Source organism: Athene noctua, chromosome 8 (genome assembly GCF_965140245.1).
Source record: "Athene noctua chromosome 8, bAthNoc1.hap1.1, whole genome shotgun sequence".
Classification (NCBI taxonomy): domain Eukaryota; kingdom Metazoa; phylum Chordata; class Aves; order Strigiformes; family Strigidae; genus Athene; species Athene noctua.
The window spans coordinates 30,534,729-30,602,536 of NC_134044.1; the positions used below are offsets into that span (position 1 = coordinate 30,534,729).

General features: G+C 61.1%; 3 long non-coding RNA genes across 3 annotated transcripts; all 3 read left to right on the forward strand.

Moving 5' to 3' along the window:
- Positions 1-11,036: 11,036 nt before the first annotated feature.
- LOC141963302 (uncharacterized) lies at positions 11,037-14,563 on the forward strand. The gene is made up of 4 exons (XR_012634075.1): positions 11,037-11,142; positions 12,206-12,322; positions 12,670-12,817; positions 14,231-14,563. It is a non-coding gene; the product is annotated as an uncharacterized LOC141963302 (long non-coding RNA).
- A 10,333-nt stretch (positions 14,564-24,896) lies between these two features.
- LOC141963394 (uncharacterized) lies at positions 24,897-26,797 on the forward strand. The gene is made up of 3 exons (XR_012634095.1): positions 24,897-25,002; positions 26,068-26,184; positions 26,552-26,797. It is a non-coding gene; the product is annotated as an uncharacterized LOC141963394 (long non-coding RNA).
- An 11,761-nt stretch (positions 26,798-38,558) lies between these two features.
- Positions 38,559-42,084, forward strand: LOC141963300 (uncharacterized). The gene is made up of 4 exons (XR_012634074.1): positions 38,559-38,664; positions 39,727-39,843; positions 40,191-40,338; positions 41,752-42,084. It is a non-coding gene; the product is annotated as an uncharacterized LOC141963300 (long non-coding RNA).
- Positions 42,085-67,808: the final 25,724 nt, after the last annotated feature.

Below are 67,808 nucleotides of genomic sequence, written 5' to 3' on the forward strand. Positions count from 1 at the left end.
TCGGCACGCCCCCGGCGCTTTCGGCACGCCCCCGGCGCTTTCGGCACGCCCCCGGCGCTTTCGGCACGCCCCCGGCGCTTTCGGCACGCCCCCGGCGCTTTCGGCACGCCCCCGGCGCTTTCGGCACGCCCCCGGCGCTTTCGGCACGCCCCCGGCGCTTTCGGCACGCCCCCGGCGCTTTCGGCACGCCCCCGGCGCTTTCGGCACGCCCCCGGCGCTTTCGGCACGCCCCCGGCGCTTTCGGCACGCCCCCGGCGCTTTCGGCACGCCCCCGGCGCTTTCGGCACGCCCCCGGCGCTTTCGGCACGCCCCCGGCGCTTTCGGCACGCCCCCGGCGCTTTCGGCACGCCCCCGGCGCTTTCGGCACGCCCCCGGCGCTTTCGGCACGCCCCCGGCGCTTTCGGCACGCCCCCGGCGCTTTCGGCACGCCCCCGGCGCTTTCGGCACGCCCCCGGCGCTTTCGGCACGCCCCCGGCGCTTTCGGCACGCCCCCGGCGCTTTCGGCACGCCCCCGGCGCTTTCGGCACGCCCCCGGCGCTTTCGGCACGCCCCCGGCGCTTTCGGCACGCCCCCGGCGCTTTCGGCACGCCCCCGGCGCTTTCGGCACGCCCCCGGCGCTTTCGGCACGCCCCCGGCGCTTTCGGCACGCCCCCGGCGCTTTCGGCACGCCCCCGGCGCTTTCGGCACGCCCCCGGCGCTTTCGGCACGCCCCCGGCGCTTTCGGCACGCCCCCGGCGCTTTCGGCACGCCCCCGGCGCTTTCGGCACGCCCCCGGCGCTTTCGGCACGCCCCCGGCGCTTTCGGCACGCCCCCGGCGCTTTCGGCACGCCCCCGACGCTTTCGGCACGCCCCCGACGCTTTCGGCACGCCCCCGACGCTTTCGGCACGCCCCCGACGCTTTCGGCACGCCCCCGACGCTTTCGGCACGCCCCCGACGCTTTCGGCACGCCCCCGACGCTTTCGGCACGCCCCCGACGCTTTCGGCACGCCCCCGACGCTTTCGGCACGCCCCCGACGCTTTCGGCACGCCCCCGACGCTTTCGGCACGCCCCCGACGCTTTCGGCACGCCCCCGACGCTTTCGGCACGCCCCCGACGCTTTCGGCACGCCCCCGACGCTTTCGGCACGCCCCCGACGCTTTCGGCACGCCCCCGACGCTTTCGGCACGCCCCCGACGCTTTCGGCACGCCCCCGACGCTTTCGGCACGCCCCCGACGCTTTCGGCACGCCCCCGACGCTTTCGGCACGCCCCCGACGCTTTCGGCACGCCCCCGACGCTTTCGGCACGCCCCCGACGCTTTCGGCACGCCCCCGACGCTTTCGGCACGCCCCCGACGCTTTCGGCACGCCCCCGACGCTTTCGGCACGCCCCCGACGCTTTCGGCACGCCCCCGACGCTTTCGGCACGCCCCCGACGCTTTCGGCACGCCCCCGACGCTTTCGGCGGGCGGGAACGCCGCGCGCCGACGTGAGGGGCGGAGCTTTCGCCTGAGGCGAAGGGCGGGAACGGCGCGCGCAGCAGTGAGGCGCCGCGCGGCCGCCTGAGGCGAAGGGCGGGAACGGCGCGCGCAGCAGTGAGGCGCCGCGCGGCCGCCTGAGAGGAGCGGGAGCGGCGCCCCCGGAAAAGGCTGCTCGGCGATCGGCGCCGCCTCGGCGGGGACCTCATCGGGTCGGCTCGGCTCGGGGCGGGCGGGGGTGGACCCGAGTCGCCTGTGGGGGGGCGAGCGCCATTGTCTGAGGGGCTCAGGAGAGTCCTGGACCCGCCAGGCGCGGCAAGGTGCCTGGAGCAGACGAGTGCCCGGCGCAGTCGTCCCTGCAGGAAGTGCTGGAGCATCGACTCTGGTGAGAAAAGCCGATCTGTGAGGTTTTTTTCGGGGGGGGAAGGGGGGGTTGGAGGGCGGCCGGGGTTCGGGTGGTGCTGTGGGCACTTCTCGCCGGGGACAGGCGTCCTTCTCAGACCTGACGGCACACTCCTGCCCTTGCAGCAGCTGGTGGCGGAGAAGGGAGAGATGTCCACTGCGTGTGGAAGGACCTGCGAGGCAAGAGCGAGCGGGAGGAGCAGCGGAGGAAGTCTGGGCAGCAAGAGGAAAGAGAAGGGCGCTCTGAACAAAGCGCCGCTGTGAGGGGCGGAGCGGTCGCCTGAGGGGGACCTGCCCGGGGAAGGGGCGAGCAGGAGTCGAACCTGCCTGGGGAAGTACCGGATCGACTTGGGAACGGGGGGGGGGGGGACGGGACGGGAGCCGCCTTGGAGAGGGGGTCGGTGTCGTCGCCTCGGCGGGGGAGGGGGGGGAGCAGTGTCGTCGCCTCGGCGGGGGAGGGGGGGGAGCAGTGTCGTCGCCTCGGCGGGGGAGGGGGGGGAGCAGTGTCGTCGCCTCGGCGGGGGAGGGGGGGGAGCAGTGTCGTCGCCTCGGCGGGGGAGGGGGGGGAGCAGTGTCGTCGCCTCGGCGGGGGAGGGGGGGGGAGCAGTGTCGTCACCTCGGCGTGGGGGGGGGGGGGAGCAGTGTCGTCGCCTCGGCGGGGGAGGGGGGGGGAGCAGTGTCGTCGCCTCGGCGGGGGAGGGGGGGGAGCAGTGTCGTCGCCTCGGCGGGGGAGGGGGGGGAGCAGTGTCTCGCCTCGGCGGGGGGGGGGGAGCAGTGTCGTCGCCTCTGTGTCTGTGTGGGGGGGGGGAGCAGTGTCGTCGCCTGGTGGGGGGAAGTGGGGTGGTGTCATCACCCTGGGGGGGGGAGTGTCGTCAACGGCAGGGGGTGGGGGAACGGAGCTTCCTCAGGACCGGTGAGAGGGGACTGGAGCTGCCTGAGGAGGGACGGCCATCGCCTCAGGGGCGGTGGAGGGTCCAAGCCTCGCTGAACGCGGCCAGGAGCCCGGAGGAGAAAAGCGCCCGTCGTAGACATCCCTGCAGGAAGTGCTGGAGCATGGACTGGGTGAGGAAAGCCAATCTGTGAGTCTTTTTCGCGGGGTGGGTGGTGGGAGGGCGGCCGGGGTTCGGGTGGTGCTGTGGCCAGCTCTCGCCGGGGACCAGCATCGCTCTCGGACCTGACGGCATCCTCCTGCCCTTGCAGCAGGCGGCGGAGCGGCGTGGAGGTCTCCGTCCTGTACCGCTGCAGGCCAAGAGGGAGTGGGACGAGGCGCGGAGGAAGTCTGGGCAGCAAGAGGAGGAAGGAGAAGGGCGCTCTGGGCAAAGGGACCTCCCTGTCACCGGGGCTGTGGTCGCACCAGCGTGTCGCCAGGACCTTCGGTGCCCTGGCCGGCTTTGTGCCGGGTGACCCCCCTGTAAGCAGGGCTCGGGTCTTTGGGTTTTTGCTGGCCTTTTGCCACGTCACCCCGTGGTCAGGCTGCCGGGCAGGTGGCAACCCTCTAAGGGGGGTGAGCGGCGCCGTCTCTGCGGCCGGGGCGGGAAGCGGAGCCCCTAAAGCGCGCCGTGGTGGTGAGCCGCAGCCAGGCCGGCCGGCCTGTAACTTGGGCGCGGGGGGGGGCCTGGCAGCGGGGCCGGGGCCTCTGCTCTGTCCTCCGGGTGGGGGAGCTGGCGCCTGGCTGCGCCTTCCTTCTGAGCACCAGCTCCTCGAGAAGCAAGACAAGGCATCGTGAAGGAGCTGCGAGGCCAGAGCGAGGGAGAGGAGGAGCGGCGGGCTGAAGAGAGGGCTGGGGGGAGAGGCGGGAGCTCAGGGCAAAGGGGCCTCCCCACGGCACCGTTGCCGGCACCTTTGGTGTCCTGGCCGGTGCTGCGCCAGGTGACCTCCCTGTAAGCAGGGCTCGGGTCTCTGGCCTTTTGCCCCCTTGCCCCGACGGTTTGGCTGCCCGGAGAGAGGGGTGACCCTGTAAGGAGAGAGCGGCACCGTCCCCGCACCGAGGGGCAAATGGGGCTCTCTGGCCCCCAAGCCCGCCCTGTAGGCAGGGGAGGGCTGTTTCCCCGGCCCTGGCGGCTTTCCGCCTGCTGGCGGCCTGGCCAGCGTGACCCCCTGGAGTCGGGGCGCGTCGCGGCACTTGTCCCTTGGTCCCCCGCGAAGGCCCGTGGCACGTTGAGTCCCTCTGGGCTCCGTGCGTCCGGGGGGACAGGTCCGAGGCTCTGCTCTCTTGCTCGCGGGAGGGGACGGCTCCCCAGACATTGGCTGCACAGAGCTCGCTCTCTCTCCTGGGAAGTTTTCTTTCCCCCTGTCCGTGTCCGTGTGCCTGCCTGTGTCCGCGTCGGTGCGAGTGAGCGAGTGAAGGAGCTTCTTGTTTAGGCCCCTGTTGAAATCGCTGCAGCGTACTTAGCTTAAACTTCCCGGGAGGGAAAGAGGGGCTCTGTGCAGCAACAGGGGGTCGGTCCCCGCTGAGCCCGCGAGCGGAGGGCGAGTCCCGGCTGGCCCCTCCTTTCCAAGGACGGAGCCAAGCCGCGCGGTCGTAGCACGGCCGACGCGTGACCCGCCCGCTCTCTGGGCCTGGGTGGCTGCCTGTCCTGCTGGCGACCTGCCAGCGTGCCGGCCCCGTACTCGGGGCGAGTGCCACGAGCCGTGGAGCCCTCTGACCCGACGGCCCTGTAAGCAGGGTTGTGCCCGTCCCCCGCCCTCGGCAGGAGGAGCGGGTAGCGAGCGGGCGTCTGCGGCCCCCGGCCTTCGAGGGCAAAGGCTCGGCAGTTGTGTCCCCTTCACCGAGAACCGCGGTAGCCTCTAGAAACGCAGGGAACGGCCCTGAGCCAAGTACCTGCCCCAGAGTCCTCGAGACCCTCCCAAAAGCGCCCAGGATGCTCTTGTCCCACAGCAGCCGTGGTGACAGGGAGGGCCCTTTGCCCGCAGCCCCTTTCTCTTTCCCCGGTTTCAGCGTGCCGCTCCTCCTCTCGCTTGCCCTCGCCTCGTAGTTTCTTCCGCAGGCCACGGATGCCTCTTCCTTCTTCCTTCTCCGGGAGCTGGTGCCTGGAAGGACGGCGCGGTCGGGCGCCAGCTCCTCTGCCTGGACGACGGGGAAGCCGGCCGCCTGAGGGACCTTCCCTCAGCGTGCTCTGGCCCCCGGCCCTCCCTCCTCCCTCCTGCCCCCTGCCCCGGCCTGAGCCGCCTCAGACCCCATTTTCTCACCTGGTGGTGCCCGGCGGCCTGGGGGCTTAAAGCATAGAGGGAGAGGGGACAGGGGTACGGCAGGGCAGGGGGAGATTTAGGGGGACAGGCAGCACGGGTGGGCCTCAGCCGCCAGCCCCTTGCAACCAGCTGCTCCGCAGTGACGCGGCAGCTTCTCCCAAGCGATGAGGAACCCCCCTCGGGAAGTTCTGCTTCCCCAGCCCCCAGAACCTCTTGGGAAAGGGCCGCTGCTGCCGATTCACCTGCCTTCAGGGCAGACAGCGCCCAGCACTCTCGATAGTGCTTGGCTGGCGCCTTGTGTGGGGCGGCGGCCCTGTTAGCGGGGTGCGGGTCAGGGCGCCCCTGTAGCGGAGAGGAGGGGCCTCGTGGGCCTTTGGGACCGGGGCTGCCCTGTAAGTCGGGGCCTGGCCCGTGCCCTGCAGTCCCGGGCACTTTGCAGTCCCGGCAGCGGCTCGAGCCCCCTGTAAGCAGGGGCGCAGCCTCGGTGGCCGCCATTTTGCATGCCCAGCTCCATTTGCCCAGAGTGCCCGACTCCGAGCCCAGCTCCAGCGCCCACCGCGACTCCACGTGTGGCAGCACCGGAGCACCGATTGGGTAAGAAAAGCCGATCTGTGAGGTTTTTTTTTGGGAGGGGGTATAGAGGAATAGTGGTGTGGGAGGGCGGCCTGGGTTCGGGTGGTGCCGTGTCAGGCTCTCGCCGGGGACCGTCGTCCCTCTCAGGCCTGACGGCACCCTCCTGCTCTTGCAGCACTTGGTGGAGAAGGGAGAGACATCCACCGCATGCGGAAGGCCGTGCAAGGCAAGGGTTAGCAGGAGGAGCAGCGAAGGAAGTCTGGGCAGCAAGCGGAAGAAAGAGAAGCGCGCTCTGGGCAAAGCGCCGCTGTGAGGGGCAGAGCGGCCGCCTGAGGGAAAGGGGAGCGCAAGTCGGCGCTGCCTCAGCAAGAAATGGATCGACTCGGGGCCGAGGGATTGGAGCCACCTTGGCAGGGGATCAAAGCTGCTGCAGGGTGGGGGGCCAGTGCCGTCGCCTAGGAGGGGCAGCAGACCTGCGTCAGGGCGCATGGGGGGGGACTGGAGCTGCATGAGGAGGGACCGCCATCACCTCAGGGGCTGAGGAGGGTCCAGGCCCTGACGGACGCTGCCAGGAGCCGCCGGACGCTGCCAGGAGCCCATTGCAGATGAGAGCCTGTCACGGTCCCTGCACGAAGCACTGGAGCACCGACTGGGTGAGGAAAGCCGATCTGCGAGGTTTTTTCGCGGGGTGGGTGGTGGGAGGGCGGCCGGGGTTCGGGTGGTGCTGTGGCCAGCTCTCGCCGGGGACCAGCATCGCTCTCGGACCTGACGGCATCCTCCTGCCCTTGCAGCAGGCGGCGGAGCGGCGTGGAGGTCTCCGTCCTGTACCGCTGCAGGCCAAGAGCGGAGGAAGTCTGGGCAGCAAGAGGAGGCAGGAGAAGGGCGCTCTGGGCAAAGGGACCTCCCCGTCACCGGGGCTGTGGTCGCACCAGCGTGTCGCCAGGACCTTCGGTGCCCTGGCCGGCTTTGTGCCGGGTGACCCCCCTGTAAGCAGGGCTCGGGTCTTTGGGTTTTTGCCGGCCTTTTGCCACGTCACCCCGTGGTCAGGCTGCCGGGCAGGTGGCAACCCTCTAAGGGGGGTGAGCGGCGCCGTCTCTGCGGCCGGGGCGGGAAGCGGAGCTCCTGAAGCGCGCCGTGGTGGTGAGCCGCAGCCAGGCCGGCCGGCCTGTAACTTGGGCGCGGGGGGGGGCCTGGCAGCGGGGCCGGGGCCTCTGCTCTGTCCTCCGGGTGGGGGAGCTGGCGCCTGGCTGCGCCTTCCTTCCGAGCACCAGCTCCTCGAGAAGCAAGACAAGGCATCGTGAAGGAGCTGCGAGGCCAGAGCGAGGGAGAGGAGGAGTGGCGGGCTGAAGAGAGGGCTGGGGGGAGAGGCGGGAGCTCAGGGCAAAGGGGCCTCCCCACGGCACCGTTGCCGGCACCTTTGGTGTCCTGGCCGGCGCTGCGCCAGGTGACCTCCCTGTAAGCAGGGCTCGGGTCTCTGGCCTTTTGCCCCCTTGCCCCGACGGTTTGGCTGCCCGGAGAGAGGGGTGACCCTGTAAGGAGAGAGCGGCACCGTCCCCGCACCGAGGGGCAAATGGGGCTCTCTGGCCCCCAAGCCCGCCCTGTAGGCAGGGGAGGGCTGTTTCCCCGGCCCTGGCGGCTTTCCGCCTGCTGGCGGCCTGGCCAGCGTGACCCCCTGGAGTCGGGGCGCGTCGCGGCACTTGTCCCTTGGTCCCCCGCGAAGGCCCGTGGCACGTTGAGTCCCTCTGGGCTCCGTGCGTCCGGGGGGACAGGTCCGAGGCTCTGCTCTCTTGCTCGCGGGAGGGGACGGCTCCCCAGACATTGGCTGCACAGAGCTCGCTCTCTCTCCTGGGAAGTTTTCTTTCCCCCTGTCCGTGTCCGTGTGCCTGCCTGTGTCCGCGTCGGTGCGAGTGAGCGAGTGAAGGAGCTTCTTGTTTAGGCCCCTGTTGAAATCGCTGCAGCGTACTTAGCTTAAACTTCCCGGGAGGGAAAGAGGGGCTCTGTGCAGCAACAGGGGGTCGGTCCCCGCTGAGCCCGCGAGCGGAGGGCGAGTCCCGGCTGGCCCCTCCTTTCCAAGGACGGAGCCAAGCCGCGCGGTCGTAGCACGGCCGACGCGTGACCCGCCCGCTCTCTGGGCCTGGGTGGCTGCCTGTCCTGCTGGCGACCTGCCAGCGTGCCGGCCCCGTACTCGGGGCGAGTGCCACGAGCCGTGGAGCCCTCTGACCCGACGGTCCTGTAAGCAGGGTTGTGCCCGTCCCCCGCCCTCGGCAGGAGGAGCGGGTAGCGAGCGGGCGTCTGTGGCCCCCGGCCTTCGAGGGCAAAGGCTCGGCAGTTGTGTCCCCTTCACCGAGAACCGCGGTAGCCTCTAGAAACGCAGGGAACGGCCCTGAGCCAAGTACCTGCCCCAGAGTCCTCAAGACCCTCCCAAAAGCGCCCAGGATGCTCTTGTCCCACAGCAGCCGTGGTGACAGGGAGGGCCCTTTGCCCGCAGCCCCTTTCTCTTTCCCCGGTTTCAGCGTGCCGCTCCTCCTCTCGCTTGCCCTCGCCTCGTAGTTTCTTCCGCAGGCCACGGATGCCTCTTCCTTCTTCCTTCTCCGGGAGCTGGTGCCTGGAAGGACGGCGCGGTCGGGCGCCAGCTCCTCTGCCTGGACGACGGGGAAGCCGGCCGCCTGAGGGACCTTCCCTCAGCGTGCTCTGGCCCCCGGCCCTCCCTCCTCCCTCCTGCCCCCTGCCCCGGCCTGAGCCGCCTCAGACCCCATTTTCTCACCTGGTGGTGCCCGGCGGCCTGGGGGCTTAAAGCATAGAGGGAGAGGGGACAGGGGTACGGCAGGGCAGGGGGAGATTTAGGGGGACAGGCAGCACGGGTGGGCCTCAGCCGCCAGCCCCTTGCAACCAGCTGCTCCGCAGTGACGCGGCAGCTTCTCCCAAGCGATGAGGAACCCCCCTCGGGAAGTTCTGCTTCCCCAGCCCCCAGAACCTCTTGGGAAAGGGCCGCTGCTGCCGATTCACCTGCCTTCAGGGCAGACAGCGCCCAGCACTCTCGATAGTGCTTGGCTGGCGCCTTGTGTGGGGTGGCGGCCCTGTTAGCGGGGTGCGGGTCAGGGCGCCCCTGTAGCGGAGAGGAGGGGCCTCGTGGGCCTTTGGGACCGGGGCTGCCCTGTAAGTCGGGGCCTGGCCCGTGCCCTGCAGTCCCGGGCACTTTGCAGTCCCGGCAGCGGCTCGAGCCCCCTGTAAGCAGGGGCGCAGCCTCGGTGGCCGCCGCTCTGCATGCCCAGCTCCGTTTGCCCAGAGTGCCCGACTCCGAGCCCAGCTCCAGCGCCCGCCGCGACTCCACGTCCGGCAGCACCGGAGCACCGATTGGGTAAGAAAAGCCGATTTTTAATTTTTTTGGGGGGGGGCGGGGGTATAGGGCTGTGTGAGGGCGGCCGGTGTTCAGGTGGTGCTGTGGCCAGCTCTCACCCAGGACCGTCGTCGCTCTCAGACCTGATGGCATTCTCCCGCTCTTGCAGCAGTTGGTCGTGGAGAAGAAGGGAGAGACATCCACCGCGTGCAGAAGGACCTGCGAGGCAAGAGCGAGCGGGAGGAGTAGCGGCAGCGGTCCGACAAAGAGGCGAGAGAAAGCCCTCCTGGGCAGGGGATCTCCCTGTCACCTGGGCTGTGGTCGCCTCAAGCGTCCCTGCCCCTTTGGGGATGTTTTCTTTGCCTCGTGAGCAAGTACTCAATCAGATGCTTTCTCCAACTGCATGTTCCCCATTTAGCTCCTTTTCTGCCCAACTCGGCTTTAACCGCTGCCTGCCACATGGCAGCGCGTGGGATTTTAACCTTTGGCAGCCGCTGGAATGTTTGCGGCGTGTGTTGGTCCTGGCTGCTTGCAAGGGGACTCTCGGGGTGAAGCGCTAAGGCTTGGACAATAGGGCCAAGCCAGAGTTGACTTGTAGACGAGTCCTGTGTATTTTGTAACTGTTAACCATTGTGCTCACAGGTATTTTACTAAGTGATAACCAACCACCTATTCCGATGTAAAAAGTGGAAGTATCGCAGCCTGAACAACAGGCCCTGAGCCGAAGCTGCTCACTCAGTATGTCATCGTTAGTGAAAGAGGTGTGGAAGACGTGGCTCTCTTGAATGTACATTTATCTTTCTTTGTGTGGGGATAAAATAACCGGGTCGTGGAGACCGTAGTCTGGCCCTGTGGCCTGACGTGAGCCCTTGCACCTAGCCTGCCTGAGTAAGCAGAGGAGCTCCCTTAGCTTCTCCCCTGAGCCCTGGCCAGGCTCCGGGGGAATCTAATGTGAGATTGAAACCAGATATTTCCGCTCCAAACCAAGGTGCCAGCTCTTCTGGCTTGCCGATTTTGGGGTATAGAAGGGTGGACCCGCTCACAGCGACTTTGGAGGCCTCACCTACGGGTGGACGCACCGCGTAGGGTTTCCCACTTGCCGGGAAAGGCTCTGCAAACCCTCGCTGTAACCGGGGCTGCCTGCGGGTCTGGGTGATGGCAACGGGTGCAGGTGCTGAGGGATCTTTTTTAACCGCTGTTCCCTCTCTCTCAGGCAGTCAGGATTTGATGCGTTACCCTGTATTTTCCTGTCTGTGTGAGTGCACTATTCCGTCTTTCCTGACTGCGTGTTTTCCATATTCTTCTGTTATTTAGTTATTTCTAATAAAATACGCCTGCTCCTTTCACTCCGGTGTCTGAGTTGAATTGATATCCCTAATCAGCAAAACGGGGGGAGATGAGGTGGCGCTTTCCAGAGCCGAGGTCGGTGTCGGTTTGGCTTTGGGCTGAGCTGTAGCCGCCGCGGCGCTAGTTCCTGGCAAGGGGACGGACGGGGGAGCTGTCGGGGCCAGAGCTGCCGTAAATATAATCAGACAGCTTGCTCGGGTTCTCCAGCTCCTAGCGTACGCTCCAGAAGAGCGGCTGAACGCGGGCAGAAATGTTCCTGGATTTATCTGGGTTTTTTTAAAAAACTATTTCTGCTATCACCAGGGTTTGAAAAACTAAATTGGATAAATGTGAGTTTAGGAAAAATATCTAACACTACGTGTGCTTTTAATAGTTACTGTACTGGTCTCCCAGGGACCGAAGTTACGCTGTTTCGTCCTTAAAACAACTCTGCGCTCCCGTGTCGCGTTGTCACAGGCTTTCCTCCCCCTTCCACCCGTCCAAAGAGCCCTGAGGCTGCTCTGACCGACACTTCGGTCACCCCGCTGAGTTCTGGGTCACAAGGCGAGACTGCGCTGCCCTGCGCTGCGGCCGTGCCGGAGCTCCTCCCGCTCCGGGGGGTTATAAGATTTGGCAGCGTCGGTCCCGTCGGCCCGCGCACCGGAGCGGTCTCGCCCAGCGGCTGCTCCCGCTGGCCGGGGAAGGTTCCCCCGGCGGGGAGAGGCGACCTGCGGCGTGCGACTGCGCCGGGCGGCCCCCGGAGTGCGCGTGCGCGGCGGCGGCCCCGCGACCGGAGGACCGGCGGCCCATAGAGCGCGAGCTCGGAGGAGCGACGGGCACCTCCGGCGTTTATTAACGGTGCTGGTCGCTATAGTTACCGGGGGGGGGGGGGGGGGGAGCGTGGGCCGGGCCGGAGGAGCCGCAGGGGCGGGCAGGGAGGCTGCAGGCAGCGACCCCTCCCTGTCCGGGGCCGGTGCTGGAGGAGGAGCCGGTGCGAGCCGAGGCAGGAGCGGGGCCGGGCGGCTGCGGGGAAAGGTGCGGCGGGACCGGGGGCGGAGGCCGCTCCGCGTCGGGGCCGGGCGGCGGCGGCGCTGCCCGGAGCCGCGCGGGGCTGCGCTCGGCCGGGCTTCCGGGTGCGCGGGCGGCGCGGCGGGAGCCGTAGTCACGTGCAGGGGGCTTCCGGTCGGCCATGTTGGCTCCCCGGGGCACGCCGGGAGCTGCAGTTTCTGCGCTCTCGGTTCCCCGCAGCTGCGGCGCTGGCGGGCGCGCGCGGCACGGCACAGCCCTCGGTACCGGCGCGGCCCGAGACGCGGTTTTGTGGCGGTTTCCCGCGGGCTGCCCGCGGCTCCCCGAGACGCGGTGTGCCCCCCGGCCCGGGGGTGCGCATGCGCGGCCGCGGCGTCTCCCGGGAGTGCGCGTGCGCGGCGGAGGTGAGTGTTGGGGCTGCGGCCGGGCCGGTCCGCGGCAATAAGGGTCCCTGCCGCCTCCGTGCCCCCTCCCGAGGCCGCGCTGGGGCCGCGCGTGTCCGTTCCTGCCCCGGGGATGCCGCCGGCTGCGCCCAGCTCGGGCTGGCGTGGGGTGTCTCTGCCCGGCCTGGCGCTTCTCACGGCTCGGGGGCCAGAAGGGACGGGCGGAGCCGAGCCTTCCCGGCCGTGGGCAGCGGGGCGGGAGCCGCCGCGGCTGGAGCTGGAGGGGCCGGAGAAAGGGAAGGAAGGAGAACGTCAAGGGCATGTGGGCAGCAGCCGCCTCGCCCTGCAGGGGGAGAGCGCCTGCCTCTCCGGGTGAGCGAGGAGCCCTCTGCACAGTCCGCAGCGGGCCGGACCCAGGCGCGGAACGGCCGCGGAGCGAGCGAGCGAGCGAGGCTGCGTGTGTCGGAAGCCACGTCTTGTAAGAGCCGAGAGACACCCGCGTATTCTTTTAGGGGGAGGTCAGCCGGGCGAGTGGAGTTTCAGAAGAAGAGGAGGGGCAGGAGGAAGGAAGGAGAAAGAAGCATCTGACCTGTCCAGTTCTCCCGGCAGTGCCGGGAGCGAGAGCCGCGGTGAGTCCCGGGCCCTCGGGGCCCTGTCGCCCCCCTTGTATGTCCCAGTCCCTTCCCGCCCTTCTCTTTCCCATGCTGTGATTATTTTTTTTTCTTCTCTATATCTTTTCTTTCTTTTCTTCTGCCTTGCTCCCCCTTCCTCTCTCACTTTCTCTCTCTTGTCTTGCTGCTCCCTTTTCTTTTTCTGTCTGCACTTCTGACTGCTTGTTCTGTACCTTTTGCATCACTCCTCAGTCCATTTCTCTCTCGATCCTTCCGTTCTGCTCCTCACTTCTCGGTTTCTCTCTCTTTCCTCTGTCCTACTCCTGCACGTAGTGTGTGATTGAATGAGGTTCTGTGTCTAGCAGGCCTCATCTCGTAAGAGCTGTGAGACACCTACATCTTCTCATAAGTGGAGGACAGCCAGGCACCTGGAGCTGTAGAAGAGGAAGGGAGAAGGCAAACAGAAGGAGGAGTCTGACCTGTCAAATTCTCCTGGCAGCGCGGAGAACTGCAGTAAGTCCCGAGCTCTTGGGCCCCTCTCATCCCTCTTGTGTGGCCTGGTCCCTCCCTGTCTTTCTCCTAGACTCCTCTCTTTCTGGTGCTGCTCAACTTTTTTTGCTCACCTGTATCTTCCGTCTTGCTTGGAGCATCTCCCTGTCCCCATCTTGTAGGTCTTCCCTTTCTCTGCCCTGTACCCTGCCGCTCTTGTTGCCTTTCTCCATCCCTCTCTGTCCAGCTCCCTGTTCCTATTGATGCCCCTTTCTTCTTCCTGCACCCGCTGCTATTCCCTGCGATCTCCATCTCTCTCTTTCCTGCTCCCTGTCCCCCGTTTTTCATTCCTACCTCCGTCCCTCATAGACTGTCTGGCCTTTTTCCTCGGTGTCTTTCTCTCTGGCTGACTCCCTTCTGCTGTTTTTCATTTCCTCCCTATCCATCTTGTTGCCCATCGCTCTTTTGTCTTCTCTCTCTCCATGTGTCGCTGTCTGTCTTCCAGTCACTGGTCTTTAATTCCTCCCTCTTCCCTGTAGCTTGCTGCTATTTTTTTTTTTTCCCTGTTCTCCATCATGCTCTGTCGGGTGCCCTGTCCCTGTTTATCAATTCCTCCCTCTGCCCTGCGGTCTGTCTCTTTTCACCATTTAATTTTTGCCTCGCTCTCTCTCTGTCTGGCTCCTTGTGCCGAGTTTGCTAATTCCTTCCTCTGTGCCCCGTACCCCCTGTGATCTTTGCTGCTTTGTGGCCTGTTTCTGGCTGGCGCTCTGTTACTATTCAGTAATTCCTCTCTCGATGCCTTGTAGTCTGTTGCTTTTGTCTTTTCTCCATCTCTCTGTCTCTGTTTCCCCTGTTTTAGAATACACCCCCCCACCCCCACCCCCCTTCTTTCTGTATGCATCAGGATTAGTTTTTGGCTCCAGGTCTCTTTTTTTCTGTGTCTCTGTCCCTGTTTCCTAATTCTTCCTTCTCTGCCCTGTCACATGTAGCGATGTGATTTGTTTTGTGTTCCTTCCCATGGTTTGCTGTCCTGACTCCCCATCGCTGTTGCTTTTTCCTCCCTCTGTGCCCTGTTCTCTGGAGCTTTTTGGTCTTTCTTCCATCTTGCTTGGTCTAGCTCCCTGCTCCCCCCCTTTTTTTTTTTCCCCTCCATGTCTGTTGTGCCACCCATCCCAGCTTTTTTTTTTCTGCATCTCTATGCTGCTCCTCGTCCTTCTTTGTTGGTTTCTGTCCTGATCCTGCTCCTTCTTTCTGCTGCCTGTTTTCTTCTCTCCCTGCTGCTTTTTTTTCTGCATATCCACGCTGGGTTCCCTGTCCCCATCCTCTCACCGCCCCATTGCTCATCTCTTGTTTTCTCTCTACCCCTGTACTAGTCAGCTAGCTGCCACCTTTCTTCTGTCTTCTTGTGTCCTGCATCTTGCTCCTCATGTTTGGCAGTTTCCAGCTCTGCCCTGCAGCTTGTTGCTCCAGGAACCGACTGACTGTTCCCGGCTGGACTGAGGAGCGTGGCTCCGGGAACAAGCGCCAAGGTGTGCCAGGGGCAGGGGCAGCATTAGGGGCCCTGAGCCCCGGAGCAGACTCACTCCCTTCTGGGACTTGTTCTGTGTGTGACTGAATAAACACTTGCTGTCTGCCGGCTGCCTTTTGTGCTTCCTTTGCCCCAGGTGAGGGGCTGGGAGGGGTGATGATGCTCTGTGGGGGTGGGTGATGGCCTCCAGCTGTGGGCTGGGGCTGGAGGGGCCCCAGGTGTGGGCAGTGAGGCTGATGGCAGCGGCCCCTCCCTGTAAAGGGCTTGCTCCGGGTGGAGGGGCGGGTGCTGCTGTTAAGAGCAAGGCAGCCGTCGGAGGGGTCGGTGTCAACCAAGGGAGGAGCAGAGCAGTCGCTGAGCATTGCTGGGCCCTGGCTGCACCGAGGGAGAAGGTGAGTGGAGCCGTGCCATCAGCTGGCAGCTCCTGGGGAGGATGGCGGTGCCTGCAGGGTGGCAGTGTTGGAGGTGGTGGCAGGGGCTGCCCCGAGCCGGTGGTGAGGCTTCTGGGTGCATTGGTGGGGGTTCGGAGGGGTGAGCAACGGTGTTGCTGCAGGGTCAGAAAGCAGAGAAAACTGCCTCTCGCAACCCAGCGGGAGCTGTGGTCCTGGCGTGTGGGGTTTCTGGCCAGCCGCGTTGGTTCCCTGGGTCACGCTGGGATGCGGGGTCTTACAGCGCTTGGCGTGCAGGCGGCCGTGCCGCGTTGGCCAGCGCGTGCCAGGAGCTGTAGGTTCTGCAGACTCGGCTGCCAGGCAGCTGCACCGCTCGTGGGCGCCCGTAGCGCGGCGCAGTCCTCGCTACCGCCGCGGCCCCTGTGGCGCAGCACGAGGGATAGTTTTGTTGCCGCTTTCACGTGGATTCCCGGGGGCTTCCAGCTGCTCCCCACCAAGCGTCGTGCCCGTTCCTCGAGAGCGTGTGCGCATTGACGTGCCGCTCGGCCGCCGCTCGCGCGGGGGGTGGCGCTCGCCCGCGCTAACCGCCGCTGCCTGGCAAACGCCACACGGCGCTGTCGGTGGGCGACACAGAGGTGGCCCCGTGCCCCACGCTGCCGCCCGCCAGCAACGTCGGTGCGATGCTCCGATGCCCGTGGGGGGGTGCGGCCACGCTCGGTGCCCCCTCCTGGTAAGGAAATGCTGCCGCCGCCCCACGTCACGCTGCCGGCGGGCGCTCGGTGCGCGAAGGGCAGGACTGCAGCGCCGGCCCCACACAGGTGTGCGGCACCGCCAGAGCCGCCTTCCTGCTGCTGCAGCGTGAGGCTTGCTGGGCGTGATTCCTGGGGGTGGGCGAGGGCCGAGGCCGCCAGTGAGGCCGGTCCGCCCCTTTGGCAGGTGTGGGGGCCCCTCCTGCCCGCTGGCCACATGGCAGCGGTGGGGCAGGAAGCTTCACACCGCCTGCTGTGTCAGGCCTCCGCTCTGCTGGAGGTGATCCGGGCCGGGGGAGCCCCAGGGAGTTACCCGAGAGCTGGGACAAAGGCAGAGGGGAATAAGATGGGTGTCCCCCGGGGGTTGGTGCTGGGTGCCTCCCCAGCTTGCCAGAGCTCCCCTTGAGCTGGCACTGGCCTCGCCCGCACCGTGTCCTGGCCCCAGGTCTCGCACCTCACCCTGAATCCCGTCCCGTAGCCCCAGGTCACCCCCGAGCCCCGCGGGGATGGCGGCAAGCCGGCCCTTGGCGCCTCCGCTGGAGCCCCTGTGGAAGGGGGGCTCCGGCCAGGGGCGATCTACGGTAATAACGGCAGTCACTTCACCTTCTCCCAGAGGCCTCACCGGGGCCGCGCTTGCCTGTTCCTTCCCTGGGGATGCTGTCGACTGGACCCACTTCAGAACTGTGTGGGGTTCTCTGCCTGCCCTTGTGCTCCTCTCAGCAGAGAGGTGAGAAGGGACAGGCCCCTGGGACGTTTTCTGGCTGTGGACAGGAGCTGTCACAGCTGAAGCTGGAGAGGCCTGAGAAAGGGAAAGAAGAAAATCAAGGGCATGTGGGCAGCAGCTGCCTTCCACTGCAGGAAGAGAGAGCCTGCCTCTCTGGGCGAGGCAGGAGCCCTCTGTACAGTCCGCAGCGGGCCGGACCGCCAGCGTGCGATCAGGGTCCGTGCGCGTCACCCAGAGCGCGGTACGGCCGCGCAGCGTGCGAGCGAGGCCACACGTGCAGGAAGCTGCGTTTTGTAAGAGCCGAGAGACACCCGCGTGTTCTTTGAGGTGGAGGGCAGCTGAGCGACTGCACCTCCAGAAAAGGAAGGGAGGAGAGAAGGAGAAAGAAGGCTCTGAATCGGCAAATTTTTCCTGGCAGCGCTGAGAGCGACAGCTGCGGTGAGTCGCGGACCCTCGGGCCCTGTTGCCCCTCTTGGACGTTTTGGGCTGTCCCCTGGCCCCCTCTCTATCCCATGCTGCTATGATTTTTGTTGTTTTTTTCTTCCCTGTACTTCTGCTCTCGTTCGTTCCTGCTCCCACTCCCTCTTGTGTCTTCTTCTAGCTCTCCCTTTTTCTTTCTTCCAGATGCTTGGTCCTGCTCTCTCTCCTTCCTTTGTTTCATCCTCCCTTTCTCTCCTGTAACCTAGCGCTGTTATTTTCCTTGTTCAGTTCTTGTTTCAGATCGGCTTTGGGGTCTCTTTTTGCCCACAGCTTTCTCTGGCCAGTTCCCAGGCATTGTTATCCTCGGCGAGCCTGTCTGCCGCTCCATGTGCCTGCCTGCCCATTTCCCTCCCTCCTGGTAATCCCGCCTCTACGCTGTGCCCGAGCTCAGGCCGCCCCTGCTCCTGTATCTCGGCTTTCGGCACGCCCCCGGCGCTTTCGGCACGCCCCCGGCGCTTTCGGCACGCCCCCGGCGCTTTCGGCACGCCCCCGGCGCTTTCGGCACGCCCCCGGCGCTTTCGGCACGCCCCCGGCGCTTTCGGCACGCCCCCGGCGCTTTCGGCACGCCCCCGGCGCTTTCGGCACGCCCCCGGCGCTTTCGGCACGCCCCCGGCGCTTTCGGCACGCCCCCGGCGCTTTCGGCACGCCCCCGGCGCTTTCGGCACGCCCCCGGCGCTTTCGGCACGCCCCCGGCGCTTTCGGCACGCCCCCGGCGCTTTCGGCACGCCCCCGGCGCTTTCGGCACGCCCCCGGCGCTTTCGGCACGCCCCCGGCGCTTTCGGCACGCCCCCGGCGCTTTCGGCACGCCCCCGGCGCTTTCGGCACGCCCCCGGCGCTTTCGGCACGCCCCCGGCGCTTTCGGCACGCCCCCGGCGCTTTCGGCACGCCCCCGGCGCTTTCGGCACGCCCCCGGCGCTTTCGGCACGCCCCCGGCGCTTTCGGCACGCCCCCGGCGCTTTCGGCACGCCCCCGGCGCTTTCGGCACGCCCCCGGCGCTTTCGGCACGCCCCCGGCGCTTTCGGCACGCCCCCGGCGCTTTCGGCACGCCCCCGACGCTTTCGGCACGCCCCCGGCGCTTTCGGCACGCCCCCGACGCTTTCGGCACGCCCCCGACGCTTTCGGCACGCCCCCGACGCTTTCGGCACGCCCCCGACGCTTTCGGCACGCCCCCGACGCTTTCGGCACGCCCCCGACGCTTTCGGCACGCCCCCGACGCTTTCGGCACGCCCCCGACGCTTTCGGCACGCCCCCGACGCTTTCGGCACGCCCCCGACGCTTTCGGCACGCCCCCGACGCTTTCGGCACGCCCCCGACGCTTTCGGCACGCCCCCGACGCTTTCGGCACGCCCCCGACGCTTTCGGCACGCCCCCGACGCTTTCGGCACGCCCCCGACGCTTTCGGCACGCCCCCGACGCTTTCGGCACGCCCCCGACGCTTTCGGCACGCCCCCGACGCTTTCGGCACGCCCCCGACGCTTTCGGCACGCCCCCGACGCTTTCGGCACGCCCCCGACGCTTTCGGCACGCCCCCGACGCTTTCGGCACGCCCCCGACGCTTTCGGCACGCCCCCGACGCTTTCGGCACGCCCCCGACGCTTTCGGCACGCCCCCGACGCTTTCGGCACGCCCCCGACGCTTTCGGCACGCCCCCGACGCTTTCGGCACGCCCCCGACGCTTTCGGCACGCCCCCGACGCTTTCGGCACGCCCCCGACGCTTTCGGCACGCCCCCGACGCTTTCGGCACGCCCCCGACGCTTTCGGCACGCCCCCGACGCTTTCGGCACGCCCCCGACGCTTTCGGCACGCCCCCGACGCTTTCGGCACGCCCCCGACGCTTTCGGCACGCCCCCGACGCTTTCGGCACGCCCCCGACGCTTTCGGCACGCCCCCGACGCTTTCGGCACGCCCCCGACGCTTTCGGCACGCCCCCGACGCTTTCGGCGGGCGGGAACGCCGCGCGCCGACGTGAGGGGCGGAGCTTTCGCCTGAGGCGAAGGGCGGGAACGGCGCGCGCAGCAGTGAGGCGCCGCGCGGCCGCCTGAGGCGAAGGGCGGGAACGGCGCGCGCAGCAGTGAGGCGCCGCGCGGCCGCCTGAGAGGAGTGGGAGCGGCGCCCCCGGAAAAGGCTGCTCGGCGATCGGCGCCGCCTCGGCGGGGACCTCATCGGGTCGGCTCGGCTCGGGGCGGGCGGGGGTGGACCCGAGTCGCCTGTGGGGGGGCGAGCGCCATTGTCTGAGGGGCTCAGGAGAGTCCTGGACCCGCCAGGCGCGGCAAGGTGCCTGGAGCAGACGAGTGCCCGGCGCAGTCGTCCCTGCAGGAAGTGCTGGAGCATCGACTCTGGTGAGAAAAGCCGATCTGTGAGGTTTTTTTCGGGGGGGGAAGGGGGGGTTGGAGGGCGGCCGGGGTTCGGGTGGTGCTGTGGGCACTTCTCGCCGGGGACAGGCGTCCTTCTCAGACCTGACGGCACACTCCTGCCCTTGCAGCAGCTGGTGGCGGAGAAGGGAGAGATGTCCACTGCGTGTGGAAGGACCTGCGAGGCAAGAGCGAGCGGGAGGAGCAGCGGAGGAAGTCTGGGCAGCAAGAGGAAAGAGAAGGGCGCTCTGAACAAAGCGCCGCTGTGAGGGGCGGAGCGGTCGCCTGAGGGGGACCTGCCCGGGGAAGGGGCGAGCAGGAGTCGAACCTGCCTGGGGAAGTACCGGATCGACTTGGGAACGGGGGGGGGGGACGGGACGGGAGCCGCCTTGGAGAGGGGGTCGGTGTCGTCGCCTCGGCGGGGGGGGGGAGCAGTGTCGTCGCCTCGGCGGGGGAGGGGGGGGGAGCAGTGTCGTCGCCTCGGCGGGGGAGGGGGGGGGGAGCAGTGTCGTCACCTCGGCGTGGGGGAGGGGGGGGAGCAGTGTCGTCGCCTCGGCGGGGGAGGGGGGGGAGCAGTGTCGTCGCCTCGGCGGGGGAGGGGGGGGAGCAGTGTCGTCACCTCGGCGTGGGGGAGGGGGGGGAGCAGTGTCGTCACCTCGGCGTGGGGGAGGGGGGGGAGCAGTGTCGTCGCCTCGGCGGGGGAGGGGGGGGGAGCAGTGTCGTCGCCTCGGCGGGGGAGGGGGGGGGAGCAGTGTCGTCGCCTCGGCGGGGGAGGGGGGGGAGCAGTGTCTCGCCTCGGCGGGGGGGGGGGAGCAGTGTCGTCGCCTCTGTGTCTGTGTGGGGGGGGGGAGCAGTGTCGTCGCCTGGTGGGGGGAAGTGGGGTGGTGTCATCACCCTGGGGGGGGGAGTGTCGTCAACGGCAGGGGGTGGGGGAACGGAGCTTCCTCAGGACCGGTGAGAGGGGACTGGAGCTGCCTGAGGAGGGACGGCCATCGCCTCAGGGGCGGTGGAGGGTCCAAGCCTCGCTGAACGCGGCCAGGAGCCCGGAGGAGAAAAGCGCCCGTCGTAGACATCCCTGCAGGAAGTGCTGGAGCATGGACTGGGTGAGGAAAGCCAATCTGTGAGTCTTTTTTGCGGGGTGGGTGGTGGGAGGGCGGCCGGGGTTCGGGTGGTGCTGTGGCCAGCTCTCGCCGGGGACCAGCATCGCTCTCGGACCTGACGGCATCCTCCTGCCCTTGCAGCAGGCGGCGGAGCGGCGTGGAGGTCTCCGTCCTGTACCGCTGCAGGCCAAGAGGGAGTGGGACGAGGCGCGGAGGAAGTCTGGGCAGCAAGAGGAGGAAGGAGAAGGGCGCTCTGGGCAAAGGGACCTCCCTGTCACCGGGGCTGTGGTCGCACCAGCGTGTCGCCAGGACCTTCGGTGCCCTGACCGGCTTTGTGCCGGGTGACCCCCCTGTAAGCAGGGCTCGGGTCTTTGGGTTTTTGCTGGCCTTTTGCCACGTCACCCCGTGGTCAGGCTGCCGGGCAGGTGGCAACCCTCTAAGGGGGGTGAGCGGCGCCGTCTCTGCGGCCGGGGCGGGAAGCGGAGCCCCTAAAGCGCGCCGTGGTGGTGAGCCGCAGCCAGGCCGGCCGGCCTGTAACTTGGGCGCGGGGGGGGGCCTGGCAGCGGGGCCGGGGCCTCTGCTCTGTCCTCCGGGTGGGGGAGCTGGCGCCTGGCTGCGCCTTCCTTCTGAGCACCAGCTCCTCGAGAAGCAAGACAAGGCATCGTGAAGGAGCTGCGAGGCCAGAGCGAGGGAGAGGAGGAGCGGCGGGCTGAAGAGAGGGCTGGGGGGAGAGGCGGGAGCTCAGGGCAAAGGGGCCTCCCCACGGCACCGTTGCCGGCACCTTTGGTGTCCTGGCCGGTGCTGCGCCGGGTGACCTCCCTGTAAGCAGGGCTCGGGTCTCTGGCCTTTTGCCCCCTTGCCCCGACGGTTTGGCTGCCCGGAGAGAGGGGTGACCCTGTAAGGAGAGAGCGGCACCGTCCCCGCACCGAGGGGCAAATGGGGCTCTCTGGCCCCCAAGCCCGCCCTGTAGGCAGGGGAGGGCTGTTTCCCCGGCCCTGGCGGCTTTCCGCCTGCTGGCGGCCTGGCCAGCGTGACCCCCTGGAGTCGGGGCGCGTCGCGGCACTTGTCCCTTGGTCCCCCGCGAAGCCCCGTGGCACGTTGAGTCCCTCTGGGCTCCGTGCGTCCGGGGGGGCAGGTCCGAGGCTCTGCTCTCTTGCTCGCGGGAGGGGACGGCTCCCCAGACATTGGCTGCACAGAGCTCGCTCTCTCTCCTGGGAAGTTTTCTTTCCCCCTGTCCGTGTCCGTGTGCCTGCCTGTGTCCGCGTCGGTGCGAGTGAGCGAGTGAAGGAGCTTCTTGTTTAGGCCCCTGTTGAAATCGCTGCAGCGTACTTAGCTTAAACTTCCCGGGAGGGAAAGAGGGGCTCTGTGCAGCAACAGGGGGTCGGTCCCCGCTGAGCCCGCGAGCGGAGGGCGAGTCCCGGCTGGCCCCTCCTTTCCAAGGACGGAGCCAAGCCGCGCGGTCGTAGCACGGCCGACGCGTGACCCGCCCGCTCTCTGGGCCTGGGTGGCTGCCTGTCCTGCTGGCGACCTGCCAGCGTGCCGGCCCCGTACTCGGGGCGAGTGCCACGAGCCGTGGAGCCCTCTGACCCGACGGTCCTGTAAGCAGGGTTGTGCCCGTCCCCCGCCCTCGGCAGGAGGAGCGGGTAGCGAGCGGGCGTCTGCGGCCCCCGGCCTTCGAGGGCAAAGGCTCGGCAGTTGTGTCCCCTTCACCGAGAACCGCGGTAGCCTCTAGAAACGCAGGGAACGGCCCTGAGCCAAGTACCTGCCCCAGAGTCCTCAAGACCCTCCCAAAAGCGCCCAGGATGCTCTTGTCCCACAGCAGCCGTGGTGACAGGGAGGGCCCTTTGCCCGCAGCCCCTTTCTCTTTCCCCGGTTTCAGCGTGCCGCTCCTCCTCTCGCTTGCCCTCGCCTCGTAGTTTCTTCTGCAGGCCACGGATGCCTCTTCCTTCTTCCTTCTCCGGGAGCTGGTGCCTGGAAGGACGGCGCGGTCGGGCGCCAGCTCCTCTGCCTGGACGACGGGGAAGCCGGCCGCCTGAGGGACCTTCCCTCAGCGTGCTCTGGCCCCCGGCCCTCCCTCCTCCCTCCTGCCCCCTGCCCCGGCCTGAGCCGCCTCAGACCCCATTTTCTCACCTGGTGGTGCCCGGCGGCCTGGGGGCTTAAAGCATAGAGGGAGAGGGGACAGGGGTACGGCAGGGCAGGGGGAGATTTAGGGGGACAGGCAGCACGGGTGGGCCTCAGCCGCCAGCCCCTTGCAACCAGCTGCTCCGCAGTGACGCGGCAGCTTCTCCCAAGCGATGAGGAACCCCCCTCGGGAAGTTCTGCTTCCCCAGCCCCCAGAACCTCTTGGGAAAGGGCCGCTGCTGCCGATTCACCTGCCTTCAGGGCAGACAGCGCCCAGCACTCTCGATAGTGCTTGGCTGGCGCCTTGTGTGGGGTGGCGGCCCTGTTAGCGGGGTGCGGGTCAGGGCGCCCCTGTAGCGGAGAGGAGGGGCCTCGTGGGCCTTCGGGACCGGGGCTGCCCTGTAAGTCGGGGCCTGGCCCGTGCCCTGCAGTCCCGGGCACTTTGCAGTCCCGGCAGCGGCTCGAGCCCCCTGTAAGCAGGGGCGCAGCCTCGGTGGCCGCCGCTCTGCATGCCCAGCTCCGTTTGCCCAGAGTGCCCGACTCCGAGCCCAGCTCCAGCGCCCGCCGCGACTCCACGTCCGGCAGCACCGGAGCACCGATTGGGTAAGAAAAGCCGATTTTTAATTTTTTTGGGGGGGGGCAGGGGTATAGGGCTGTGTGAGGGCGGCCGGTGTTCAGGTGGTGCTGTGGCCAGCTCTCACCCAGGACCGTCGTCGCTCTCAGACCTGATGGCATTCTCCCGCTCTTGCAGCAGTTGGTCGTGGAGAAGAAGGGAGAGACATCCACCGCGTGCAGAAGGACCTGCGAGGCAAGAGCGAGCGGGAGGAGTAGCGGCAGCGGTCCGACAAAGAGGCGAGAGAAAGCCCTCCTGGGCAGGGGATCTCCCTGTCACCTGGGCTGTGGTCGCCTCAAGCGTCCCTGCCCCTTTGGGGATGTTTTCTTTGCCTCGTGAGCAAGTACTCAATCAGATGCTTTCTCCAACTGCATGTTCCCCATTTAGCTCCTTTTCTGCCCAACTCGGCTTTAACCGCTGCCTGCCACATGGCAGCGCGTGGGATTTTAACCTTTGGCAGCCGCTGGAATGTTTGCGGCGTGTGTTGGTCCTGGCTGCTTGCAAGGGGACTCTCGGGGTGAAGCGCTAAGGCTTGGACAATAGGGCCAAGCCAGAGTTGACTTGTAGACGAGTCCTGTGTATTTTGTAACTGTTAACCATTGTGCTCACAGGTATTTTACTAAGTGATAACCAACCACCTATTCCGATGTAAAAAGTGGAAGTATCGCAGCCTGAACAACAGGCCCTGAGCCGAAGCTGCTCACTCAGTATGTCATCGTTAGTGAAAGAGGTGTGGAAGACGTGGCTCTCTTGAATGTACATTTATCTTTCTTTGTGTGGGGATAAAATAACCGGGTCGTGGAGACCGTAGTCTGGCCCTGTGGCCTGACGTGAGCCCTTGCACCTAGCCTGCCTGGGTAAGCAGAGGAGCTCCCTTAGCTTCTCCCCTGAGCCCTGGCCAGGCTCCGGGGGAATCTAATGTGAGATTGAAACCAGATATTTCCGCTCCAAACCAAGGTGCCAGCTCTTCTGGCTTGCCGATTTTGGGGTATAGAAGGGTGGACCCGCTCACAGCGACTTTGGAGGCCTCACCTACGGGTGGACGCACCGCGTAGGGTTTCCCACTTGCCGGGAAAGGCTCTGCAAACCCTCGCTGTAACCGGGGCTGCCTGCGGGTCTGGGTGATGGCAACGGGTGCAGGTGCTGAGGGATCTTTTTTAACCGCTGTTCCCTCTCTCTCAGGCAGTCAGGATTTGATGCGTTACCCTGTATTTTCCTGTCTGTGTGAGTGCACTATTCCGTCTTTCCTGACTGCGTGTTTTCCATATTCTTCTGTTATTTAGTTATTTCTAATAAAATACGCCTGCTCCTTTCACTCCGGTGTCTGAGTTGAATTGATATCCCTAATCAGCAAAACGGGGGGAGATGAGGTGGCGCTTTCCAGAGCCGAGGTCGGTGTCGGTTTGGCTTTGGGCTGAGCTGTAGCCGCCGCGGCGCTAGTTCCTGGCAAGGGGACGGACGGGGGAGCTGTCGGGGCCAGAGCTGCCGTAAATATAATCAGACAGCTTGCTCGGGTTCTCCAGCTCCTAGCGTACGCTCCAGAAGAGCGGCTGAACGCGGGCAGAAATGTTCCTGGATTTATCTGGGTTTTTTTAAAAAACTATTTCTGCTATCACCAGGGTTTGAAAAACTAAATTGGATAAATGTGAGTTTAGGAAAAATATCTAACACTACGTGTGCTTTTAATAGTTACTGTACTGGTCTCCCAGGGACCGAAGTTACGCTGTTTCGTCCTTAAAACAACTCTGCGCTCCCGTGTCGCGTTGTCACAGGCTTTCCTCCCCCTTCCACCCGTCCAAAGAGCCCTGAGGCTGCTCTGACCGACACTTCGGTCACCCCGCTGAGTTCTGGGTCACAAGGCGAGACTGCGCTGCCCTGCGCTGCGGCCGTGCCGGAGCTCCTCCCGCTCCGGGGGGTTATAAGATTTGGCAGCGTCGGTCCCGTCGGCCCGCGCACCGGAGCGGTCTCGCCCAGCGGCTGCTCCCGCTGGCCGGGGAAGGTTCCCCCGGCGGGGAGAGGCGACCTGCGGCGTGCGACTGCGCCGGGCGGCCCCCGGAGTGCGCGTGCGCGGCGGCGGCCCCGCGACCGGAGGACCGGCGGCCCATAGAGCGCGAGCTCGGAGGAGCGACGGGCACCTCCGGCGTTTATTAACGGTGCTGGTCGCTATAGTTACCGGGGGGGGGGGGGGGGGGGGAGCGTGGGCCGGGCCGGAGGAGCCGCAGGGGCGGGCAGGGAGGCTGCAGGCAGCGACCCCTCCCTGTCCGGGGCCGGTGCTGGAGGAGGAGCCGGTGCGAGCCGAGGCAGGAGCGGGGCCGGGCGGCTGCGGGGAAAGGTGCGGCGGGACCGGGGGCGGAGGCCGCTCCGCGTCGGGGCCGGGCGGCGGCGGCGCTGCCCGGAGCCGCGCGGGGCTGCGCTCGGCCGGGCTTCCGGGTGCGCGGGCGGCGCGGCGGGAGCCGTAGTCACGTGCAGGGGGCTTCCGGTCGGCCATGTTGGCTCCCCGGGGCACGCCGGGAGCTGCAGTTTCTGCGCTCTCGGTTCCCCGCAGCTGCGGCGCTGGCGGGCGCGCGCGGCACGGCACAGCCCTCGGTACCGGCGCGGCCCGAGACGCGGTTTTGTGGCGGTTTCCCGCGGGCTGCCCGCGGCTCCCCGAGACGCGGTGTGCCCCCCGGCCCGGGGGTGCGCATGCGCGGCCGCGGCGTCTCCCGGGAGTGCGCGTGCGCGGCGGAGGTGAGTGTTGGGGCTGCGGCCGGGCCGGTCCGCGGCAATAAGGGTCCCTGCCGCCTCCGTGCCCCCTCCCGAGGCCGCGCTGGGGCCGCGCGTGTCCGTTCCTGCCCCGGGGATGCCGCCGGCTGCGCCCAGCTCGGGCTGGCGTGGGGTGTCTCTGCCCGGCCTGGCGCTTCTCACGGCTCGGGGGCCAGAAGGGACGGGCGGAGCCGAGCCTTCCCGGCCGTGGGCAGCGGGGCGGGAGCCGCCGCGGCTGGAGCTGGAGGGGCCGGAGAAAGGGAAGGAAGGAGAACGTCAAGGGCATGTGGGCAGCAGCCGCCTCGCCCTGCAGGGGGAGAGCGCCTGCCTCTCCGGGTGAGCGAGGAGCCCTCTGCACAGTCCGCAGCGGGCCGGACCCAGGCGCGGAACGGCCGCGGAGCGAGCGAGCGAGCGAGGCTGCGTGTGTCGGAAGCCACGTCTTGTAAGAGCCGAGAGACACCCGCGTATTCTTTTAGGGGGAGGTCAGCCGGGCGAGTGGAGTTTCAGAAGAAGAGGAGGGGCAGGAGGAAGGAAGGAGAAAGAAGCATCTGACCTGTCCAGTTCTCCCGGCAGTGCCGGGAGCGAGAGCCGCGGTGAGTCCCGGGCCCTCGGGGCCCTGTCGCCCCCCTTGTATGTCCCAGTCCCTTCCCGCCCTTCTCTTTCCCATGCTGTGATTATTTTTTTTTCTCTGTGATTATTTTTTTTTCTTCTCTATATCTTTTCTTTCTTTTCTTCTGCCTTGCTCCCCCTTCCTCTCTCACTTTCTCTCTCTTGTCTTGCTGCTCCCTTTTCTTTTTCTGTCTGCACTTCTGACTGCTTGTTCTGTACCTTTTGCATCACTCCTCAGTCCATTTCTCTCTCGATCCTTCCGTTCTGCTCCTCACTTCTCGGTTTCTCTCTCTTTCCTCTGTCCTACTCCTGCACGTAGTGTGTGATTGAATGAGGTTCTGTGTCTAGCAGGCCTCATCTCGTAAGAGCTGTGAGACACCTACATCTTCTCATAAGTGGAGGACAGCCAGGCACCTGGAGCTGTAGAAGAGGAAGGGAGAAGGCAAACAGAAGGAGGAGTCTGACCTGTCAAATTCTCCTGGCAGCGCGGAGAACTGCAGTAAGTCCCGAGCTCTTGGGCCCCTCTCATCCCTCTTGTGTGGCCTGGTCCCTCCCTGTCTTTCTCCTAGACTCCTCTCTTTCTGGTGCTGCTCAACTTTTTTTGCTCACCTGTATCTTCCGTCTTGCTTGGAGCATCTCCCTGTCCCCATCTTGTAGGTCTTCCCTTTCTCTGCCCTGTACCCTGCCGCTCTTGTTGCCTTTCTCCATCCCTCTCTGTCCAGCTCCCTGTTCCTATTGATGCCCCTTTCTTCTTCCTGCACCCGCTGCTATTCCCTGCGATCTCCATCTCTCTCTTTCCTGCTCCCTGTCCCCCGTTTTTCATTCCTACCTCCGTCCCTCATAGACTGTCTGGCCTTTTTCCTCGGTGTCTTTCTCTCTGGCTGACTCCCTTCTGCTGTTTTTCATTTCCTCCCTATCCATCTTGTTGCCCATCGCTCTTTTGTCTTCTCTCTCTCCATGTGTCGCTGTCTGTCTTCCAGTCACTGGTCTTTAATTCCTCCCTCTTCCCTGTAGCTTGCTGCTATTTTTTTTTTTTCCCTGTTCTCCATCATGCTCTGTCGGGTGCCCTGTCCCTGTTTATCAATTCCTCCCTCTGCCCTGCGGTCTGTCTCTTTTCACCATTTAATTTTTGCCTCGCTCTCTCTCTGTCTGGCTCCTTGTGCCGAGTTTGCTAATTCCTTCCTCTGTGCCCCGTACCCCCTGTGATCTTTGCTGCTTTGTGGCCTGTTTCTGGCTGGCGCTCTGTTACTATTCAGTAATTCCTCTCTCGATGCCTTGTAGTCTGTTGCTTTTGTCTTTTCTCCATCTCTCTGTCTCTGTTTCCCCTGTTTTAGAATACACCCCCCCACCCCCACCCCCCTTCTTTCTGTATGCATCAGGATTAGTTTTTGGCTCCAGGTCTCTTTTTTTCTGTGTCTCTGTCCCTGTTTCCTAATTCTTCCTTCTCTGCCCTGTCACATGTAGCGATGTGATTTGTTTTGTGTTCCTTCCCATGGTTTGCTGTCCTGACTCCCCATCGCTGTTGCTTTTTCCTCCCTCTGTGCCCTGTTCTCTGGAGCTTTTTGGTCTTTCTTCCATCTTGCTTGGTCTAGCTCCCTGCTCCCCCCCTTTTTTTTTTTCCCCTCCATGTCTGTTGTGCCACCCATCCCAGCTTTTTTTTTTCTGCATCTCTATGCTGCTCCTCGTCCTTCTTTGTTGGTTTCTGTCCTGATCCTGCTCCTTCTTTCTGCTGCCTGTTTTCTTCTCTCCCTGCTGCTTTTTTTTCTGCATATCCACGCTGGGTTCCCTGTCCCCATCCTCTCACCGCCCCATTGCTCATCTCTTGTTTTCTCTCTACCCCTGTACTAGTCAGCTAGCTGCCACCTTTCTTCTGTCTTCTTGTGTCCTGCATCTTGCTCCTCATGTTTGGCAGTTTCCAGCTCTGCCCTGCAGCTTGTTGCTCCAGGAACCGACTGACTGTCCCGGCTGGACTGAGGAGCGTGGCTCCGGGAACAAGCGCCAAGGTGTGCCAGGGGCAGGGGCAGCATTAGGGGCCCTGAGCCCCGGAGCAGACTCACTCCCTTCTGGGACTTGTTCTGTGTGTGACTGAATAAACACTTGCTGTCTGCCGGCTGCCTTTTGTGCTTCCTTTGCCCCAGGTGAGGGGCTGGGAGGGGTGATGATGCTCTGTGGGGGTGGGTGATGGCCTCCAGCTGTGGGCTGGGGCTGGAGGGGCCCCAGGTGTGGGCAGTGAGGCTGATGGCAGCGGCCCCTCCCTGTAAAGGGCTTGCTCCGGGTGGAGGGGCGGGTGCTGCTGTTAAGAGCAAGGCAGCCGTCGGAGGGGTCGGTGTCAACCAAGGGAGGAGCAGAGCAGTCGCTGAGCATTGCTGGGCCCTGGCTGCACCGAGGGAGAAGGTGAGTGGAGCCGTGCCATCAGCTGGCAGCTCCTGGGGAGGATGGCGGTGCCTGCAGGGTGGCAGTGTTGGAGGTGGTGGCAGGGGCTGCCCCGAGCCGGTGGTGAGGCTTCTGGGTGCATTGGTGGGGGTTCGGAGGGGTGAGCAACGGTGTTGCTGCAGGGTCAGAAAGCAGAGAAAACTGCCTCTCGCAACCCAGCGGGAGCTGTGGTCCTGGCGTGTGGGGTTTCTGGCCAGCCGCGTTGGTTCCCTGGGTCACGCTGGGATGCGGGGTCTTACATCGCTTGGCGTGCAGGCGGCCGTGCCGCGTTGGCCAGCGCGTGCCAGGAGCTGTAGGTTCTGCAGACTCGGCTGCCAGGCAGCTGCACCGCTCGTGGGCGCCCGTAGCGCGGCGCAGTCCTCGCTACCGCCGCGGCCCCTGTGGCGCAGCACGAGGGATAGTTTTGTTGCCGCTTTCACGTGGATTCCCGGGGGCTTCCAGCTGCTCCCCACCAAGTGTCGTGCCCGTTCCTCGAGAGCGTGTGCGCATTGACGTGCCGCTCGGCCGCCGCTCGCGCGGGGGGTGGCGCTCGCCCGCGCTAACCGCCGCTGCCTGGCAAACGCCACACGGCGCTGTCGGTGGGCGACACAGAGGTGGCCCCGTGCCCCACGCTGCCGCCCGCCAGCAACGTCAGTGCGATGCTCCGATGCCCGTGGGGGGGTGCGGCCACGCTCGGTGCCCCCTCCTGGTAAGGAAATGCTGCCGCCGCCCCACGTCACGCTGCCGGCGGGCGCTCGGTGCGCGAAGGGCAGGACTGCAGCGCCGGCCCCACACAGGTGTGCGGCACCGCCAGAGCCGCCTTCCTGCTGCTGCAGCGTGAGGCTTGCTGGGCGTGATTCCTGGGGGTGGACGAGGGCCGAGGCCGCCGGTGAGGCCGGTCCGCCCCTTTGGCAGGTGTGGGGGCCCCTCCTGCCCGCTGGCCACACGGCAGCGGTGGGGCAGGAAGCTTCACACCGCCTGCTGTGTCAGGCCTCCGCTCTGCTGGAGGTGATCCGGGCCGGGGGAGCCCCAGGGAGTTACCCGAGAGCTGGGACAAGGGCAGAGGGGAATAAGATGGGTGTCCCCCGGGGGTTGGTGCTGGGTGCCTCCCCAGCTTGCCAGAGCTCCCCTTGAGCTGGCACTGGCCTCGCCCGCACCGTGTCCTGGCCCCAGGTCTCGCACCTCACCCTGAATCCCGTCCCGTAGCCCCAGGTCACCCCCGAGCCCCGCGGGGATGGCGGCAAGCCGGCCCTTGGCGCCTCCGCTGGAGCCCCTGTGGAAGGGGGGCTCCGGCCAGGGGCGATCTACGGTAATAACGGCAGTCACTTCACCTTCTCCCAGAGGCCTCACCGGGGCCGCGCTTGCCTGTTCCTTCCCTGGGGATGCTGTCGACTGGACCCACTTCAGAACTGTGTGGGGTTCTCTGCCTGCCCTTGTGCTCCTCTCAGCAGAGAGGTGAGAAGGGACAGGCCCCTGGGACGTTTTCTGGCTGTGGACAGGAGCTGTCACAGCTGAAGCTGGAGAGGCCTGAGAAAGGGAAAGAAGAAAATCAAGGGCATGTGGGCAGCAGCTGCCTTCCACTGCAGGAAGAGAGAGCCTGCCTCTCTGGGCGAGGCAGGAGCCATCTGAACAGTCCGCAGCGGGCCGGACCGCCAGCGTGCGATCAGGGTCCGTGCGCGTCACCCAGAGCGCGGTACGGCCGCGCAGCGTGCGAGCGAGGCCACACGTGCAGGAAGCTGCGTTTTGTAAGAGCCGAGAGACACCCGCGTGTTCTTTGAGGTGGAGGGCAGCTGAGCGACTGCACCTCCAGAAAAGGAAGGGAGGAGAGAAGGAGAAAGAAGGGTCTGAATCGGCAAATTTTTCCTGGCAGCGCTGAGAGCGACAGCTGCGGTGAGTCGCGGACCCTCGGGCCCTGTTGCCCCTCTTGGACGTTTTGGGCTGTCCCCTGGCCCCCTCTCTATCCCATGCTGCTATGATTTTTGTTGTTTTTTTCTTCCCTGTACTTCTGCTCTCGTTCGTTCCTGCTCCCACTCCCTCTTGTGTCTTCTTCTAGCTCTCCCTTTTTCTTTCTTCCAGATGCTTGGTCCTGCTCTCTCTCCTTCCTTTGTTTCATCCTCCCTTTCTCTCCTGTAACCTAGCGCTGTTATTTTCCTTGTTCAGTTCTTGTTTCAGATCGGCTTTGGGGTCTCTTTTTGCCCACAGCTTTCTCTGGCCAGTTCCCAGGCATTGTTATCCTCGGCGAGCCTGTCTGCCGCTCCATGTGCCTGCCTGCCCATTTCCCTCCCTCCTGGTAATCCCGCCTCTACGCTGTGCCCGAGCTCAGGCCGCCCCTGCTCCTGTATCTCGGCTTTCGGCACGCCCCCGGCGCTTTCGGCACGCCCCCGGCGCTTTCGGCACGCCCCCGGCGCTTTCGGCACGCCCCCGGCGCTTTCGGCACGCCCCCGGCGCTTTCGGCACGCCCCCGGCGCTTTCGGCACGCCCCCGGCGCTTTCGGCACGCCCCCGGCGCTTTCGGCACGCCCCCGGCGCTTTCGGCACGCCCCCGGCGCTTTCGGCACGCCCCCGGCGCTTTCGGCACGCCCCCGGCGCTTTCGGCACGCCCCCGGCGCTTTCGGCACGCCCCCGGCGCTTTCGGCACGCCCCCGGCGCTTTCGGCACGCCCCCGGCGCTTTCGGCACGCCCCCGGCGCTTTCGGCACGCCCCCGGCGCTTTCGGCACGCCCCCGGCGCTTTCGGCACGCCCCCGGCGCTTTCGGCACGCCCCCGGCGCTTTCGGCACGCCCCCGGCGCTTTCGGCACGCCCCCGGCGCTTTCGGCACGCCCCCGGCGCTTTCGGCACGCCCCCGGCGCTTTCGGCACGCCCCCGGCGCTTTCGGCACGCCCCCGACGCTTTCGGCACGCCCCCGACGCTTTCGGCACGCCCCCGACGCTTTCGGCACGCCCCCGACGCTTTCGGCACGCCCCCGACGCTTTCGGCACGCCCCCGACGCTTTCGGCACGCCCCCGACGCTTTCGGCACGCCCCCGACGCTTTCGGCACGCCCCCGACGCTTTCGGCACGCCCCCGACGCTTTCGGCACGCCCCCGACGCTTTCGGCACGCCCCCGACGCTTTCGGCACGCCCCCGACGCTTTCGGCACGCCCCCGACGCTTTCGGCACGCCCCCGACGCTTTCGGCACGCCCCCGACGCTTTCGGCACGCCCCCGACGCTTTCGGCACGCCCCCGACGCTTTCGGCACGCCCCCGACGCTTTCGGCACGCCCCCGACGCTTTCGGCACGCCCCCGACGCTTTCGGCACGCCCCCGACGCTTTCGGCACGCCCCCGACGCTTTCGGCACGCCCCCGACGCTTTCGGCACGCCCCCGACGCTTTCGGCACGCCCCCGACGCTTTCGGCACGCCCCCGACGCTTTCGGCACGCCCCCGACGCTTTCGGCACGCCCCCGACGCTTTCGGCACGCCCCCGACGCTTTCGGCACGCCCCCGACGCTTTCGGCACGCCCCCGACGCTTTCGGCACGCCCCCGACGCTTTCGGCGGGCGGGAACGCCGCGCGCGGACGTGAGGGGCGGAGCTTTCGCCTGAGGCGAAGGGCGGGAACGGCGCGCGCAGCAGTGAGGCGCCGCGCGGCCGCCTGAGGCGAAGGGCGGGAACGGCGCGCGCAGCAGTGAGGCGCCGCGCGGCCGCCTGAGGCGAAGGGCGGGAACGGCGCGCGCAGCAGTGAGGCGCCGCGCGGCCGCCTGAGAGGAGCGGGAGCGGCGCCCCCGGAAAAGGCTGCTCGGCGATCGGCGCCGCCTCGGCGGGGACCTCATCGGGTCGGCTCGGCTCGGGGCGGGCGGGGGTGGACCCGAGTCGCCTGTGGGGGGGCGAGCGCCATTGTCTGAGGGGCTCAGGAGAGTCCTGGACCCGCCAGGCGCGGCAAGGTGCCTGGAGCAGACGAGTGCCCGGCGCAGTCGTCCCTGCAGGAAGTGCTGGAGCATCGACTCTGGTGAGAAAAGCCGATCTGTGAGGTTTTTTTCGGGGGGGGAAGGGGGGGTTGGAGGGCGGCCGGGGTTCGGGTGGTGCTGTGGGCACTTCTCGCCGGGGACAGGCGTCCTTCTCAGACCTGACGGCACACTCCTGCCCTTGCAGCAGCTGGTGGCGGAGAAGGGAGAGATGTCCACTGCGTGTGGAAGGACCTGCGAGGCAAGAGCGAGCGGGAGGAGCAGCAGAGGAAGTCTGGGCAGCAAGAGGAAAGAGAAGGGCGCTCTGAACAAAGCGCCGCTGTGAGGGGCGGAGCGGTCGCCTGAGGGGGACCTGCCCGGGGAAGGGGCGAGCAGGAGTCGAACCTGCCTGGGGAAGTACCGGATCGACTTGGGAACGGGGGGGGGGGACGGGACGGGAGCCGCCTTGGAGAGGGGGTCGGTGTCGTCGCCTCGGCGGGGGGGGGGAGCAGTGTCGTCGCCTCGGCGGGGGAGGGGGGGGGAGCAGTGTCGTCGCCTCGGCGGGGGAGGGGGGGGGGAGCAGTGTCGTCACCTCGGCGTGGGGGAGGGGGGGGAGCAGTGTCGTCGCCTCGGCGGGGGAGGGGGGGGGAGCAGTGTCGTCGCCTCGGCGGGGGAGGGGGTGGGAGCAGTGTCGTCGCCTCGGCGGGGGAGGGGGGGGAGCAGTGTCGTCGCCTCGGCGGGGGAGGGGGGGGAGCAGTGTCGTCGCCTCGGCGGGGGAGGGGGGGGGAGCAGTGTCATCACCTCGGCGTGGGGGAGGGGGGGGAGCAGTGTCGTCGCCTCGGCGGGGGAGGGGGGGGGAGCAGTGTCGTCGCCTCGGCGGGGGAGGGGGGGGAGCAGTGTCGTCGCCTCGGCGGGGGAGGGGGGGGAGCAGTGTCTCGCCTCGGCGGGGGGGGGGGAGCAGTGTCGTCGCCTCTGTGTCTGTGTGTGGGGGGGGAGCAGTGTCGTCGCCTGGTGGGGGGAAGTGGGGTGGTGTCATCACCCTGGGGGGGGGAGTGTCGTCAACGGCAGGGGGTGGGGGAACGGAGCTTCCTCAGGACCGGTGAGAGGGGACTGGAGCTGCCTGAGGAGGGACGGCCATCGCCTCAGGGGCGGTGGAGGGTCCAAGCCTCGCTGAACGCGGCCAGGAGCCCGGAGGAGAAAAGCGCCCGTCGTAGACATCCCTGCAGGAAGTGCTGGAGCATGGACTGGGTGAGGAAAGCCAATCTGTGAGTCTTTTTCGCGGGGTGGGTGGTGGGAGGGCGGCCGGGGTTCGGGTGGTGCTGTGGCCAGCTCTCGCCGGGGACCAGCATCGCTCTCGGACCTGACGGCATCCTCCTGCCCTTGCAGCAGGCGGCGGAGCGGCGTGGAGGTCTCCGTCCTGTACCGCTGCAGGCCAAGAGGGAGTGGGACGAGGCGCGGAGGAAGTCTGGGCAGCAAGAGGAGGAAGGAGAAGGGCGCTCTGGGCAAAGGGACCTCCCTGTCACCGGGGCTGTGGTCGCACCAGCGTGTCGCCAGGACCTTCGGTGCCCTGGCCGGCTTTGTGCCGGGTGACCCCCCTGTAAGCAGGGCTCGGGTCTTTGGGTTTTTGCTGGCCTTTTGCCACGTCACCCCGTGGTCAGGCTGCCGGGCAGGTGGCAACCCTCTAAGGGGGGTGAGCGGCGCCGTCTCTGCGGCCGGGGCGGGAAGCGGAGCCCCTAAAGCGCGCCGTGGTGGTGAGCCGCAGCCAGGCCGGCCGGCCTGTAACTTGGGCGCGGGGGGGGGCCTGGCAGCGGGGCCGGGGCCTCTGCTCTGTCCTCCGGGTGGGGGAGCTGGCGCCTGGCTGCGCCTTCCTTCTGAGCACCAGCTCCTCGAGAAGCAAGACAAGGCATCGTGAAGGAGCTGCGAGGCCAGAGCGAGGGAGAGGAGGAGCGGCGGGCTGAAGAGAGGGCTGGGGGGAGAGGCGGGAGCTCAGGGCAAAGGGGCCTCCCCACGGCACCGTTGCCGGCACCTTTGGTGTCCTGGCCGGTGCTGCGCCAGGTGACCTCCCTGTAAGCAGGGCTCGGGTCTCTGGCCTTTTGCCCCCTTGCCCCGACGGTTTGGCTGCCCGGAGAGAGGGGTGACCCTGTAAGGAGAGAGCGGCACCGTCCCCGCACCGAGGGGCAAATGGGGCTCTCTGGCCCCCAAGCCCGCCCTGTAGGCAGGGGAGGGCTGTTTCCCCGGCCCTGGCGGCTTTCCGCCTGCTGGCGGCCTGGCCAGCGTGACCCCCTGGAGTCGGGGCGCGTCGCGGCACTTGTCCCTTGGTCCCCCGCGAAGGCCCGTGGCACGTTGAGTCCCTCTGGGCTCCGTGCGTCCGGGGGGACAGGTCCGAGGCTCTGCTCTCTTGCTCGCGGGAGGGGACGGCTCCCCAGACATTGGCTGCACAGAGCTCGCTCTCTCTCCTGGGAAGTTTTCTTTCCCCCTGTCCGTGTCCGTGTGCCTGCCTGTGTCCGCGTCGGTGCGAGTGAGCGAGTGAAGGAGCTTCTTGTTTAGGCCCCTGTTGAAATCGCTGCAGCGTACTTAGCTTAAACTTCCCGGGAGGGAAAGAGGGGCTCTGTGCAGCAACAGGGGGTCGGTCCCCGCTGAGCCCGCGAGCGGAGGGCGAGTCCCGGCTGGCCCCTCCTTTCCAAGGACGGAGCCAAGCCGCGCGGTCGTAGCACGGCCGACGCGTGACCCGCCCGCTCTCTGGGCCTGGGTGGCTGCCTGTCCTGCTGGCGACCTGCCAGCGTGCCGGCCCCGTACTCGGGGCGAGTGCCACGAGCCGTGGAGCCCTCTGACCCGACGGCCCTGTAAGCAGGGTTGTGCCCGTCCCCCGCCCTCGGCAGGAGGAGCGGGTAGCGAGCGGGCGTCTGCGGCCCCCGGCCTTCGAGGGCAAAGGCTCGGCAGTTGTGTCCCCTTCACCGAGAACCGCGGTAGCCTCTAGAAACGCAGGGAACGGCCCTGAGCCAAGTACCTGCCCCAGAGTCCTCGAGACCCTCCCAAAAGCGCCCAGGATGCTCTTGTCCCACAGCAGCCGTGGTGACAGGGAGGGCCCTTTGCCCGCAGCCCCTTTCTCTTTCCCCGGTTTCAGCGTGCCGCTCCTCCTCTCGCTTGCCCTCGCCTCGTAGTTTCTTCCGCAGGCCACGGATGCCTCTTCCTTCTTCCTTCTCCGGGAGCTGGTGCCTGGAAGGACGGCGCGGTCGGGCGCCAGCTCCTCTGCCTGGACGACGGGGAAGCCGGCCGCCTGAGGGACCTTCCCTCAGCGTGCTCTGGCCCCCGGCCCTCCCTCCTCCCTCCTGCCCCCTGCCCCGGCCTGAGCCGCCTCAGACCCCATTTTCTCACCTGGTGGTGCCCGGCGGCCTGGGGGCTTAAAGCATAGAGGGAGAGGGGACAGGGGTACGGCAGGGCAGGGGGAGATTTAGGGGGACAGGCAGCACGGGTGGGCCTCAGCCGCCAGCCCCTTGCAACCAGCTGCTCCGCAGTGACGCGGCAGCTTCTCCCAAGCGATGAGGAACCCCCCTCGGGAAGTTCTGCTTCCCCAGCCCCCAGAACCTCTTGGGAAAGGGCCGCTGCTGCCGATTCACCTGCCTTCAGGGCAGACAGCGCCCAGCACTCTCGATAGTGCTTGGCTGGCGCCTTGTGTGGGGCGGCGGCCCTGTTAGTGGGGTGCGGGTCAGGGTGCCCCTGTAGCGGAGAGGAGGGGCCTCGTGGGCCTTTGGGACCGGGGCTGCCCTGTAAGTCGGGGCCTGGCCCGTGCCCTGCAGTCCCGGGCACTTTGCAGTCCCGGCAGCGGCTCGAGCCCCCTGTAAGCAGGGGCGCAGCCTCGGTGGCCGCCGCTCTGCATGCCCAGCTCCGTTTGCCCAGAGTGCCCGACTCCGAGCCCAGCTCCAGCGCCCGCCGCGACTCCACGTCCGGCAGCACTGGAGCACCGATTGGGTAAGAAAAGCCGATTTTTAATTTTTTTGGGGGGGGGCGGGGGTATAGGGCTGTGTGAGGGCGGCCGGTGTTCAGGTGGTGCTGTGGCCAGCTCTCACCCAGGACCGTCGTCGCTCTCAGACCTGATGGCATTCTCCCGCTCTTGCAGCAGTTGGTCGTGGAGAAGAAGGGAGAGACATCCACCGCGTGCAGAAGGACCTGCGAGGCAAGAGCGAGCGGGAGGAGTAGCGGCAGCGGTCCGACAAAGAGGCGAGAGAAAGCCCTCCTGGGCAGGGGATCTCCCTGTCACCTGGGCTGTGGTCGCCTCAAGCGTCCCTGCCCCTTTGGGGATGTTTTCTTTGCCTCGTGAGCAAGTACTCAATCAGATGCTTTCTCCAACTGCGTGTTCCCCATTTAGCTCCTTTTCTGCCCAACTCGGCTTTAACCGCTGCCTGCCACATGGCAGCGCGTGGGATTTTAACCTTTGGCAGCCGCTGGAATGTTTGCGGCGTGTGTTGGTCCTGGCTGCTTGCAAGGGGACTCTCGGGGTGAAGCGCTAAGGCTTGGACAATAGGGCCAAGCCAGAGTTGACTTGTAGACGAGTCCTGTGTATTTTGTAACTGTTAACCATTGTGCTCACAGGTATTTTACTAAGTGATAACCAACCACCTATTCCGATGTAAAAAGTGGAAGTATCGCAGCCTGAACAACAGGCCCTGAGCCGAAGCTGCTCACTCAGTATGTCATCGTTAGTGAAAGAGGTGTGGAAGACGTGGCTCTCTTGAATGTACATTTATCTTTCTTTGTGTGGGGATAAAATAACCGGGTCGTGGAGACCGTAGTCTGGCCCTGTGGCCTGACGTGAGCCCTTGCACCTAGTCTGCCTGGGTAAGCAGAGGAGCTCCCTTAGCTTCTCCCCTGAGCCCTGGCCAGGCTCCGGGGGAATCTAATGTGAGATTGAAACCAGATATTTCCGCTCCAAACCAAGGTGCCAGCTCTTCTGGCTTGCCGATTTTGGGGTATAGAAGGGTGGACCCGCTCACAGCGACTTTGGAGGCCTCAGCTACGGGTGGACGCACCGCGTAGGGTTTCCCACTTGCCGGGAAAGGCTCTGCAAACCCTCGCTGTAACCGGGGCTGCCTGCGGGTCTGGGTGATGGCAACGGGTGCAGGTGCTGAGGGATCTTTTTTAATCGCTGTTCCCTCTCTCTCAGGCAGTCAGGATTTGATGCGTTACCCTGTATTTTCCTGTCTGTGTGAGTGCACTATTCCGTCTTTCCTGACTGCGTGTTTTCCATATTCTTCTGTTATTTAGTTATTTCTAATAAAATACGCCTGCTCCTTTCACTCCGGTGTCTGAGTTGAATTGATATCCCTAATCAGCAAAACGGGGGGAGATGAGGTGGCGCTTTCCAGAGCCGAGGTCGGTGTCGGTTTGGCTTTGGGCTGAGCTGTAGCCGCCGCGGCGCTAGTTCCTGGCAAGGGGACGGACGGGGGAGCTGTCGGGGCCAGAGCTGCCGTAAATATAATCAGACAGCTTGCTCGGGTTCTCCAGCTCCTAGCGTACGCTCCAGAAGAGCGGCTGAACGCGGGCAGAAATGTTCCTGGATTTATCTGGGTTTTTTTAAAAAACTATTTCTGCTATCACCAGGGTTTGAAAAACTAAATTGGATAAATGTGAGTTTAGGAAAAATATCTAACACTACGTGTGCTTTTAATAGTTACTGTACTGGTCTCCCAGGGACCGAAGTTACGCTGTTTCGTCCTTAAAACAACTCTGCGCTCCCGTGTCGCGTTGTCACAGGCTTTCCTCCCCCTTCCACCCGTCCAAAGAGCCCTGAGGCTGCTCTGACCGACACTTCGGTCACCCCGCTGAGTTCTGGGTCACAAGGCGAGACTGCGCTGCCCTGCGCTGCGGCCGTGCCGGAGCTCCTCCCGCTCCGGGGGGTTATAAGATTTGGCAGCGTCGGTCCCGTCGGCCCGCGCACCGGAGCGGTCTCGCCCAGCGGCTGCTCCCGCTGGCCGGGGAAGGTTCCCCCGGCGGGGAGAGGCGACCTGCGGCGTGCGACTGCGCCGGGCGGCCCCCGGAGTGCGCGTGCGCGGCGGCGGCCCCGCGACCGGAGGACCGGCGGCCCATAGAGCGCGAGCTCGGAGGAGCGACGGGCACCTCCGGCGTTTATTAACGGTGCTGGTCGCTATAGTTACCGGGGGGGGGGGGGGGGGAGCGTGGGCCGGGCCGGAGGAGCCGCAGGGGCGGGCAGGGAGGCTGCAGGCAGCGACCCCTCCCTGTCCGGGGCCGGTGCTGGAGGAGGAGCCGGTGCGAGCCGAGGCAGGAGCGGGGCCGGGCGGCTGCGGGGAAAGGTGCGGCGGGACCGGGGGCGGAGGCCGCTCCGCGTCGGGGCCGGGCGGCGGCGGCGCTGCCCGGAGCCGCGCGGGGATGCGCTCGGCCGGGCTTCCGGGTGCGCGGGCGGCGCGGCGGGAGCCGTAGTCACGTGCAGGGGGCTTCCGGTCGGCCATGTTGGCTCCCCGGGGCACGCCGGGAGCTGCAGTTTCTGCGCTCTCGGTTCCCCGCAGCTGCGGCGCTGGCGGGCGCGCGCGGCACGGCACAGCCCTCGGTACCGGCGCGGCCCGAGACGCGGTTTTGTGGCGGTTTCCCGCGGGCTGCCCGCGGCTCCCCGAGACGCGGTGTGCCCCCCGGCCCGGGGGTGCGCATGCGCGGCCGCGGCGTCTCCCGGGAGTGCGCGTGCGCGGCGGAGGTGAGTGTTGGGGCTGCGGCCGGGCCGGTCCGCGGCAATAAGGGTCCCTGCCGCCTCCGTGCCCCCTCCCGAGGCCGCGCTGGGGCCGCGCGTGTCCGTTCCTGCCCCGGGGATGCCGCCGGCTGCGCCCAGCTCGGGCTGGCGTGGGGTGTCTCTGCCCGGCCTGGCGCTTCTCACGGCTCGGGGGCCAGAAGGGACGGGCGGAGCCGAGCCTTCCCGGCCGTGGGCAGCGGGGCGGGAGCCGCCGCGGCTGGAGCTGGAGGGGCCGGAGAAAGGGAAGGAAGGAGAACGTCAAGGGCATGTGGGCAGCAGCCGCCTCGCCCTGCAGGGGGAGAGCGCCTGCCTCTCCGGGTGAGCGAGGAGCCCTCTGCACAGTCCGCAGCGGGCCGGACCCAGGCGCGGAACGGCCGCGGAGCGAGCGAGCGAGCGAGGCTGCGTGTGTCGGAAGCCACGTCTTGTAAGAGCCGAGAGACACCCGCGTATTCTTTTAGGGGGAGGTCAGCCGGGCGAGTGGAGTTTCAGAAGAAGAGGAGGGGCAGGAGGAAGGAAGGAGAAAGAAGCATCTGACCTGTCCAGTTCTCCCGGCAGTGCCGGGAGCGAGAGCCGCGGTGAGTCCCGGGCCCTCGGGGCCCTGTCGCCCCCCTTGTATGTCCCAGTCCCTTCCCGCCCTTCTCTTTCCCATGCTGTGATTATTTTTTTTTCTTCTCTATATCTTTTCTTTCTTTTCTTCTGCCTTGCTCCCCCTTCCTCTCTCACTTTCTCTCTCTTGTCTTGCTGCTCCCTTTTCTTTTTCTGTCTGCACTTCTGACTGCTTGTTCTGTACCTTTTGCATCACTCCTCAGTCCATTTCTCTCTCGATCCTTCCGTTCTGCTCCTCACTTCTCGGTTTCTCTCTCTTTCCTCTGTCCTACTCCTGCACGTAGTGTGTGATTGAATGAGGTTCTGTGTCTAGCAGGCCTCATCTCGTAAGAGCTGTGAGACACCTACATCTTCTCATAAGTGGAGGACAGCCAGGCACCTGGAGCTGTAGAAGAGGAAGGGAGAAGGCAAACAGAAGGAGGAGTCTGACCTGTCAAATTCTCCTGGCAGCGCGGAGAACTGCAGTAAGTCCCGAGCTCTTGGGCCCCTCTCATCCCTCTTGTGTGGCCTGGTCCCTCCCTGTCTTTCTCCTAGACTCCTCTCTTTCTGGTGCTGCTCAACTTTTTTTGCTCACCTGTATCTTCCGTCTTGCTTGGAGCATCTCCCTGTCCCCATCTTGTAGGTCTTCCCTTTCTCTGCCCTGTACCCTGCCGCTCTTGTTGCCTTTCTCCATCCCTCTCTGTCCAGCTCCCTGTTCCTATTGATGCCCCTTTCTTCTTCCTGCACCCGCTGCTATTCCCTGCGATCTCCATCTCTCTCTTTCCTGCTCCCTGTCCCCCGTTTTTCATTCCTACCTCCGTCCCTCATAGACTGTCTGGCCTTTTTCCTCGGTGTCTTTCTCTCTGGCTGACTCCCTTCTGCTGTTTTTCATTTCCTCCCTATCCATCTTGTTGCCCATCGCTCTTTTGTCTTCTCTCTCTCCATGTGTCGCTGTCTGTCTTCCAGTCACTGGTCTTTAATTCCTCCCTCTTCCCTGTAGCTTGCTGCTATTTTTTTTTTTTCCCTGTTCTCCATCATGCTCTGTCGGGTGCCCTGTCCCTGTTTATCAATTCCTCCCTCTGCCCTGCGGTCTGTCTCTTTTCACCATTTAATTTTTGCCTCGCTCTCTCTCTGTCTGGCTCCTTGTGCCGAGTTTGCTAATTCCTTCCTCTGTGCCCCGTACCCCCTGTGATCTTTGCTGCTTTGTGGCCTGTTTCTGGCTGGCGCTCTGTTACTATTCAGTAATTCCTCTCTCGATGCCTTGTAGTCTGTTGCTTTTGTCTTTTCTCCATCTCTCTGTCTCTGTTTCCCCTGTTTTAGAATACACCCCCCCACCCCCACCCCCCTTCTTTCTGTATGCATCAGGATTAGTTTTTGGCTCCAGGTCTCTTTTTTTCTGTGTCTCTGTCCCTGTTTCCTAATTCTTCCTTCTCTGCCCTGTCACATGTAGCGATGTGATTTGTTTTGTGTTCCTTCCCATGGTTTGCTGTCCTGACTCCCCATCGCTGTTGCTTTTTCCTCCCTCTGTGCCCTGTTCTCTGGAGCTTTTTGGTCTTTCTTCCATCTTGCTTGGTCTAGCTCCCTGCTCCCCCCCTTTTTTTTTTTCCCCTCCATGTCTGTTGTGCCACCCATCCCAGCTTTTTTTTTTCTGCATCTCTATGCTGCTCCTCGTCCTTCTTTGTTGGTTTCTGTCCTGATCCTGCTCCTTCTTTCTGCTGCCTGTTTTCTTCTCTCCCTGCTGCTTTTTTTTCTGCATATCCACGCTGGGTTCCCTGTCCCCATCCTCTCACCGCCCCATTGCTCATCTCTTGTTTTCTCTCTACCCCTGTACTAGTCAGCTAGCTGCCACCTTTCTTCTGTCTTCTTGTGTCCTGCATCTTGCTCCTCATGTTTGGCAGTTTCCAGCTCTGCCCTGCAGCTTGTTGCTCCAGGAACCGACTGACTGTTCCCGGCTGGACTGAGGAGCGTGGCTCCGGGAACAAGCGCCAAGGTGTGCCAGGGGCAGGGGCAGCATTAGGGGCCCTGAGCCCCGGAGCAGACTCACTCCCTTCTGGGACTTGTTCTGTGTGTGACTGAATAAACACTTGCTGTCTGCCGGCTGCCTTTTGTGCTTCCTTTGCCCCAGGTGAGGGGCTGGGAGGGGTGATGATGCTCTGTGGGGGTGGGTGATGGCCTCCAGCTGTGGGCTGGGGCTGGAGGGGCCCCAGGTGTGGGCAGTGAGGCTGATGGCAGCGGCCCCTCCCTGTAAAGGGCTTGCTCCGGGTGGAGGGGCGGGTGCTGCTGTTAAGAGCAAGGCAGCCGTCGGAGGGGTCGGTGTCAACCAAGGGAGGAGCAGAGCAGTCGCTGAGCATTGCTGGGCCCTGGCTGCACCGAGGGAGAAGGTGAGTGGAGCCGTGCCATCAGCTGGCAGCTCCTGGGGAGGATGGCGGTGCCTGCAGGGTGGCAGTGTTGGAGGTGGTGGCAGGGGCTGCCCCGAGCCGGTGGTGAGGCTTCTGGGTGCATTGGTGGGGGTTCGGAGGGGTGAGCAACGGTGTTGCTGCAGGGTCAGAAAGCAGAGAAAACTGCCTCTCGCAACCCAGCGGGAGCTGTGGTCCTGGCGTGTGGGGTTTCTGGCCAGCCGCGTTGGTTCCCTGGGTCACGCTGGGATGCGGGGTCTTACAGCGCTTGGCGTGCAGGCGGCCGTGCCGCGTTGGCCAGCGCGTGCCAGGAGCTGTAGGTTCTGCAGACTCGGCTGCCAGGCAGCTGCACCGCTCGTGGGCGCCCGTAGCGCGGCGCAGTCCTCGCTACCGCCGCGGCCCTTGTGGCGCAGCACGAGGGATAGTTTTGTTGCCGCTTTCACGTGGATTCCCGGGGGCTTCCAGCTGCTCCCCACCAAGCGTCGTGCCCGTTCCTCGAGAGCGTGTGCGCAGTGACGTGCCGCTCGGCCGCCGCTCGCGCGGGGGGTGGCGCTCGCCCGCGCTAACCGCCGCTGCCTGGCAAACGCCACACGGTGCTGTCGGTGGGCGACACAGAGGTGGCCCCGTGCCCCACGCTGCCGCCCGCCAGCAACGTCGGTGCGATGCTCCGATGCCCGTGGGGGGGTGCGGCCACGCTCGGTGCCCCCTCCTGGTAAGGAAATGCTGCCGCCGCCCCACGTCACGCTGCCGGCGGGCGCTCGGTGCGCGAAGGGCAGGACTGCAGCACCGGCCCCGCACAGGTGTGCGGCACCGCCAGAGCCGCCTTCCTGCTGCCGCAGCGTGAGGCTTGCTGGGCGTGATTCCTGGGGGTGGGCGAGGGCCGAGGCCGCCGGTGAGGCCGGCCAGCCCCTTTGGCAGGTGTGGGGGCCCCTCCTGCCCGCTGGCCACATGGCAGCGGTGGGGCAGGAAGCTTCACACCGCCTGCTGTGTCAGGCCTCGGCTCTCCTGGAGGTGATCCGGGCCGGGGGAGCCCCAGGGAGTTACCCGAGAGCTGGGACAAAGGCAGAGGGGAATAAGATGGGTGTCCCCCGGGGGTTGGTGCTGGGTGCCTCCCCAGCTTGCCAGAGCTCCCCTTGAGCTGGCACTGGCCTCGCCCGCACCGTGTCCTGGCCCCAGGTCTCGCACCTCACCCTGAATCCCGTCCCGTAGCCCCAGGTCACCCCCGAGCCCCGCGGGGATGGCGGCAAGCCGGCCCTTGGCGCCTCCGCAGGAACCCCTCTGGAAGGGGGGCTCCGGCCAGGGGCGATCTACGGTAATAACGGCAGTCGCTTCACCTCCCAGAGGCCTCACCAGGGCCGTGTTGGAGAATGGCTTGCAGAGCAAGGCCATGGGTCTCTGCAGGAGCTGATTGCAGCCATCTGAGGTAAACAAAGGAAACAACCCAGGGTACAGTTATGCTTACCACGGACTGTTATGTTAACAAAGAGAGAAACTGAGGTACACCATGGCCTTGAGTGTGATGGTGAACAACCTTGGGAAAAAAGGCAGGCCAGAAGAGGGAAGATGTTGGGACATATCTGAAATGTCACAAGTGGCTGGGATATTATAATGTAGCCTTTTACATGTATCCAATAGATTTGTGAGTAGTATGCATGATTATTGTAGAGTGCTTAATGTAAGGGGTGATTTTTTTCAGTAAAGCTGAAGCTTGCTCTATCATTCACGTTGAATCGGCTGCTTGCTTCCTCCAACCGCCACAAGTGGCGCACCGAACAGGGTTACCCGAACTCTGCTTTTCCACCTAACGGAACCGAGGAAGCGGCGGGATGGACTCGGAGTAGGAAGGCAACGCTGCCACCTCCTCAGCGCCAGGTGCAGGTGTTCACTCCGAGAAGGGCTACCCCGGAAAGGCTGCAATAGGGGACTTACCCAGGAAAGGCCAAGGAATTAAGGAACCTGGTCATTGGCTACTTGATCGGATGTGGAAGAAGATCGTCAAGGTACACGATCCAGCATTTTAAGGAATTTAAGGAATTTTCGCCCAGGCAGGAATATTTTCAACGAGAGGTAGTCCTAAAACTTTTTGCTTTTTAGAAAAGCGGGGAGTAAGTCCGATAAAAGACTTAGCTCTGCTGATTGGTCTGGGCAAGGCTAGGGGACACTTTAAAGAGCCAAATTTATTGCTTAAAGAATCAGAATGGTGTGATAATCTTTTAGACCCTGATGCTGTAAATCCTGAAAAAGAATCTGAACTGTCTGGCTTGTGTCCTCCCTTAACTGAGGACGATGGACACGGCAAGAAAAATTCTTACTCCTGTAAGCTATGAGCCGGCTCATCAGCCACATTGGGAAAAACGGCTTTTTTCTGTTTTTTAAAGATTTAGAGAAAAGCATTAATGAGAACGGGCTGCAAAAACTCAGATTACAACAGCTGTACTGGAGGCGATGGCTCAGGGATATCGATTGGCCCCATAAAAATTGGCTAACACTTTTAAGAAAAAAACCCGTCATTCACGCCGGCACAGCACTCTACCTGGAAAACCGAGCGTGTAGCTTAACATTTGGAGCTGGCGGCGGCGGCCCGGGGCCTCCCCGAGCCCCCCCGCCGCGGAGTGGCCACCTGCAGCTGAGCCGGCACTGCACGCTCGGCACACCGCCCCCCCGTCTGGCAGGGTTATGCAGCGCAGGCTTTAGATGTGCTTAACGGAGTCCTCGTATTGGTAATATTTGTCATTTTACGTTGTGAGTGATGAGTGTCAGGAGCTCCTCTGTGTAGTTGTGTGAGTGTGTGTGTGTGTGAGTGTGCCGCGGCCGCTGCAGCCGCGGAGTTCTCTGGCCAGGGAAGCGGCCGGAGAGGAACTGCAGGGTCCTAGTGCCCGCCCGCTGGGGCATCGGTGCTGCGGTTGGTTTGGGCTCAGTGCTCTCAGTGTCACAGGTGAAATACCTCCTCTAGCAGGAGGCAGTCATTCTGTGTTGATTGCTGTAGGTGCATACTCTGCGGGGAGAGTGCACCTCTGAACCATCTGCCTAATGGAAATATTGTTAAAAAATCATCTGCAACCTCACAGGGGTTGTTTGTTTTACCAGGGGTTGTAGATGCTGATTATGAAGAGAAAATAAAAATTATGGTCTGTACCCCTGTGTTCTGTAACAAAAGGGTCAAAAATTGTTCAGCTTGCTTCTTTTGCTGCGGCTCCCCCTAACAGTATACCAAGAAGCCGCAATGACTCAGGATTTAGATCAGCAGATACCCCTTAAATATTTTTGGACTAAAACAGTAACACAAGGTTAACTGCTGGTAAAATGTACTCTCGCTAAAACTGAAAAATCTGTTGGGCTAACAGGCATTTTAGATACTAGTGCAGATGTAACCATAATATCTGTGAGCAGATTGGCTGTTAGCTCTGGTAACTCAAATGCTTTTCAGGGTTGGTGTCATGCTGTAACAATTTAAAGCAAGGATCTCATTCATGTAAGAGGCCCAGAAAACTGGGTAGCAAATATTCATCCATTTATATTGGAAAACCCCTATTGCATTTTGGGGTCATAACTGTATGACTCAGTGAGGAACTCGGATTGGATCAAATCTGTCTTAATCACCACTGTAGCACAACCCACCCTGAAACCCACCCTGACACTAACCTTGTAAACCGAATCACCTGTGTGTATTGTCCTGCAACAACTTAAAACTGTTATTAAGACTTTAAAAGATTTACTGAAACTGTTAGGAACCATGAATTGCTTACAGCCGTTGTGGGCCTAACTGATGTTGATCTGCATAGCTTGTTTGATATTTTACGAAAAGATCCTTCACTGACATCACCCAAAGTACTTACAGAGAAAGCAAAACAAGATCTTCACCATATAGCTAACAACCATCGCAAGCATACTTCATTCCCCCACAGGGCAAACCATGGTAGAAAGAGCGCACCAGACCTTGAAAGTGCGTTTGCAAAAGCAAAAGGGGGGAGAGATCTTGGCTCCAGGTCAACCGTTTGCTCTGCTGTAAAACGCATGCATTTTTTCCACCAGAATGCCAGAACAACACAAAATCGGTTTTCTTTATCAAGGCATCCAGCTAAAAACATCACTGCAACTTGCCCTGAATACCAGAAAGACTCCATCTCTTCAAACCTTTTAAACATCTCCCCTGTGTTACAGGTGTCACCAGTATTGTGTCGTCTTTCATCACAGATACCAGATCGACAAGAAGTCCACAGCAAAGCTCAAGTGTTAACAAAGACTTAGAAAGTAGTAACTGGGAAAGACAATTTTTTTTTTAATAACCTGGGGAAGAGGTTATGCTTGTGTCTCCACAGGTCTCAGTCTCCAATGGTCACCGACAAGGTGTGTGCAACCACAGCTGAGGGTGAGAGGCAGCCAGCACTCAGGATCCAGCTGTGGGTGCTGTGAGTGCCCCTGTGCCGACAGTCTGCGGTCTCTTCGACTGATGTTTTAAGCAGAAGGTCTGAGTAATGTTTGCTACTGCAACAGGACAAACTACACTACAGTTGCCAATTCTTTTAAGAGAAAATGCTAACAGTAACTGCAACTCCTTAATGAAATATATAGGCTTACTAGTCACTTGTGCAAGATGTACTTTAGATAAAATATAGTTATTAATAAGGATAAGATGCTGTAAGAATGTACGTATTCCACTTTCTTTGTTTAGTAATATTAAGAATTAAGAGCTCAAGTGTTTAACCTTATTTAGAAACTCCCTTGGGTTTCCCCCTGGAGTACTGGCCAGGCTCCAGGTGGAACCCAACAGGAGAATGAAATCAGATGTTTCCGCTCAAAGGAAGTTGCCGGTTATTTTGGCCTGTTGATTTAGAGGCTGGACCTGCTTGCAGCGACTTTGGATGCCTCACCTACGGATGGACGCATCACGTAGGGTTTCCAGTTTGTGAGGAAGAGCACTCTAAATTCTCGCTGTATCCAGGGTTCCCTAGCAATTGTGGATCTGAATGTTAGTACCGTACTTTCCTTACTGTTTATTTTGTAGTATTTAGTCATATCCCTTGCATGTGGGTAGTATGGGATGCTTTGTGCTTGATAGGGTACCTTTAACAGTTTATTGCGGTGATTAGGAATAGTATTATTGATTGTAGTAATTATTAAAATAGCATATAGTTGTATAATGAGAAATACTAGTAAATTTATGCTTGTGCAGCCTGCACAAAAAGAAAAAGGGGGAATTGTTGGAGAACAGCTTGCAGAGAGCAAGGCCGTGGGTCTCTGCAGGAGCTGATTGCAGCCATCTGAGGTAAACAAAGGAAACAACCCAGGGTACAGTTATGCTTACAACGGACTGTTATGTTAACAAAGAGAGAAACTGAGGTACACCGTGGCCTTGAGTGTGATGGTGAACAACCTTGGGAAAAAAGGCAGGCCAGAAGAGGGAAGATGTTGGGACATATCTGAAATGCCACAAGGGGCTGGGATATTATAATGTAGCCTTTTACACGTATCCAATAGATTTGTGAGTAGTGTGCATGATTATTGTAGAGTGCTTATGTAAGGGGTGATTTTTTTCAATAAAGCTGAAGCTTGCTCTATCATTCACGTTGAATCGGCTGCTTGCTTCCTCCACCTGCTGCAGGGCCTCGCTTGCCTGTTCCTTCCCTGGGGATGCTGTTGACCGGACCCACTTCAGAACTGTGTGGGGTTCTCTGCCTGCCCTTGTGCTCCTCGCAGCAGAGAGGTGAGAAGGGACAGGCCCCTGGGACGTTTTCTGGCTGTGGACAGGAGCTGTCACAGCTGAAGCTGGAGAGGCCTGAGAAAGGGAAAGAAGAAAATCAAGGGTATGTGGGCAGCAGCTGCCTTCCACTGCAGGAAGAGAGAGCCTGCCTCTCTGGGCGAGGCAGGAGCCCTCTGCACAGTCCGCAGCGGGCCGGACCACCAGCGTGCGATCAGGGTCCGTGCGCGTCACCCAGAGCGCGGTACGGCCGCGCAGCGTGCGAGCGAGGCCACACGTGCAGGAAGCTGCGTTTTGTAAGAGCCGAGAGACACCCGCGTGTTCTTTGAGGTGGAGGGCAGCTGAGCGACTGCACCTCCAGAAAAGGAAGGGAGGAGAGAAGGAGAAAGAAGGGTCTGAATCGGCAAATTTTTCCTGGCAGCGCTGAGAGCGACAGCTGCGGTGAGTCGCGGACCCTCGGGCCCTGTTGCCCCTCTTGGACGTTTTGGGCTGTCCCCTGGCCCCCTCTCTATCCCATGCTGCTGTGATTTTTTTTTGTTGTTGTTGTTTTTGCTTCCCTATATCTGTGCTCTCCTTCTTTCCTGATCCCACTCCCTGTTGTGGTTTTTGTCTAGCTCTTCCTTTTTTCTAGATGCTTGGTCCTGCTCTCTCTCCTTCCTTTGTTTCATCCTCCCTTTCTCTCCTGTAACCTAGCGCTGTTATTTTCCTTGTTCATTTCTTGTTTCAGATCGGCTTTGGGGTCTCTTTTTGCCCACAGCTTTCTCTGGCCTGTTCCCAGGCATTGTTATCCTCGGCGAGCCTGTCTGCCGCTCCATGTGCCTGCCTACCCATTTCCCTCCTTCCTAGTCTTCCTGCCTCTATGCTGTGACCTCGCTCATGCCTCCCCTGCTCCTGTATCTCCCTGTCCCCGTCCTCCACCCTGTTCACCTCGCCCTCTCTCAGACCCTTTGTGCTGCTCCCTGTCTCGACTGTTGATGGCTTCATCTCTCTCTTTTGTTCTCTCTTCCTGCCTTCTCTCATGCTCCAAGTCTGTCCTTCTCTGTGTTCCTCTTGTTGGTTCCAGGCCAGCATCCTACTGCCTGTCTCTCTCTTCCGCAGTCGTCTCCTGCTGTCCAGCTCCCTGTCGCTCACCTCTCTTCTAGATGCCTCCGTGCTGCCTCCTCTCTTTGCTGATCCCCCCGCCCTGCTCCCCATCGCTGCCTTGGCGCTCTTTCACCACACCACTCCTGCCCTAAAATACTCGCCCTGTAAATGCCGACCCCACCAATACTGCCCCCCCCAGGCTCCCCACAGAAACGATCCCCTCAAATAGTCTACCCTGAAACACTTCCTGTAAAATAGTCCCCTCTAAAAAGTCCCCCAGCAAATAATCACTTGGAAATGCTCCAACTTCAAAATATATCCCTGCGAAATAATACTCCTGCCACCCCTGGACCCCCCGTGAAATAATAGTCCCCCCCTGAAATAAGAATTCCCCCCCACCCCCCGAAATAATGGTCCCCAAAAATAGTCCCCCCCCCGCCCCCGAAATAACAATGCTTCTGCCCGTGAAATACGGCTCCACCACCAAAATGATACTGCTAGGAAAAAATCCCCGCCCCTCACGCCGCCCTTCCTTCCCCCACCCAGCCGGTAGAATAATACACCCTTCCAAATAATACTCGCCCAATAATACCCCTGGAAATATTATACCCACCCCCCTTGGAATACTACTATGCCTCCCAGTGAAATAATGCACTCCTCCCCGACCACCCCCACCCCCCCCCCCAATAATGCTCTCCCTGACCCCTGCTGAAGTAAGGCTCGCCCCCCCATGTGAGATGACCCCCCCCCCCCCCCGTGTGAAATGTTGCTATGGCCCTGAGAAAGAACACTCACTCAGCACTCCACCCCCCCACCCCGGATATAATACTACCTCCAATAATATTACTCATCCCATACTTCACCCTACCCCCCATTATAAAACTCTCTGCCCCACCGGAGATATAACACTCCCCCTCAATATAAAACTTACCTTTGATATCAAACAAGATACTGCTGCGCTCCTGCGAAATACCACTCCACCACTGCCTGCTAAATACTTCTTCCCCCCACCTCACAAAATAAGATAATTCTAATGTCTGCTTCCTTGCAGTCTCTCACACATTTTGGTCCTTCCACCTCTATTTGGCCTCCAATTACACTTGAACTCTACTTTCTCCAATCCCCTCCTGCTTTCAGCCTCCAGTATTTTCTGGCCTCTACTTATGTTTTTAGCCTCCCACCCTGTTTCAGCTGACCACCTTTCTTCAGCCTACAATTTTTTCTGGCCTGTACTGCCCTCCAGCCTCCCACCCTCTTTCAGGCTCCCACCTTTTTTATGGCCTCCAATATTTTCTGGCCTCTACTGCCCTCCAGCCTCCCACCCCGTTTCAGCCTCCCACCCCATTTTGGATACAACATTTTTCTGGCCTGTATTTCCCTTCCAGCCTCTCTTTTAGGTCTCTTGCAGCTTTTCTGCACTGCCTGCGTTCCTGCCTAGATGTGCTCTTTGAAGAATTGAATCGATGGAAGAATTTGAATCTACTGATTGCTTCATCTCTCTCTCTTGATCTCTCTTCTGTCTTTTCTCGTTCTCCACCCGTCTGTCTTTCTCTCTGTTGCTCTTGTTGGTTCTAGGCCAGCATCCCACTCCCCGTCTCTATTTCTTCCGCAGTCGTCTCCTGCTCTCTGTCTCCCTGTTGCTCACCTGTCTTCTGGATGCCTCAGTGCTGCCTCCTCTTTTTCCTGATCCATCTGGCCTGCTCCCATCCCTGGCTTGATGCTCTTTCTCCACCTCTCTGCCTCGGACCTGTCCCTCTTCTCATCTCTCAGTTGCTACTGTTTCTTTCTCCATCACTTCCTCACTGCCTCTTCCTTTTCCCCTTTTCCCTTCTTCTCTCGGTCCTCCATCCTCTGCCAAGCATTTTGCCTGTAGAGATCCATACCCCTCTCGGTGGTGCTCTTTCCTAGTACAAACTCGTGCCCAGCTCCCGTGCCCTTCCCTTCTGCTCCGTGGGCCTTTCCCTTTCAGCTTGTAGCCCGTCCCGATCCCTCTCCCTTTCTCAATCTCTTGCTCTCTCATGCCTTCAATCCCTCTGTCTTCTTGACCGTCCCTTGCTCTCCCTCCTTCCCACCTTCCTTTCCCCCCACAGGTGATTTCTCTCTGTCTTTCTAGTCTCGACCCATCATTACCTCTCTTCCTCTGTCTTGCTCCGTGATCCTGTTTTGCTTCCAACATATGCCTGTAGATCCCCCCCCCCCTTCCTTTTCTAAGTGATTTCACCGTCTCTAATTCCACCAGGGCCTCTCATCCCTTTTTGGCTATCCAGCCCTTTTCAAACACTAATGCCCATCAGAGCGTGCACCTCCTTCCGGCATCTCCGCTTTCCTGGCAGAAATTTGCCCTGTGGCGTCTAGGCCTCCACTTTCCTGCAGCCTGCCAGTCATTTTGCTCCTTCCACTCCATGTGCGCCTCCACTTTTTCCCGCCCTTCGCTTACGCCAAGCCTCCCTCCCTCTTGCAGCCTGCCTGCCTGCCTCCCCCCCTCCTGTAGCATCTTGCAGCCTGCCTGACTGCCTCCTACCCTCTTTCAAACTCTTGCAGCCTGTCTGCCTCCCTCCCTTACTCTTGCCTGCTCCCTCCCTCTTGCAGCCTCTTGCCGCTTGCCTGCCTGCCTCCCCCCCTCTTGCAGACTCTTGCACCCTGCCAGCCTGCCTGCTTCCATCCCTCTTGCATCCTCTTGCACAATGCCTGCCTGCGTGCCTCCCTTGATCTTGCAACCTGGCTCCCTGCCTCCCGCCCTCTTGTAGCGTCTTGCAGCCTGCCTGACTGCCTCCTACCCGCTTTCAGCGTCTTGCAGCCTGTCTGCCTCCTTCCCTTACTCTTTCCTTCCTGCCTTCCTCTTGCAGCCTCTTGCAGCTTGCCTGCCTGCCTGCCTCCCTCCCTCCCTCTTGCAGCCTCTTGCACCCTGCCTGCCTGCCTGCCTCCCTCCCTCCCTCTTGCAGCCTCTTGCACCCTGCCTGCCTGCCTGCCTCCCTCCCTCCCTCTTGCAGCCTCTTGCACCCTGCCTGCCTGCCTGCCTCCCTCCCTCTTGCATCCTCTTGCACCCTGCCTGCCTGCCTGCATCCCTCCCTCTTGCAGCCTCTTGCACCCTGCCGGCCTGCCTGCCTCCCCCTGACTTGTAGCTTCTTGCAGCCTGCCTGACTGCCTCGTACTCTCTTTCAAACTCTTGCAGCCTGCCTGTCTCCCTCCCTTACTCTTGCCTGCTCCCTCCCTCTTGCAGCCTCTTGCACCCTGCTGGCCTGCCTGCCTCCATGCCTCTGGCATCCTCTTGCAGGCTTCCTGGCTGCGTCCTTCCCTCCCTCGTGCAGTCATTTTCAGCGTGCCTGTCTGCCTCCCTCCCTCTTGCATCCTCTTGCACAATGCCTGCCTGCATGCCTCCCTTGATCTTGCAACCTGGCTCCCTGCCTCCCGCCCTCTTGCAGCCTCTTGCAGACTGTCTTCATGCCTCCCTCTTTCAGCCTCTTTAACTTGCATGCCTCCCTCCTTCTTGCAGCCTACCTTTTTTCCCTCCCTCCATATATACCTTCTTTCCTCCGTCTTGCAGCCTCTTTCAGTCTGCCTGCCTGCCTCCCTCTCTCTTGCAGCCTCTTGCACCCTGCCAGCTTGCCTCCCTCCCTCCCTCCCTACATCTCACAGACTGCTTCCCTCCCTCCCTCCCTCCCTCCCTCCCTCCCTCCCTCCCTCCCTCCCTCCCTCCCTCCCTCCGTCTTGCAGCCTCTTGTAGACTGCCTGCCTGCCTCCCTCTTCCAGCCTCTTGAGGCCTGCCTCCCTCCCTCTCTCTTGAAGCCTGACTCCCTCCCTGTATAACTTCCTCTCTTTATTTTGCAGCCTTTTGCAGCCTGCCTTCCTCGTTCCCACCCTGCCTCCCTCCATTCCTCCCTCTTGCCATCTCTGATTTTTCTTGCCTCTACCTGCCCCTGGCTTCACACTCCATTTCAACACCCCACCTTTTATTGGTCTCCAATTTTTTCTACTCTCTACTGCCATGCAGGCTTCCACTCTGTTTCAGTCTCCCACCTTTTTTCTTTTTTTTGTCTCCATTTATTTCCTGGCCTCCGCTGCTCTCCAGCCTCCCACTTTATCACGGCCTCCAATTTTTTCTGGCCTCTACTGCCCTCCAGCCTCCCACCCCATTTCAGCCTCCCACCTCTTTTCGGCCTCCATTATTTCCTGGCCTCTACTGCCCTTCAGCCTCCCACCCATTTTCGGCCTCCATTTTTTTCCTGGCCTCTACTGCCCTCCAGCCTCCCACCCCGTTTCAGCCTCCCACCGCTCTTCGGCCTCCATTTTTTTCTGGCCTCTACCGCCCTCCAGCCTCCCACCCTTTTTCAGCCTCCCACCTATTTTCGGCCTCCATTTTTTTCTGGCCTCTACTGCCCTCCAGCCTCCCACCCTGTTTCAGCCTCCCACCTATTTTCGGCCTCCATTTTTTTCTGGCCTCTACCGCCCTCCAGCCTCCCACCCTTTTTCAGCCTCCCACCTATTTTTGGCCTCCATTTTTTTCTGGCCTCTACTGCCTTCCAGCCTCCCACCCTGTTTCAGCCTCCCACCTCTTTTCGGCCTCCATTTTTTCCTGGCCTCTACTGCCCTCCAGCCTCCCACCCCGTTTCAGCCTCCCACCTATTTTCGGCCTCCATTTCTTCCTGGCCTCTACTGCCCTCCAGCCTCCCACCCCGTTTCAGCCTCCCACCCCGTTTTGGATACCACATTATTCTGGTCTTTATTTCTCTTCCAGCCTCTCTTTTAGGTCTCTTGCAGCTTTTCTGCACTGCCTGCGTTCCTGCCTAGATGTGCTCTTTGAAGAATTGAATCGATGGAAGAATTTGAATCTACTGATTGCTTCATCTCTCTCTCTTGTTCTCTCTTCTGTCTTTTCTCGTTCTCCACCCGTCTGTCTTTCTCTCTGTTGCTCTTGTTGGTTCTAGGCCAGCATCCCACCCCCCCGTCTCTATTTCTTCCGCAGTCGTCTCCTGCTCTCTGTCTCCCTGTTGCTCACCTGTCTTCTGGATGCCTCAGTGCTGCCTCCTCTCTCCTGATCCGTCTGGCCTGTTCCCATCCCTGGCTTGATGCTCTTTCTCCACCTCTCTGCCTCGGACCTGTCCCTCTTCTCATCTCTCAGTTGCTACTGTTTCTTTCTCCATCACTTCCTCACTGCCTCTTCCTTTTCCCCTTTTCCCTTCTTCTCTCGGTCCTCCATCCTCTGCCAAGCATTTTGCCTGTAGAGATCCATACCCGTCTCGGTGGTGCTCTTTCCTGCTATAACCCTGTGCCCAGATCCCTGTTCCATTCTCTTCTGCTCCGTGGCCTTTTCCCTTTCAATTTGTAGCCCGTCCCGCTCCCTCTCCCTTTCTCAATCTCTTGCTCTCTCTTCCCCTTATGCTCTCTGCCTTTTTAACCTTCTCTTGCTCTCCCTCCTTTCCACCTTCCTTTCTCCCCACATTTGATTTCTCTCTCTCTCTCTGCCTTTCTAGTCTCGGCCCATCATTATCTCTCTTCCTCTGTCTTGCTCCCTCAACCTGTTTTTCCTCCAACATGTGCCCGCAGGACTTCTCCTCTTTTTTTTTTTTTTTTTTCCTCGTGATTTCTCCATTTGTAATTCCCACATGGCCTCCCACTCTTTTTTTGTCTTCCCAGCCCTTTTCAGACTCTAATGCCCATCAGAACGTGCACCCCCTACCGGCACCTACTTGTTTCTGGCCTATGTTTGTCCTGTGGACTCTTCTTTCCTGTGGCCTCCCATCACATTTTGGGACCCCTGAAAATACTGCCCCTGAAGAGTCTTCCGAAATAGTCTGTCCAGTAACACTCCCCTGCCTTGAAATAGCCCCGCCTGAAACAGTTCCTCCCCAAATAGTCCCCCCTGCCATATTCCCCCCTGCAATAGTGCCTTCAAAAGAGTCTCCCTGAAGTAGTCCCTCCCGCAATAACTCACTCTCTGAAATAATCCCCCCAAAATATTCCCCCTTAAACTCGTGCCCCTCTGAAATGCTGGGGTTTCAACCCCAAGCCCCAAATTAAGGTTGACATAGGGGCGATTTCCACAGTCCTTCACAAAGTGGTGGTGAGTTTCCCTTTAAACTTCCCTCTGGCTTTGCAGGGAGAGCCATTAGGTAAATGTGCCCCAGGTGTTCTGCATTAAGTAAAGACAGGTCAGGTGTCCCATGGAGAGGATAAAAGCTGGGACCGCTTGCAGGAAGTGTGGACTGGCTGTCTGTGTGGTGGATGCATTCTGAAGAATTTTCTGTTGGGGAAGGATCTCTCGACTCCCTGGAACTGGGCTCTTCAGGTCTGGCTTTTGTCAATGTGGGCTTTGTAGAGATTCAGTATCTGGCTTTCTTGGTCTTATGTATTTGGCTTGTTGACCTGGTTGTCTCCCATCCCTTCTATGGGAGACTGTATTTCAGTGTTTATTGCAGCCATTGCTGGTCGTGCGGTGTCGTTGTTGGGATCGTTGTGATTGATGTCAATTATGTGTAACCCGATTGACTTGTACCCCCAGTGATCACCCGTGTAGCAACCCTTTAGTGTCAAATTTAATTTGGTTATCGGTTCATCTTGAGGCTGGCTGTGTCCTTTATGCTAGGCCTGATAATTGGCAAAACACCCTCAAAGTAGCACTCCTGAAATAGTCTGTCCTGTAACACTCCCGCCTCAAAATAGGACTGCAACCAAAGAGTCCTCCCCAAAATACGTCCCCCTGAAATAGTCTCCCTGAAACCGTCCCTCCCATAACACTTCCTCAGGAAGAGTCCTCCACAGTACCCCTGAAATAGTTTTCCCCAATAAATAGTCCCCCTGAAACAGTACCTGCCATAACTCTCCTGCCACAAAACACTCTCCCTGGAAAATCTACCTCCACCAGTACTCCCCCCCCCAAAATGTTCTCCCCAGAAATGGTCCTCCCCAAATCCTTTCTCCTGGAATAGTCTCCCCTCAAATGCTCTCCCCTGAAGCACTCCCTCTGAAATAGATCCCTCGAAAGACATCCCCCTGGAAATAATCCCCCTGTAATGCTCTGCTCTTAAAATACTCCCCCGTCAAATAGTCGTCCGTTAAATATCCCTCCTAAATACACCCACCAAAATACTCCCCCAAAGGAGTCTCCAAATAGCCTCCCTGAAATAGACCCTCCGTATCAATTCCCCTGAAACGATACCCCCTGAAATATTTAGGCCCCAAAACAGTCCCACTGAAACTGTCCGCCCCCAAATAGTTTCCACATAATACACTCCCCTTTATTCTAAGGCCTACTTTCCCGGGGCCTCCCACCCATTTTGGTCCTTCCACACCGTTTGGCCTCCATGTTTTCCTGCCCTCAACTTCCCCTAAGCCTCCCTCCCCCTTGCAGCCACCACTTTTTTTGGTCTCTACACCCCCCCCCCCCCCCCCCCCCCCCCCCCGGGCAGCCTCCCACCATGTTTCAGCCTCCCACATTTTTTTGGCCTTTATCTCCCCCTGGCCACCCACCCCATTTCAGCCTCCCACCTTTTGTCGGCATCCAATTTTTTCTGGCCTCTACAGCCCTCCAGCCTCAGACCCCATTTGGGATACAACATTTTTCTGGCCTGTATTTCCCTTCCAGCCTCTCTTTTAGGTCTCTTGCAGCTTTTCTGCACTGCCTGCGTTCCTGCCTAGATGTGCTCTTTGAAGAATTGAATCGATGGAAGAATTTGAATCTACTGATTGCTTCATCTCTCTCTCTTGTTCTCTCTTCTGTCTTTTCTCGTTCTCCACCCGTCTGTCTTTCTCTCTGTTGCTCTTGTTGGTTCTAGGCCAGCATCCCACTCCCCGTCTCTATTTCTTCCGCAGTCGTCTCCTGCTCTCTGTCTCCCTGTTGCTCACCTGTCTTCTGGATGCCTCAGTGCTGCCTCCTCTTTTTCCTGATCCATCTGGCCTGCTCCCATCCCTGGCTTGATGCTCTTTCTCCACCTCTCTGCCTCGGACCTGTCCCTCTTCTCATCTCTCAGTTGCTACTGTTTCTTTCTCCATCACTTCCTCACTGCCTCTTCCTTTTCCCCTTTTCCCTTCTTCTCTCGGTCCTCCATCCTCTGCCAAGCGTTTTGCCTGTAGAGATCCATACCCCTCTCGGTGGTGTTCTTTCCTAGTACAAACTCGTGCCCAGCTCCCGTGCCCTTCCCTTCTGCTCCGTGGGCCTTTCCCTTTCAGCTTGTAGCCCGTCCCGATCCCTCTCCCTTTCTCAATCTCTTGCTCTCTCATGCCTTCAATCCCTCTGTCTTCTTGACCGTCCCTTGCTCTCCCTCCTTCCCACCTTCCTTTCCCCCCACAGGTGATTTCTCTCTGTCTTTCTAGTCTCGACCCATCATTACCTCTCTTCCTCTGTCTTGCTCTGTGATCCTGTTTTGCTTCCAACATATGCCTGTAGATCCCCCCCCCCCTCCTTTTCTAAGTGATTTCACCGTCTCTAATTCCACCAGGGCCTCTCATCCCTTTTTGGCTATCCAGCCCTTTTCAAACACTAATGCCCATCAGAGCGTGCACCTCCTTCCGGCATCTCCGCTTTCCTGGCAGAAATTTGCCCTGTGGCGTCTAGGCCTCCACTTTCCTGCAGCCTGCCAGTCATTTTGCTCCTTCCACTCCATGTGCGCCTCCACTTTTTCCCGCCCTTCGCTTACGCCAAGCCTCCCTCCCTCTTGCAGCCTGCCTGCCTGTCTCCCCCCCTCCTGTAGCATCTTGCAGCCTGCCTGACTGCCTCCTACCCTCTTTCAAACTCTTGCAGCCTGTCTGCCTCCCTCCCTTACTCTTGCCTGCTCCCTCCCTCTTGCAGCCTCTTGCCGCTTGCCTGCCTGCCTCCCCCCCTCTTGCAGACTCTTGCACCCTGCCGGCCTGCTGCTTCCATCCCTCTTGCATCCTCTTGCACAATGCCTGCCTGCGTGCCTCCCTTGATCTTGCAACCTGGCTCCCTGCCTCCCGCCCCCTTGTAGCCTCTTGCAGCCTGCCTGACTGCCTCCTACCCGCTTTCAGCGTCTTGCAGCCTGTCTGCCTCCCTCCCTTACTCTTTCCTTCCTGCCTTCCTCTTGCAGCCTCTTGCAGCTTGCCTGCCTGTCTGCCTGCATCCCTCCCTCTTGCAGCCTCTTGCAGCTTGCCTGCCTGCGTGCCTCCCACCCTCCCTCTTGCAGCCTCTTGCACCCTGCCTGCCTGCCTGCATCCCTCCCTCTTGCAGCCTCTTGCACCCTGCCTGCCTGCCTGCATCCCTCCCTCTTGCAGCCTCTTGCACCCTGCTGGCCTGCCTGCCTCCGTGCCTCTGGCATCCTCTTGCAGGCTTCCTGGCTGCGTCCTTCCCTCCCTCGTGCAGTCATTTTCAGCGTGCCTGTCTGCGTCCCTCCCTCTTGCATCCTCTTGCACAATGCCTGCCTGCATGCCTCCCTTGATCTTGCAACCTGGCTCCCTGCCTCCCGCCCTCTTGCAGCCTCTTGCAGACTGTCTTCATGCCTCCCTCTTTCAGCCTCTTTAACTTGCATGCCTCCCTCCTTCTTGCAGCCTACCTTTTTTCCCTCCCTCCATATATACCTTCTTTCCTCCGTCTTGCAGCCTCTTTCATTCTGCCTGCCTGCCTCCCTCTCTCTTGCAGCCTCTTGCACCCTCCCTCCCTCCCTCCCTCCCTCCCTCCGTCTTGCAGCCTCTTGTAGACTGCCTGCCTGCCTCCCTCTTCCAGCCTCTTGAGGCCTGCCTCCCTCCCTCTCTCTTGAAGCCTGACTCCCTCCCTATATAACTTCCTCTCTTTATTTTGCAGCCTTTTGCAGCCTGCCTTCCTCGTTCCCACCCTGCCTCCCTCCATTCCTCCCTCTTGCCATCTCTGATTTTTCTTGCCTCTACCTGCCCCTGGCTTCACACTCCATTTCAACACCCGACCTTTTATTTGTCTCCAATTTTTTCTACTCTCTACTGCCATGCAGGCTTCCACTCTGTTTCAGTCTCCCACCTTTTTTCTTTTTTTTGTCTCCATTTATTTCCTGGCCTCCGCTGCTCTCCAGCCTCCCACTTTATCACGGCCTCCATTTTTTTCTGGCCTCTACTGCCCTCCAGCCTCCCACCCCGTTTCAGCCTCCCACTGCTCTTCGGCCTCCATTTTTTTCTGGCCTCTACTGCCCTCCAGCCTCCCACCCTGTTTCAGCCTCCCACCTATTTTCGGCCTCCATTTTTTTCTGGCCTCTACCGCCCTCCAGCCTCCCACCCTTTTTCAGCCTCCCACCTATTTTTGGCCTCCATTTTTTTCTGGCCTCTACTGCCTTCCAGCCTCCCACCCTGTTTCAGCCTCCCACCTCTTTTCGTCCTCCATTTTTTCCTGGCCTCTACTGCCCTCCAGCCTCCCACCCCGTTTCAGCCTCCCACCTATTTTCGGCCTCCATTTCTTCCTGGCCTCTACTGCCCTCCAGCCTCCCACCCCGTTTCAGCCTCCCACCCCGTTTTGGATACCACATTATTCTGGTCTTTATTTCTCTTCCAGCCTCTCTTTTAGGTCTCTTGCAGCTTTTCTGCACTGCCTGCGTTCCTGCCTAGATGTGCTCTTTGAAGAATTGAATCGATGGAAGAATTTGAATCTACTGATTGCTTCATCTCTCTCTCTTGTTCTCTCTTCTGTCTTTTCTCGTTCTCCACCCGTCTGTCTTTCTCTCTGTTGCTCTTGTTGGTTCTAGGCCAGCATCCCACCCCCCCGTCTCTATTTCTTCCGCAGTCGTCTCCTGCTCTCTGTCTCCCTGTTGCTCACCTGTCTTCTGGATGCCTCAGTGCTGCCTCCTCTCTCCTGATCCGTCTGGCCTGTTCCCATCCCTGGCTTGATGCTCTTTCTCCACCTCTCTGCCTCGGACCTGTCCCTCTTCTCATCTCTCAGTTGCTACTGTTTCTTTCTCCATCACTTCCTCACTGCCTCTTCCTTTTCCCCTTTTCCCTTCTTCTCTCGGTCCTCCATCCTCTGCCAAGCATTTTGCCTGTAGAGATCCATACCCGTCTCGGTGGTGCTCTTTCCTGCTATAACCCTGTGCCCAGATCCCTGTTCCATTCTCTTCTGCTCCGTGGCCTTTTCCCTTTCAATTTGTAGCCCGTCCCGCTCCCTCTCCCTTTCTCAATCTCTTGCTCTCTCTTCCCCTTATGCTCTCTGCCTTTTTAACCTTCTCTTGCTCTCCCTCCTTTCCACCTTCCTTTCTCCCCACATTTGATTTCTCTCTCTCTCTCTGCCTTTCTAGTCTCGGCCCATCATTATCTCTCTTCCTCTGTCTTGCTCCCTCAACCTGTTTTTCCTCCAACATGTGCCCGCAGGACTTCTCCTCTTTTTTTTTTTTTTTTTTTCCTCGTGATTTCTCCATTTGTAATTCCCACATGGCCTCCCACTCTTTTTTTGTCTTCCCAGCCCTTTTCAGACTCTAATGCCCATCAGAACGTGCACCCCCTACCGGCACCTACTTGTTTCTGGCCTATGTTTGTCCTGTGGACTCTTCTTTCCTGTGGCCTCCCATCACATTTTGGGACCCCTGAAAATACTGCCCCTGAAGAGTCTTCCGAAATAGTCTGTCCAGTAACACTCCCCTGCCTTGAAATAGCCCCGCCTGAAACAGTTCCTCCCCAAATAGTCCCCCCTGCCATATTCCCCCCTGCAATAGTGCCTTCAAAAGAGTCTCCCTGAAGTAGTCCCTCCCGCAATAACTCACTCTCTGAAATAATCCCCCCAAAATATTCCCCCTTAAACTCGTGCCCCTCTGAAATGCTGGGGTTTCAACCCCAAGCCCCAAATTAAGGTTGACATAGGGGCGATTTCCACAGTCCTTCACAAAGTGGTGGTGAGTTTCCCTTTAAACTTCCCTCTGGCTTTGCAGGGAGAGCCATTAGGTAAATGTGCCCCAGGTGTTCTGCATTAAGTAAAGACAGGTCAGGTGTCCCATGGAGAGGATAAAAGCTGGGACCGCTTGCAGGAAGTGTGGACTGGCTGTCTGTGTGGTGGATGCATTCTGAAGAATTTTCTGTTGGGGAAGGATCTCTCGACTCCCTGGAACTGGGCTCTTCAGGTCTGGCTTTTGTCAATGTGGGCTTTGTAGAGATTCAGTATCTGGCTTTCTTGGTCTTATGTATTTGGCTTGTTGACCTGGTTGTCTCCCATCCCTTCTATGGGAGACTGTATTTCAGTGTTTATTGCAGCCATTGCTGGTCGTGCGGTGTCGTTGTTGGGATCGTTGTGATTGATGTCAATTATGTGTAACCCGATTGACTTGTACCCCCAGTGATCACCCGTGTAGCAACCCTTTAGTGTCAAATTTAATTTGGTTATCGGTTCATCTTGAGGCTGGCTGTGTCCTTTATGCTAGGCCTGATAATTGGCAAAACACCCTCAAAGTAGCACTCCTGAAATAGTCTGTCCTGTAACACTCCCGCCTCAAAATAGGACTGCAACCAAAGAGTCCTCCCCAAAATACGTCCCCCTGAAATAGTCTCCCTGAAACCGTCCCTCCCATAACACTTCCTCAGGAAGAGTCCTCCACAGTACCCCTGAAATAGTTTTCCCCAATAAATAGTCCCCCTGAAACAGTACCTGCCATAACTCTCCTGCCACAAAACACTCTCCCTGGAAAATCTACCTCCACCAGTACTCCCCCCCCCAAAATGTTCTCCCCAGAAACGGTCCTCCCCAAATCCTTTCTCCTGGAATAGTCTCCCCTCAAATGCTCTCCCCTGAAGCACTCCCTCTGAAATAGATCCCTCGAAAGACATCCCCCTGGAAATAATCCCCCTGTAATGCTCTGCTCTTAAAATACTCCCCCGTCAAATAGTCGTCCGTTAAATATCCCTCCTAAATACACCCACCAAAATACTCCCCCAAAGGAGTCTCCAAATAGCCTCCCTGAAATAGACCCTCCGTATCAATTCCCCTGAAACGATACCCCCTGAAATATTTAGGCCCCAAAACAGTCCCACTGAAACTGTCCGCCCCCAAATAGTTTCCACATAATACACTCCCCTTTATTCTAAGGCCTACTTTCCCGGGGCCTCCCACCCATTTTGGTCCTTCCACACCGTTTGGCCTCCATGTTTTCCTGCCCTCAACTTCCCCTAAGCCTCCCTCCCCCTTGCAGCCACCACTTTTTTTGGTCTCTACACACCCCCCCACCCCCCCCCCCCCCCCCCCCGGGCAGCCTCCCACCATGTTTCAGCCTCCCACATTTTTTTGGCCTTTATCTCCCCCTGGCCACCCACCCCATTTCAGCCTCCCACCTTTTGTCGGCATCCAATTTTTTCTGGCCTCTACAGCCCTCCAGCCTCAGACCCCATTTGGGATACAACATTTTTCTGGCCTGTATTTCCCTTCCAGCCTCTCTTTCAGGTCTCTTGCAGCTTTTCTGCACTGCCTGCGTTCCTGCCTAGATGTGCTCTTTGAAGAATTGAATCGATGGAAGAATTTGAATCTACTGATTGCTTCATCTCTCTCTCTTGTTCTCTCTTCTGTTTTTTGTCGTTCTCCACCCGTCTGTCTTTCTCTCTGTTGCTCTTGTTGGTTCTAGGCCAGCATCCCACCCCCCCGTCTCTATTTCTTCCGCAGTCGTCTCCTGCTCTCTGTCTCCCTGTTGCTCACCTGTCTTCTGGATGCCTCAGTGCTGCCTCCTCTTTTTCCTGATCCATCTGGCCTGCTCCCATCCCTGGCTTGATGCTCTTTCTCCACCTCTCTGCCTCGGACCTGTCCCTCTTCTCATCTCTCAGTTGCTACTGTTTCTTTCTCCATCACTTCCTCACTGCCTCTTCCTTTTCCCCTTTTCCCTTCTTCTCTCGGTCCTCCATCCTCTGCCAAGCGTTTTGCCTGTAGAGATCCATACCCCTCTCGGTGGTGTTCTTTCCTAGTACAAACTCGTGCCCAGCTCCCGTGCCCTTCCCTTCTGCTCCGTGGGCCTTTCCCTTTCAGCTTGTAGCCCGTCCCGATCCCTCTCCCTTTCTCAATCTCTTGCTCTCTCATGCCTTCAATCCCTCTGTCTTCTTGACCGTCCCTTGCTCTCCCTCCTTCCCACCTTCCTTTCCCCCCACAGGTGATTTCTCTCTGTCTTTCTAGTCTCGACCCATCATTACCTCTCTTCCTCTGTCTTGCTCTGTGATCCTGTTTTGCTTCCAACATATGCCTGTAGATCCCCCCCCCCCCCCTCCTTTTCTAAGTGATTTCACCGTCTCTAATTCCACCAGGGCCTCTCATCCCTTTTTGGCTATCCAGCCCTTTTCAAACACTAATGCCCATCAGAGCGTGCACCTCCTTCCGGCATCTCCGCTTTCCTGGCAGAAATTTGCCCTGTGGCGTCTAGGCCTCCACTTTCCTGCAGCCTGCCAGTCATTTTGCTCCTTCCACTCCATGTGCGCCTCCACTTTTTCCCGCCCTTCGCTTACGCCAAGCCTCCCTCCCTCTTGCAGCCTGCCTGCCTGTCTCCCCCCCTCCTGTAGCATCTTGCAGCCTGCCTGACTGCCTCCTACCCTCTTTCAAACTCTTGCAGCCTGTCTGCCTCCCTCCCTTACTCTTGCCTGCTCCCTCCCTCTTGCAGCCTCTTGCCGCTTGCCTGCCTGCCTCCCCCCCTCTTGCAGACTCTTGCACCCTGCCGGCCTGCTGCTTCCATCCCTCTTGCATCCTCTTGCACAATGCCTGCCTGCGTGCCTCCCTTGATCTTGCAACCTGGCTCCCTGCCTCCCGCCCCCTTGTAGCCTCTTGCAGCCTGCCTGACTGCCTCCTACCCGCTTTCAGCGTCTTGCAGCCTGTCTGCCTCCCTCCCTTACTCTTTCCTTCCTGCCTTCCTCTTGCAGCCTCTTGCAGCTTGCCTGCCTGCCTGCCTGCCTCCCTCCCTCTTGCAGCCTCTTGCACCCTGCCTGCCTGCCTGCATCCCTCCCTCTTGCAGCCTCTTGCAGCTTGCCTGCCTGCCTGCCTGCCTGCATCCCTCCCTCTTGCAGCCTCTTGCACCCTGCCTGCCTGCCTGCATCCCTCCCTCTTGCAGCCTCTTGCACCCTGCCTGCCTGCCTGCATCCCTCCCTCTTGCAGCCTCTTGCACCCTGCCTGCCTGCCTGCATCCCTCCCTCTTGCAGCCTCTTGCACCCTGCCTGCCTGCCTGCATCCCTCCCTCTTGCAGCCTCTTGCACCCTGCCGGCCTGCCTGCTTCCCCCTGACTTGTAACTTCTTGCAGCCTGCCTGACTGCCTCGTACTCTCTTTCAAACTCTTGCAGCCTGCCTGTCTCCCTCCCTTACTCTTGCCTGCTCCCTCCCTCTTGCAGCCTCTTGCACCCTGCTGACCTGCCTGCCTCCCCCTGACTTGTAGCTTCTTGCAGCCTGCCTGACTGCCTCGTACTCTCTTTCAAACTCTTGCAGCCTGCCTGTCTCCCTCCCTTACTCTTGCCTGCTCCCTCCCTCTTGCAGCCTCTTGCACCCTGCTGGCCTGCCTGCCTCCGTGCCTCTGGCATCCTCTTGCAGGCTTCCTGGCTGCGTCCTTCCCTCCCTCGTGCAGTCATTTTCAGCGTGCCTGTCTGCGTCCCTCCCTCTTGCATCCTCTTGCACAATGCCTGCCTGCATGCCTCCCTTGATCTTGCAACCTGGCTCCCTGCCTCCCGCCCTCTTGCAGCCTCTTGCAGACTGTCTTCATGCCTCCCTCTTTCAGCCTCTTTAACTTGCATGCCTCCCTCCTTCTTGCAGCCTACCTTTTTTCCCTCCCTCCATATATACCTTCTTTCCTCCGTCTTGCAGCCTCTTTCAGTCTGCCTGCCTGCCTCCCTCTCTCTTGCAGCCTCTTGCACCCTGCCAGCTTGCTTCCCTCCCTCCCTCCCTACATCTCACAGACTGCTTCCCTCCCTCCCTCCCTCCCTCCCTCCCTCCCTCCCTCCCTCCCTCCCTCCCTCCGTCTTGCAGCCTCTTGTAGACTGCCTGCCTGCCTCTCTCTTCCAGCCTCTTGAGGCCTGCCTCCCTCCCTCTCTCTTGAAGCCTGACTCCCTCCCTGTATAACTTCCTCTCTTTATTTTGCAGCCTTTTGCAGCCTGCCTTCCTCGTTCCCACCCTGCCTCCCTCCATTCCTCCCTCTTGCCATCTCTGATTTTTCTTGCCTCTACCTGCCCCTGGCTTCACACTCCATTTCAACACCCCACCTTTTATTGGTCTCCAATTTTTTCTACTCTCTACTGCCATGCAGGCTTCCACTCTGTTTCAGTCTCCCACCTTTTTTCTTTTTTTTGTCTCCATTTATTTCCTGGCCTCCGCTGCTCTCCAGCCTCCCACTTTATCACGGCCTCCAATTTTTTCTGGCCTCTACTGCCCTCCAGCCTCCCACCCCATTTCAGCCTCCCACCTCTTTTCGGCCTCCATTATTTCCTGGCCTCTACTGCCCTCCAGCCTCCCACCCCGTTTCAGCCTCCCACCCATTTTCGGCCTCCATTTTTTTCCTGGCCTCTACTGCCCTCCAGCCTCCCACCCTTTTTCAGCCTCCCACCGCTCTTCGGCCTCCATTTTTTTCTGGCCTCTACCGCCGTCCAGCCTCCCACCCTTTTTCAGCCTCCCACCTATTTTCGGCCTCCATTTTTTTCTGGCCTCTACTGCCCTCCAGCCTCCCACCCTGTTTCAGCCTCCCACCTATTTTCGGCCTCCATTTTTTTCTGGCCTCTACCGCCCTCCAGCCTCCCACCCTTTTTCAGCCTCCCACCTATTTTTGGCCTCCATTTTTTTCTGGCCTCTACTGCCTTCCAGCCTCCCACCCTGTTTCAGCCTCCCACCTCTTTTCGGCCTCCATTTTTTCCTGGCCTCTACTGCCCTCCAGCCTCCCACCCCGTTTTCAGCCTCCCACCTATTTTCGGCCTCCATTTCTTCCTGGCCTCTACTGCCCTCCAGCCTCCCACCCCGTTTCAGCCTCCCACCCCGTTTTGGATACCACATTATTCTGGTCTTTATTTCTCTTCCAGCCTCTCTTTTAGGTCTCTTGCAGCTTTTCTGCACTGCCTGCGTTCCTGCCTAGATGTGCTCTTTGAAGAATTGAATCGATGGAAGAATTTGAATCTACTGATTGCTTCATCTCTCTCTCTTGTTCTCTCTTCTGTCTTTTCTCGTTCTCCACCCGTCTGTCTTTCTCTCTGTTGCTCTTGTTGGTTCTAGGCCAGCATCCCACCCCCCCGTCTCTATTTCTTCCGCAGTCGTCTCCTGCTCTCTGTCTCCCTGTTGCTCACCTGTCTTCTGGATGCCTCAGTGCTGCCTCCTCTCTCCTGATCCGTCTGGCCTGTTCCCATCCCTGGCTTGATGCTCTTTCTCCACCTCTCTGCCTCGGACCTGTCCCTCTTCTCATCTCTCAGTTGCTACTGTTTCTTTCTCCATCACTTCCTCACTGCCTCTTCCTTTTCCCCTTTTCCCTTCTTCTCTCGGTCCTCCATCCTCTGCCAAGCATTTTGCCTGTAGAGATCCATACCCGTCTCGGTGGTGCTCTTTCCTGCTATAACCCTGTGCCCAGATCCCTGTTCCATTCTCTTCTGCTCCGTGGCCTTTTCCCTTTCAATTTGTAGCCCGTCCCGCTCCCTCTCCCTTTCTCAATCTCTTGCTCTCTCTTCCCCTTATGCTCTCTGCCTTTTTAACCTTCTCTTGCTCTCCCTCCTTTCCACCTTCCTTTCTCCCCACATTTGATTTCTCTCTCTCTCTCTGCCTTTCTAGTCTCGGCCCATCATTATCTCTCTTCCTCTGTCTTGCTCCCTCAACCTGTTTTTCCTCCAACATGTGCCCGCAGGACTTCTCCTCTTTTTTTTTTTTTTTTTTCCTCGTGATTTCTCCATTTGTAATTCCCACATGGCCTCCCACTCTTTTTTTGTCTTCCCAGCCCTTTTCAGACTCTAATGCCCATCAGAACGTGCACCCCCTACCGGCACCTACTTGTTTCTGGCCTATGTTTGTCCTGTGGACTCTTCTTTCCTGTGGCCTCCCATCACATTTTGGGACCCCTGAAAATACTGCCCCTGAAGAGTCTTCCGAAATAGTCTGTCCAGTAACACTCCCCTGCCTTGAAATAGCCCCGCCTGAAACAGTTCCTCCCCAAATAGTCCCCCCTGCCATATTCCCCCCTGCAATAGTGCCTTCAAAAGAGTCTCCCTGAAGTAGTCCCTCCCGCAATAACTCACTCTCTGAAATAATCCCCCCAAAATATTCCCCCTTAAACTCGTGCCCCTCTGAAATGCTGGGGTTTCAACCCCAAGCCCCAAATTAAGGTTGACATAGGGGCGATTTCCACAGTCCTTCACAAAGTGGTGGTGAGTTTCCCTTTAAACTTCCCTCTGGCTTTGCAGGGAGAGCCATTAGGTAAATGTGCCCCAGGTGTTCTGCATTAAGTAAAGACAGGTCAGGTGTCCCATGGAGAGGATAAAAGCTGGGACCGCTTGCAGGAAGTGTGGACTGGCTGTCTGTGTGGTGGATGCATTCTGAAGAATTTTCTGTTGGGGAAGGATCTCTCGACTCCCTGGAACTGGGCTCTTCAGGTCTGGCTTTTGTCAATGTGGGCTTTGTAGAGATTCAGTATCTGGCTTTCTTGGTCTTATGTATTTGGCTTGTTGACCTGGTTGTCTCCCATCCCTTCTATGGGAGACTGTATTTCAGTGTTTATTGCAGCCATTGCTGGTCGTGCGGTGTCGTTGTTGGGATCGTTGTGATTGATGTCAATTATGTGTAACCCGATTGACTTGTACCCCCAGTGATCACCCGTGTAGCAACCCTTTAGTGTCAAATTTAATTTGGTTATCGGTTCATCTTGAGGCTGGCTGTGTCCTTTATGCTAGGCCTGATAATTGGCAAAACACC